This window comes from Acipenser ruthenus, chromosome 18, assembly GCF_902713425.1.
Source record: "Acipenser ruthenus chromosome 18, fAciRut3.2 maternal haplotype, whole genome shotgun sequence".
Classification (NCBI taxonomy): Eukaryota; Metazoa; Chordata; class Actinopteri; order Acipenseriformes; family Acipenseridae; genus Acipenser; species Acipenser ruthenus.
In genome coordinates this window covers 26,269-97,034 of record NC_081206.1, presented here as the reverse complement: position 1 = coordinate 97,034, position 70,766 = coordinate 26,269, and the positions used below count along the sequence as shown (strand labels likewise).

At 45.9% G+C, this 70,766-nt stretch overlaps 3 protein-coding genes and 1 long non-coding RNA gene across 6 annotated transcripts; all 4 read left to right on the top strand.

Annotated features, from left to right (window-relative positions):
• The first annotated feature begins 16,469 nt into the window (after positions 1 to 16,469).
• LOC117399601 (protein TMEPAI-like) lies at positions 16,470 to 42,986 on the top strand. 3 transcript variants are annotated; one of them, XM_033999082.2, is made up of 5 exons: positions 16,810 to 16,929; positions 29,821 to 30,043; positions 38,183 to 38,337; positions 38,740 to 38,793; positions 39,679 to 42,986. In XM_033999082.2, the coding sequence occupies exons 2-5, from the start codon at positions 30,022 to 30,024 to the stop codon at positions 40,222 to 40,224; spliced, it is 777 nt and encodes a 258-aa protein (XP_033854973.1). In that variant the 5' UTR covers positions 16,810 to 16,929; positions 29,821 to 30,021; the 3' UTR covers positions 40,225 to 42,986. The 3 variants fall into 3 exon arrangements, with proteins under 3 accessions (XP_033854893.1, XP_033854819.1, XP_033854973.1); XM_033999002.3 differs by lacking the exon at positions 29,821 to 30,043 and having other exon boundaries at positions 16,470 to 16,929; positions 39,682 to 42,986; XM_033998928.3 differs by lacking the exon at positions 29,821 to 30,043 and having other exon boundaries at positions 16,471 to 16,929.
• A 2,401-nt stretch (positions 42,987 to 45,387) lies between these two features.
• LOC117433221 (small ribosomal subunit protein uS12m-like) lies at positions 45,388 to 47,658 on the top strand. Its single transcript, XM_034055300.3, has 3 exons — positions 45,388 to 45,645; positions 46,429 to 46,496; positions 46,689 to 47,658. Exons 2-3 carry the CDS (start codon positions 46,448 to 46,450, stop codon positions 47,114 to 47,116), a joined length of 477 nt encoding a protein of 158 aa, XP_033911191.1. The 5' UTR covers positions 45,388 to 45,645; positions 46,429 to 46,447; the 3' UTR covers positions 47,117 to 47,658.
• A 2,141-nt stretch (positions 47,659 to 49,799) lies between these two features.
• Positions 49,800 to 52,058, top strand: LOC117429869 (mitochondrial import inner membrane translocase subunit Tim29-like). Its single transcript, XM_034049777.3, has 2 exons — positions 49,800 to 50,008; positions 50,873 to 52,058. The coding sequence occupies exons 1-2, from the start codon at positions 49,852 to 49,854 to the stop codon at positions 51,547 to 51,549; spliced, it is 834 nt and encodes a 277-aa protein (XP_033905668.2). The 5' UTR covers positions 49,800 to 49,851; the 3' UTR covers positions 51,550 to 52,058.
• A 6,002-nt stretch (positions 52,059 to 58,060) lies between these two features.
• LOC117963885 (uncharacterized) lies at positions 58,061 to 61,458 on the top strand. The gene is made up of 3 exons (XR_009307628.1): positions 58,061 to 58,204; positions 60,332 to 60,710; positions 60,967 to 61,458. It is a non-coding gene; the product is annotated as an uncharacterized LOC117963885 (long non-coding RNA).
• The last annotated feature ends 9,308 nt before the right edge of the window (positions 61,459 to 70,766 follow it).

Below are 70,766 nucleotides of genomic sequence, written 5' to 3'. Positions count from 1 at the left end.
TTGCCTAATTACGCTGATATAATTGAATAGAACACATGCTTCTTTTCCCAGTCTTGTGAACATTAGGTTCTGCTGCACGCTTATCTCTCTCGGACGTGACCTTGTTCTTGTTGCAGTGAGTGGACTGAATCCCCAGCCTGCCATTGTGCAACGCTACAGGTCTTTGAATAGGCTCCTTCACTGTTCACGGTGCCTTTGACCTGGAGCTCAAGTACAGGACCTCATGCATAGGAATAGAGCTATAGTCTGTCTGTAGCTCACAGACAGGCAGTGTGTTAAGCAAAGATGCAAGGTGTGTACTGTTTGTAAGTATCAGGTATATTTCACTTGATTATTTAGCTAGAGAGGAAACAATAAGAATAAGAATAACATTCAAAATAAAAATAAAAATAAGAATAATAAAAAAACAACAGCAGCATTTCTGTTTGAGTATATGTGATGGCCTTGGCAGAAGTCATAAACCATTGGCTTCGTGGGATCTCCAGCAAGCCTGTAGGGGAGGCAGTGTTGAGACAGTGACCAGGGTCTGATTGACTTTGCAGGCTGTATTTACTGTGCTGCAGCAGCAGGCTTGTCTGCTCTGATGGTTTAGACTGGATAATCTGCCTCTGTAAACACTGTTCAATGTGCAGGACCAGCACAAGATTTCTTTCTCACTGGATTCTGGGACGTGACTAATGAGGCCCGAGAGACAGCACTGGACCACAGCTACCAAGGCTGAGGGTTCAAGAGCAATGGACCAGAGCAACCACACACAGCTACCGAAGCTGAGGGTTTAAGAGCAATGGACCAGAGCAACCACACACAGCTACCGAAGCTGAGGGTTTAAGAGCAATGGACCAGAGCAACCACACACAGCTACCGAGGCTGAGGGTTCAATAGAAATGCACCAGAGCAACCACACACAGCTACCGAAGCTGAGGGTTCAAGAGCAATGGACCAGAGCAACCACACACAGCTACCGAAGCTGAGGGTTCAATAGCAATGGACCAGAGCAACCACACACAGCTACCGAAGCTGAGGGTTTAAGAGCAATGGAACAGAGCAACCACACACAGCTACCGAGGCTGAGGGTTCAATAGAAATGCACCAGAGCAACCACACACAGCTACCGAAGCTGAGGGTTCAAGAGCAATGGACCAGAGCAACCACACACAGCTACCGAAGCTGAGGGTTCAATAGCAATGGACCAGAGCAACCACACACAGCTACCGAAGCTGAGGGTTTAAGAGCAATGGACCAGAGCAACCACACACAGCTACCGAAGCTGAGGGTTCAATAGCAATGGACCAGAGCAACCACACACAGCTACCGAAGCTGAGGGTTCAATAGCAATGGACCAGAGCAACCACACACAGCTACCGAAGCTGAGGGTTCAAGAGCAATGGACCAGAGCAACCACACACAGCTACCGAGGCTGAGGGTTCAATAGAAATGCACCAGAGCAACCACACACAGCTACCGAAGCTGAGGGTTCAAGAGCAATGGACCAGAGCAACCACACACAGCTACCAAGGCTGAGGGTTTAAGAGCAATGGACCAGAGCAACCACACACAGCTACCAAGACTGAGGGTTCAAGAGCAATGGACCAGAGCAACCACACACAGCTACCGAAGCTGAGGGTTCAAGAGCAATGGACCAGAGCAACCACACACAGCTACCGAAGCTGAGGGTTCAAGAGCAATGGACCAGAGCAACCACACACAGCTACCGAAGCTGAGGGTTCAAGAGCAATGGACCAGAGCAACCACACACAGCTACCGAAGCTGAGGGTTCAAGAGCAATGGACCAGAGCAACCACACACAGCTACCGAGGCTGAGGGTTCAATAGAAATGCACCAGAGCAACCACACACAGCTACCGAAGCTGAGGGTTCAAGAGCAATGGACCAGAGCAACCACACACAGCTACCGAGGCTGAGGGTTCAATAGCAATGGACTACAAAACTACAATCATTTTTATTATTTAGTGATGTTTAATTATTAGGACTGTGTAACTGAGAGAAAGGCAGCTCCTTCTCTCATTATTAGCCTGGAATTACTGGTTAATATAAAGCTATAAAGCATGTATGTGTATTTCAGCATTGAGCTTGGTGAAGTACATGACACCCCAGGGTGTATCTGCACCGCGCCCCTCTCAGGACGGAGCGGGGGGGTCGGGGCGCTCAGGGGGTTCACAGGTCTGCGTTCTTGGCTGCGCCCCGCTTCCAGAGTTGGATTCAGAGTGAAAGAGGAAATGTCTGGAATCAATTAAGCGGAGGGAAGGAGAACTGCAGTTTTAAATAAAAGCCCTTGTATGAAGCTTTACTGGAACATAAATAAAGACTGTGCCAAACTAACCAGCAAAATATTCAGTAACAAAACACAGCTGTAGGAAACTGCCAGCACTCAGGAAAAGAAAGCTGTTTCCTTTTTCTTTTTCTTTTTCTTTCTAACTTGCAGACAAAGGGAAGCTGCCAAAGGAAACCATTTATTCAGTAAACATGTTTATTAAAATGTCGCCTGATGAAAACAATGAATGTTGACAATGAACTCTTCAACAAAAAATTGAACACAAAAGTGTGAGAACATTTAGAAATGTGTGGAATCCCAGGATACTGCGGGGGTGAAGATTCCAGAGCTGCATCGTCTTATTTGATGCTTTAGAGGAGCGCTGCTTCCGTGAATCATACGAATACTTGTAGCTTTAAGTGAACTACTCCAAGCTGTTTGAGTTTTCAAGTAACTCTAATGAGTAAATGTACTCAAAGCCTTGTCTCAGTGTGTTTCAGTGATGAAGTCAGAGAAGAGGACTCTGCGATTTCCTTTCCCATATTGATTTAACTGCAAGCCTCCCCAGACATTAGGAAGTGCCTTGTGTTTAATAAACTAGACGACCGCTATTGATCTGCAGTGTTGTGTCTGTAACCTTCCCCTCTCCAGCCTGCTTGCTCCACAGCTGAGGCACAGCAATGGGATTCTGCAGGGAGGTCCTGCCACCCAGTTAAACAGCACAATGACAACAGGAGCAGTCTGCAAGTCACGGGCTCCATCGCTCTTCTGAGAAATACAAAGCATCAGGGAGGTGCACAGGGACTCCTGATATGAGAAATACAGAGCATCAGGGAGGTGCACAGGGACTCCTGATATGAGAAATACAGAGCATCAGTGAGGTGCACAGGGAATCCTGATATGAGAAATACAGAGCATCAGTGAGGTGCACAGGGACTCCTGAGATGAGAAATACAGAGCATCAGTGAGGTGCACAGGGACTCCTGATATGAGAAATACAGAGCATCAGTGAGGTGCACAGGGACTCCTGATATGAGAAATACAGAGCATCAGTGAGGTGCACAGGGACTCCTGATATGAGAAATACAGAACATCAGTGAGGTGCACAGGGACTCCTTCTGAAATGAGAAATACAGACTGTCTTCCTTTCCAGACTCCTCTCCCGTCGGGTCCTGAAATTAAGAGCAGTCTGCCGAGTTATTAAATTACTTCCAGATGCTCAGCATGCCGTGCGAAATCCATTTTTCAATACTGGAAAGGAAAATAACTGCAGCTCTGCAAGCATCTGATCTGTTAAAAGCATTCTGTTCAGTCTTTGATTGATTTAAAGCAGAAGAGAGGGTTCATTGTTCCTCTTTCTCTTGTAGTTTGTATCAAGCTATTTCTGACCCATTCAGCATGAAAATAAAAGATCTGCTTTCAGAAATAAATACACAGCTCTCCTTTGTATAAAGGTATTCTGTCTTGTGTGAATAGTGAGTGTATACCCCACAATCCACAAATATATATATATATATATATATATATATATATATATATATATATATATATATATATAGAGAGAGAGAGAGAGAGAGAGAGAGAGAGAGAGAGGTTTTTTGTGTGATGCACATTTGACCTGGTCAACATGCCTGCAGTGATGGAATAGTGGGTTTAGGATGCTCTAGGGTTAAGGGCTCTGTTGCTCCTGTTTGCGCTTTGCAAGCAGGAAGCAGGCTGGTCTGGAAACACCTCCTCTGCCCGCGCTCTGCTCTCCGTGATGAACACCTCATCAACAGCGTCAGCGAGCTGCAGACGTGTCGGGACAGGCCACGAACCAGCCTCAGCCTTCCTGATAGATGTTTTATTCAGTGTGTGACGCTGGAGCAGGGAGTGGGATTGTGACTTCAAAGGGGATCCTTGTGCAACGGATGGGAGGTGATGCTCGCCTGCTGTCAGAGTGTTTGAGAGGCAGTGACGGGGAGGAGAGGGGACAATGAGGAGCAATGGGAGGTGATGCCTGGCTGTGGTGAGTGTTTGAGAGGCAGTGACGGGGAGGAGAGGGGACAATGAGGAGCAATGGGAGGTGATGCCTGGCTGTAGTCAGTGTTTGTGAGGCAGTGACGGGGAGGAGAGGGGACAGTGAGGAGCAATGGGAGGTGATGCCTGGCTGTGGGCAGTGTTTGAGAGGCAGTGACGGGGAGGAGAGGGGACAATGAGGACCAATGGGAGGTGATGCCTGGCTGTGGTCAGTGTTTGAGAGACAGTGACGGGGCAGCATGGCTTGCAGACCTGGCACTGCACTGATCTGCAGGAGCACAGCATGGCTTGCAGACCTAGCAAGCCTGTGGAGGAATGTGCTGCAGCTCATCCACTGATGCACCCAGACAGCTGTACCTTGTTCTTTCATCAAGAGAGCTGCTGGGCTCTGCTACAGATTCCTATTGTCCTCTGTGCATCCAGGGCTCTCCCAGCAATATACAGCCATTGATTCAAACATGTTGCACGCCCCCACATACATGCACAAGCATCAGCTTACAGTGCAGGCAAATTGCTTCAAAGACACGATTCCAGGACTTTGACAAACCTTGATTACTAAAGGTAAATGTGCTTTCGCATTGTAGTTATTGTGCTGCAATTAATATGCTTTTAACCCCCCTTAAATAGCGGGTTTGTAAATATTTCAAGATGCATTAGAGAAACAGAAAACGGAGTTCACTTCCAAACTCCAATCCTTCCAGCTCTATTTCAATAGAGGTTTTTCTTCCTGCCTGCCTCTGCCAGCGACACAACAAGCTGCATCCTTTATTATTTATCACCAACAACTTCTGCGCATATTTTTGAAATCCATGCAAATGCTCATCAGCCGAATGCTTGCTTTTGATCTTCGAAGAATAAGCCTGGGAGCCATGGCTGGGGATGAAGCGGACCGACTGACTGTCCTCAAGGATTCCAAAGTCTTCACTTGCATTCGATTACAATTCAGATTTACTGTGAAGACTGTTACAAGATAACTTGGCTGTCTTTCGGTTGAAACAGACTCCCAGCATCGTTGCCAGATCTCAGTGTTTTTCTGGCAGTTTTAAGGGTGTCTCTGCTACCTGATTCTGTGCAGGATTATCTGTTTCTGTGACACTGCTTGTTTCAAGTGCCAGTCAGTAGCACGGACACGTCAGCTGTAACAGATTTCCTTTGTAATTAGGCAAGTAGGATATTATTGATGCAGCTACTTGAAAAATGTCACGCACTTACAATCATACTTATTCAGCACCTGGAGGGAAATAAAAGGTTTGTGTGATTTGATGTTCTAGTGGCACAAGATAAAGGAACTATGAATGGGTGTTGGCTAAAGAAAGAGGACTCTGAACCAGGGGCACTTCCAGTCCGGGGTCTAGTTCTCTGATTGAAATGCTGTCAGATCTTAATCATCACACTGGGGGTGCTGGGTATCTCACATTCCTCCTGAGTGCTGCGTGGGCTGGGAGTCCCACTCCAGACAGGACCCTCGCTAGCATGGCTTCCCTTTATAAAGGCACGATGAGAAAGGAGTTGATGTGCCCTTTGATCATCTCAGTACCAGGAGATGCCTGGATCAATACCTCTCAGAGAGGGAGGGAGGCAGCTGGGGCAGCAGTGTGGAGTAGTGGTTAGGGCTCTGGACTCTTGACCGGAGGGTTGTGGGTTCAATCCCCAGTGGGGGACACTGCTGTTGTACCCTTGAGCAAGGTACTTTACCTAGATTGCTCCAGTAAAAACCCAACTGTATAAATGGGTAATTGTATGTAAAAATAATGTGATATCTGTATAATGTGAAATAATGTATAATGTGACCTCTTGTAACAATTGTAAGTCACCCTGGATAAGGGCGTCTGCTAAGAAATAAATCATAATAATAATAATAATAACACACTCTGCCTCTCCAGACCCTCTCCTGGCTCTTGCTCTGTGCAATCATGGGGAGGACAAAGAGCTGCTTCTGCTGTGCGATGGTGCTCGCTGATTCATCAGGTTTTCTGGCTGTCTAGACATTGTTTGGGTCACAGACCCCCCTGCCTCCCCAGTCACCACTGACCCCCCCATGGGGATCTGCCTCCTCAGCTCTCTCTGCAGAAACCTCGCGGCTCAGATAATGTTTACCAGCAACAAAAACAATAAAAAACAGAAGCTTTTTCTGCCTCAGTGGTTTTTGTATGCAGAGCCGAATTGAGGGTGAGATGCTTCCAGTTTGATAAACAAACAGTGTTAGTGTGTTAGTGGAGGTGGGGGCACGGAGCACAGAGAAGCACACTGACTGACAGGGGTGCAAAACAAGAGAATCCCATGAATCCTGACAGCTACTGAAAGCACACCCACGTGGGACTGGACTCACAGGCTTGTTCTGGTCCAGTGTAATCAGTGAGCTCACACAGGACTGACAGAGTCTCAGGCTGGGCTCACATGAATGGACTCACAGGCTTGTTCTGGTCCAGTGTAATCAGTGAGCTCACACAGGACTGACAGAGTCTCAGGCTGGGCTCACATGACTGGACTCACAGGCTTGTTCTGGTCCAGTGTAATCAGTGAGCTCACACAGGACTGACAGAGTGTCGGACTCCGGCAGGCTGGAGAGGCTGTTTGTTTAGAAGTCTGGTTATAAAACGACAGGTACAAAGTGTCCAGGTTTGGTTCTGAACAAAGCAATGAGTGGGATAAGCGGCTTCTCTTCACTGTGTTTTAATAATTACAGTTAATGCATTTGCAGTACATGGGGGTCAGGTGTCGAAACTGACACAGTCATCAACGGTTTCAGAAATTTATAAACAGGGTGGATCACAAGATACTCGCTTTATAAAATAAGATTGGACACCATATTGAACAGAGAGAGGCGGCTCCTCCAGTCCTATTGAACAGAGAGAGGCGGCTCCTCCAGTCCTATTGAACAGAGAGAGGCTCCTCCAGTCCTATTGAACAGAGAGAGGAGGCTCCTCCAGTCCTATTGAACAGAGAGAGGCAGCTCCTCCAGTCCTATTGAACAGAGAGAGGCTCCTCCAGTCATATTGAACAGTGAGAGGCTCCTCCAGTCTTATTGAACAGAGAGAGGCTCCTCCAGTCATATTGAACAGAGAGAGGCTCCTCCAATTTCAAATGGCTGGTGTCAAAGATTAAACTAAAAAATATCAGACTGTGTCAACATAAAGCAATACAAGCGAGCTCCCTGCACTACACTGAACTCAGTCATGGAGGCTCTGGCTAGCATGACTCATGCAGAGTCTAATTTAGTGAGAATGAGTAATTATCCCTAAAGCAAAGTTCAAAGCTTCCACTCTTCTGGGTCTGACTACAAAGATAAGAGTCAGAATCTTTTTCAGTCATTCAATTGGACAGCGTTTCTGTACCAGATAAGCTAAAGTAGGAGCTACGGCATCTTTTCAAGGGGACTGGGAGCTGCCTCTAACTCTTTGCAAATAGCCTCGGAACTCTCTTTGCCAGTGAAGGAAATTGAGTCTGTTTTCACCCAGGGAGAGATTGGAATAACTGAGTGTATGCAGCCTGTTCTGTGCACTAGCTATGGAGGCCGGCAGTGCATGTAAATGTCACCTCAGTTATCTAGTCTTGGAAATAAGGAGAAATGATGGCTGGAGTTGTTTTATTCTAAAAATCTCTGTTTAAGATGTTATGATTGAATTAAGCTTCTAAAACATCAGGCATGTCTTACACATTCATTACTAATTAATGAGAGTTTATCAGCTGGGTAATGTCTACAGGACAATCCACCGGTAGGCACAAATCAAACACAAATGATTAACTAATTAGAGTCTGTGAGAACTCCAAGGATGTATGGGGCCAATCCTTCACCCGCAACTAATTACCAAAAGTTTAGAGGGCATAAACAGTAACATTTTGCTAATTAGTTAGCAAATAGGGCCAGATACATCAATAATGTTTATTGCATGTTTATCGTTAGCCATGGCACATGTGAAAATGTCAAAGAGGGCTTTTTAACGTAATCTCATAAATCTCCTTGAACACCCTTTAGCTTGCATGCATTCCAGATCTCTTAAACACCCTTTAGCTTGCATGCATTCCAGATCTCTTAAACACCCTTTAGCTTGCATGCATTCCAGATCTCTTAAACACCCTTTAGCTTGCATGCAGCCAGATCTCTTAAACACCCTTTAGCTTGCATGCATTCCAGATCTCTTAAACTCCCTTTAGCTTGCATGCATTCCAGATCTCTTAAACACCCTTTAGCTTGCATGCATTCCAGATCTCTCAAACACCCTTTAGCTTGCATGCATTCCAGATCTCTTAAACACCCTTTAGCTTGCATGCAGCCAGATCTCTTAAACACCCTTTAGCTTGCATGCAGCCCAGATCTCTTAAACACCCTTTAGCTTGCATGCATTCCAGATCTCTTAAACACCCTTTAGCTTGCATGCAGCCAGATCTCTTAAACACCCTTTAGCTTGCATGCATTCCAGATCTCTTAAACACCCTTTAGCTTGCATGCATTCCAGATCTATTAAACACCCTTTAGCTTGCATGCATTCCAGATCTCTTAAACACCCTTTAGCTTGCATGCAGCCCAGCTCTAAGGATGCTTGTAAAGATGCAAGAATATGGGACAAAAAAATAACTGCAGGTTTGAAGCCACATACACAAGCCTAAGAGACAGAGCCTAGAGCCTAACTTCGCTGGTGTCATTGTTATTGATTCATGTTATTGTTATTGTTATTGATTCAATCAATGTTATTGATTCATGCCTAATTTATGTTTAATACATTCTCTATAGAAAAGGAAAATGAGACGAGTGAATAATGCAGCCTTGTGTGTGTGTGTGTGTGTGTGTGTGTGTGTGTGTGTGTGTGCAGGGGTGTGATTGTGTTTGTGTGTGTTTGTGTGTGTGTGTGTGTGTGTGTGTGTGTGTGTGTGTAGGGGTGTGATTGTGTTTGTGTGTGCATGTGTGTTTGTGTGTGTGCGCGCGCGTGTGTGTGTATGTGTGTGTGTGTGTAGGGGTGTGATTGTGTTTGTGTGTGCGTGTGTGTGTGTGTGCGCGTGTGTGTGTGTGTGTTTATCAGCAAACGTTCTTCCTCTGTCCTGGGTGCTGTTTGTATTGCAGGGTGTGCTCTGCAGCGTGCTGGAAAACCCAGACGTTACCTCATGATTGCAGCCAGACAGGCCATCGCTATGCCAGACAGGCTCTGCAGGAGCGCTCTGCACTCAGGGGGCATGGCTTGCACTTCAGCAAACGCACCACAGATCCAGGGATTATTCTTTATATTTGTCAAGGTGGTTTGAGGAGAGAGAGAGAGAGAGAGAGAGAGAGAGAGAGAGAGAGAGAGAGAGAGAGAGAGAGAGATGGTATGCGGGGGGATTCTATCAAGCACGCGATTCAAATTCTGTGTTCATATTATCAAGGAGAGGCGCAGACAAAAAATGAAATCCCATTAAAGGAAGTGAAAAAAGGCTGGTATGAGAAAAATAGGTCAGAGAGATTTTTTTTTTTTTACACTGGAAAAGGACAGGGTGATGCAGCTGGTAATTTCTGTTTGTTTTAAAAACATGAGGTGCCCTGACATGACTGGACTGAAAGAGCAATGTCACCTTCAGAAATGCACAAGAAGGTCTTGTCAAGAGATCAATTAAATTCCTACAACGCCAATCAACACAATTCATTCTCCATGCGCCCCTCAGCCCAGCTCTCGAGTCGGTGATGTTTGATTATCTGTGAGAGAGAACTACCCCCACACCTCCACTATATTCAGAGAGAGAACTACCCCCCACACCTCCACTATATTCAGAGAGAGAACTACCCCCCCACACTGGGTCCAGTCATTGCCTTTACAGGCAGCTTATCAGTGTTCACAGTTTTCTGTAGAATTGTGTCATGGTTTTGTTTGGAGACTGTCAAACTGATTTCACCAATGACTTAGTCTGTAATAAATATGCTTGTATGAAATCTGCATGGTACGGTGCCACGTGCGTATGTGTAATTGCAGTCAAGCTAACAACCTCAGCAGCTGCCCAACAGAACAACAATAAACGCCAACCACTCAGCCAACCAAACTGGTAATTCAAGCCTTTCCTGCAGCAGACGATAGCAGGTGGCCAGTTGCCAAGCCGAGCCATTTTGCCAGCGGCGGTAAAGATCTGAGACTCGCCACAAGAAGCTGCTTCAGCGTGCTGCTCATGACGAGAGCGGATTCACTGGGCAGGCACATGCATGCTGGGCTGCTGGGTAAACATTTAACAACAGAGGAGCAGCTTGGCAATAAACCCCCCTTTGATGAATGGTTCATTTCAGTTTCTATCTGAATGTTTCGTTTCAGTTTCTATCTGAATGTTTCGTTTCAGTTTCTATCGGAATGTTTCATCTCAGTTTCTATCTGAATGTTTCATCTCAGTTTCTATCTGAATGTTTCATTTCAGTTTCTATCTGAATGTTTCATCGCAGTTTCTATCTGAATGTTTCATCTCAGTTTCTATCTGAATGTTTCATCTCAGTTTCTATCTGAATGTTTCATCTCAGTTTCTATCTGAATGTTTCATTTCAGTTTCTATCTGAATGTTTCGTTTCAGTTTCTATCGGAATGTTTCATCTCAGTTTCTATCTGAATGTTTCGTTTCAGTTTCTATCTGAATGTTTCATCTCAGTTTCTATCTGAATGTTTCGTTTCAGTTTCTATCTGAATGTTTCATCTCAGTTTCTATCTGAATGTTTCGTTTCAGTTTCTATCTGAATGTTTCATCTCAGTTTCTATCTGAATGTTTCATCTCAGTTTCTATCTGAATGTTTCGTCTCAGTTTCTATCTGAATGTTTCGTTTCAGTTTCTATCTGAATGTTTCATCGCAGTTTCTATCTGAATGTTTCATTTCAGTTTCTATCTGAATGTTTCGTCTCAGTTTCTATCTGAATGTTTCATTTCAGTTTCTATCTGAATGTTTCGTTTCAGTTTCTATCTGAATGTTTCGTTTCAGTTTCTATCTGAATGTTTCATCTCAGTTTCTATCTGAATGTTTCATCTCAGTTTCTATCTGAATGTTTCGTTTCAGTTTCTATCTGAATGTTTCATCTCAGTTTCTATCTGAATGTTTCGTTTCAGTATCTATCTGAATGTTTCATCTCAGTTTCTATCTGAATGTTTCATCTCAGTTTCTATCTGAATGTTTCATCTCAGTTTCTATCTGAATGTTTCATCTCAGTTTCTATCTGAATGTTTCATCTCAGTTTCTATCTGAATGTTTCATCGCAGTTTCTATCTGAATGTTTCATCTCAGTTTCTATCTGAATGTTTCATCTCAGTTTCTATCTGAATGTTTCATCTCAGTTTCTATCTGAATGTTTCATCTCAGTTTCTATCTGAATGTTTCATTTCAGTTTCTATCTGAATGTTTCATCTCAGTTTCTATCTGAATGTTTCATTTCAGTTTCTATCTGAATGTTTCATCTCAGTTTCTATCTGAATGTTTCATCTCAGTTTCTATCTGAATGTTTCATCTCAGTTTCTATCTGAATGTTTCATCTCAGTTTCTATCTGAATGTTTCATCTCAGTTTCTATCTGAATGTTTCATCTCAGTTTCTATCTGAATGTTTCATCTCAGTTTCTATCTGAATGTTTCGTTTCAGTTTCTATCTGAATGTTTCATCTCAGTTTCTATCTGAATGTTTCATTTCAGTTTCTATCTGAATGTTTCATCTCAGTTTCTATCTGAATGTTTCATCTCAGTTTCTATCTGAATGTTTCATCTCAGTTTCTATCTGAATGTTTCGTCTCAGTTTCTATCTGAATGTTTCATCTCAGTTTCTATCTGAATGTTTCATTTCAGTTTCTATCTGAATGTTTCATTTCAGTTTCTGTCTGAATGTTTCATCTCAGTTTCTATCTGAATGTTTCATCTCAGTTGTAAATAACCAGTTGCTCAGTAATTGCTTTTACTGTTTTGCACTCCACTCCAGTACTATAATATACAGCGCATATGGATTTAATATACAAGACTTATGTGACCCATTTTGTATTACTTAAAAGTGCTAACTGTGAAGCTTTAAAAGGATGCTATTTTATATGATTTCTTTTTAAATTGGTGAAGTAACCTTTGTGTGAAAGCTGGTGTAACTGGAACAAGCACAAAGAATCATGAGCTTGCAATGGCTTTTCTTTCCCAGTGTAATTTATTCGATTAGTTGTATAACACGCAGCTCCAGACTCAAGTCTGCCGACTCCCCCTCATGAAATAAAAATAGCCTTAGTGGCTTCTCAATGGCAGGTCTATTAGAATATGTGCCTGTAGTCTTTATAATCTTTACCCACTCCCTCCCTCTCTGATTGCAACATTATATACAGCAGTGCATTGCACTGTGCTGTGTACTTCCATTATGAGATAGTGTGCATTGCTCCCTCCTCTGTGTATAACAGAACCCATGCTCCCTCCTCTGTGTATAACAGAACCCATGCTCCCTCCTCTGTGTATAACAGAACCCATGCTCCCTCCTCTGTGTATAACAGAACCCATGCTCCCTCCTCTGTGTATAACAGAACCCATGCTCCCTCCTCTGTGTATAACAGAACCCATGCTCCCTCCTCTGTGTATAACAGAACCCATGCTCCCTCCTCTGTGTATAACAGAACCCATGCTCCCTCCTCTGTGTATAACAGAACCCATGCTCCCTCCTCTGTGTTTAACAGAACCCATGCTCCCTCCTCTGTGTTTAACAGAACCCATGCTCCCTCCTCTGTGTATAACAGAACCCATGCTCCCTCCTCTGTGTTTAACAGAACCCATGCTCCCTCCTCTGTGTATAACAGAACCCATTCTCCCTGTTTTCACCTTACTTTACTGATGGCTGTTGTCTTCTCCCTCTTGCAGTTCCCCAGAATCTCCACTAGGAGGATGCCTACCGTATTTCCTGCTGGTAGATGCCAGTGTCTGAATGCTTCTTAACAAGCCGTGTAGGTGCATCTCCATCAGCCAATCACGGGATAGCTGCAAGCACCAGGCTGCAGAGAGGAAAGCCAGCTGGCTGCACGGTCCATTCGGTGCATACATTTCCATCTGCATTACCATATTCCAAAGCACTTTAGTAATGTATACCGTATATCTGCCACAACACAAGTGCTACAGTTACTGAGTTTGCCAAAAAATAAATTTTAATTTTCCAAAACTTACAGGAACAACTCCAATTAAAACTAAATCATGAGCTGTCTATTTGCGAACTACTCATTTTATCCACATAAAAGTGGAACAGGCATATTTTGAATTGTGTACATTTTGTATTTCCAATGGTAAAGTGTTACAGGGACATGCTGGGAGGAGACCTCATTTCTCATGCAGTTTTGAAATGCTGTTTCCTGTTTGAGCTGTGCTGCTGGGGTGTGTACCTGTTCTATCGGCGGCCTTGTCTCTCACGCTGGGTCTGTGTGCTTTTCATTAAAGCTGGATGAGGAGAGAGGTAACTGGGGAATCACACAGAGCCCAATTTAAACCCAGACGAAGTCTCTTGGTTTTAATTGCATTGATCGGAGCTGCTCTACAAGAACAGCAGCAGAACACCTGCAGAGTCAAAAAGCTTCACAGTCCAATCTGCTTCAGAAGCACGGATCAAAGCCATGTATATGAAGTGTGTGGATGTATGTGTCAGTCTACGGGATGTTCAATGAAATCCATGTGCAGTCCTGGGACCTGCACATGTCAATGGAGCTGCGTTGTTGTTTAGAAAGGAACAGTCCTGGGTTCTTGTTTGTTCTCAGTCTCTGCAAGCAGAGAGGACTGTGTGGAGAACTCTCACGGCTGTGTGTGTGGAGTGGGGGAGCAGCAGGTCAGCACTGTGTGTAGACCAGGATACCCACTCTGTAAAGATAGGGGTTCGTTTAGGGGATTCTAGCATCCCTGCCAAACTCAAAAAACTTGATTTACACAACCCAACACCATTTACACATGGAGGGCTTCTGCCCTGTCCCCACTACATAAACACCTCGCTCAATCCCACTTGAAAGCTGTCGTCCATCTAAAAGCTACGGAAATGAAGACAGTGAAGTGTAGCCGTCATCTCACTGAAGGAGAAGGGGACTGATAAACAATGAAGGGCAGAGGCATGTTTAAACTGGGCTTCCCTCATGGCTACAGACACAGCTTTCATTTCCTGGGGGCGCATTATGGCTTTGATTTATACACCAGACAGCCCCTTATAGTTTGAAACAGAACAGAAGTGCTTTTCTAAAGTGATCCTGGGTATGGACGTTGAAATGGTGGATTAGTGTGTGCTTTAAATCCTTGCTTCTATCATTGTTTCACACTGCTGCTACCTTCATGCCTGGGTCCTGCTCTCAGACAATAGCACTCTCCAAAAACAAGCAGAGCCTGCAGCTTGGGTGATGAGCCACCTGCTGTCCTGAGCAGCCAGCCGCACCCTGCAGAGTCTGGTAACCACCCTGCAGGACACTGCTCCTGTTAATAATCCTGAAGGAGCTTCCCTTCCTCCAAAACCAGCCATGAATACCTACCTCTAAATCTACAGCCATGAATACCTAACTCTAAATCTACAGCCATGAATACCGACCTCTAAATCTACAGCCACTAAATACCTAAATACATACCTGTGTGTGTGTGTGTCCGGGTGAGGGTGTGTGTGTGAGTGTGTGAATGTGTGTGTGTCCAGGTGTGTGAGTGTGTGTGTGTCCGGGTGAGGGTGAGTATGGGTGAGCGTGTGTGTCCAGGTGTGTGTGAGTGTGTGTGTGTGTGTGTGTGTCTGGGTGAGGGTGTGTGTGTGTGCGTGTCCGTGTGTGTGTGTGTGTGTGTCCGGGTGAGGGTGTGTGTGCGTGCGTGTCCGTGTGTGTGTGTGTCCGGGTGAGGATGAGTGTGTGTGTGTGTGTGTGTATGTGTGTGTCCGGGTGAGGGTGAGTGTGTGTGTGTGTGTGTGTGTGTGTGTGTGTGTGTGCGTGTGCGGGTGTGTGTGTGTGTGTGTGTCCGGGTGAGGGTGAGTGTGTGTGTGTGTGTGTGTGTGTGTGTGTGTGTGCGTGTGCGGGTGTGTGTGTGTGTGTCCGGGTGAGGGTGAGTGAGTGTGTGTGTGTGTGTGTGTGTGTATGTGTGTGTCCGGGTGAGGGTGAGTGTGTGTGTGTGTGTGTGTGTGTGCGTGTGCGGGTGTGTGTGTGTGTGTGTGTGTGTCCGGGTGAGGGTGTGTGTGCGTGTGTGTGTGTGTGTGTGTGTGTATGTGTGTGTCCGGGTGTGTGTGTGTGTGTGTGTGTGTGTGCGTGTGCGGGTGTGTGTGTGTGTGTGTATGTGTGTGTGTGTGTGTGTGTCCGGGTGAGGGTGAGTGTGTGTGTGTGTGTGTGTGTGTGTGTGTGTGTGTGTGTGTGTGTGTGTGTGTCCGGGTGAGGGTGAGTGTTTGTGTCTAAGCTGACAGTTAAGGCAACCCCTCCAAAGGTCACAAACCCTGACGTACAACACCAGGGCGGACCGTTTCTTGTCATTGGCTCGAAGTGAATGTTTTCTCCAATCAAAAGAACCCACTAAGGACCAGAAACTTTCCATTGGACCCACTGGCGCGTCACTCATCGCTGACTTGGATGTAATTTGTAAAGTAATGCTGTGCCATGCAAACGTTTCAAGGTGCAGTTTCAGTGATCGTTCTTGAATAAATGCGGACGTGTCTCGTATTCTCTAATGAATGTGTGTTAACAGTTGCGTAATGTAGAATTATTGCATTTTAGCAATTATAAGAAACTGCCCCCCCCCCCCCCTTCGCATACACAGTAGCATTGTTATGCATTTTCTCACGGGCTTGTAAGCCGGGGGGCAGGGTTTAAAGCGAATAACTGAATAATTAGGGGCAATATTTGGAAAACAAACAATTGTCATCTGTTCGAGTATTTTCAATACCACCCCGTCAACACGCACATTATTAAGCGCCCTCAGATACAACACCGATACAGAACAAACCCTGTAAGTGACGTCATGCCACCAAGAAGGACGGTGAAAAAGAAACAGTCTAATAAAATTAATATATATTTGACAAAGCTGTTTTTTCTGGAGACTGAAAACGACTTAATAATCTATTTAAATTGAAAAATAAGATGTTTTTTTTTTGTTTGTTTTTTAATCAGCTTCTGTTCTAACTGTAATAATACAGCATTGGACTTTTTCAAAACTTTCTCAGGAAAAAAACAAACAAATCTCAGACCGTTTAAGAAAAACCTACGCAGCCCTTGTCCTAGAATAATGCGGTTGGTTCCTTCAGCTGCCACTCAGGCTGCCCAAGTCTGGCGGTGACGTAACCCTGTCTGCCTCAGACTGCCCGCCCCACCCCCCAGCGGATCTGTGTCGCTTTGGACTTGAATGAGGTGCAGAGGCAGCTTCGAGCCAGACAGAGAGACAGACAGATCATAAGTAGCGGCACCTCCTGTCTGCGCGAACCACCACCGTCTCCCAACTCCGGAGGGCAGGGGGGACAGAAGGCAGCTGCAACAGAAAAGACCCCCGTTAGCCACAACCTCTCTGCACCAGACACGCACCCCCGACCTCAGAACCAACGCTGGAAAGACGGAGGTGTCTAACTGGCTTTTTCCCGTCGTCGTTTTTTGTATTTAAATGTACAACTTCATGGGTCTGAATAGCACAGCAGCAGCAGCAGGATCTATCCAGCCCAATGTCTCCTGCACATGCAATTGCAAACGATCGTCGCTGTTCCAAAGTATGGAGATCAGTAAGTACTGCGAGACTGCTCTAGAACTCTTACACAAAGCATTGCCCTTGTGATTTCTGTGTGTGTGTGTGTGTGTGTGTGTGTGTGTGTGTGTGTGTGTGTTTGTATTCTCTTCTTAAGTTAAATACAGCATATGTGTGTGTGCTTACCCGCACCGCACAGTGCAGTCCAGTCATTATTGTTAAGTGTCTATGGTAAGTTAGCTGCCTGTTTCTGTTTCGCTGAGGCTGCCGTCATAAGCTGTCTCTGGCTAAGTTTGAGCTGCGTGCTGGTGCTAGTGTCGTGTTAAAGTTTCTGTAGGAGTTGTTTGTCTGTCTCTTTGTAGTTGCTCAGTGCTTTCACTCGATCTTCATTTGATCATTGTCAATGGAGAAACTACGTAGTTGGTAGGCTGATGATGATGATGATGATGATTATTATTATTATTATTATTATTATTATTATTTTAGTTTAGTTGGGTTTTAGCCAAAAAAAAAAGTTTTTGTATACCGAGACAATTTGCTGTGTACATTGTCAGTTTTTTTTTAAATAAGTGTGTGTGTGTGTGTGTGTGTGTGTGTGAGAGAGTGTGTGGTATACATGTGAGTGTGTGTGTGTGGTATACATGTGAGTGTGTGGTATACATGTGAGTGTGTGTGTGGTATACATGTGAGTGTGTGTGTGTGGTATACATGTGAGTGTGTGTGTGTGGTATACATGTGTGGTATACATGTGTGTGTGGTATACATGTAAGTGTGATTGTAGTAAACGTGTGTGTGTGAGTGTGTAGTATACGTGTGTGTGTGAGTGTGTAGTATACGTGTGTGTGTGAGTGTGTAGTATACGTGTGTGTGTGTGTGAGTGTGTAGTATACGTGTGTGTGTGAGTGTGAGTGTGTAGTATACGTGTGTGTGTGTGTGTGAGTGTGTAGTATACGTGTGTGTGTGAGTGTGTAGTATACGTGTGTGTGAGTGTGTAGTATACATGCGTGTGTGTGTCTCTGTGTGTGTGTGTGTGTGTAGTATACGTGTGTGTCTCTGTGTGTGTGTCTCTGTGTGTGTGTGAGTGTGTAGTATACGTGTGTGTGTCTGTGTGTGTGTGTGTGTGTGTGAGTGTGTAGTATACATGTGTGTCTCTCTGTGTGTGTGTCTCTGTGTGTGTGTGAGTGTGTAGTATACGTGTGTGTCTCTCTGTGTGTGTGTGTGTGCGTGCGTGTGTGTGTGTGTGCGTGTGTGTTGGCGGGCGGTTGTATTATTAGCACATCGAGCTGGATTGTTCCTCATTTCGTTTTGGGCTCTCCAGACAGTTTCACTTTGACTGGCACAGAGCCAGCAGTCACAACGGCTGTGTTCCCTGAGCCGGGACTCGGTGTGCATCGTTAGAAATGTCACATTCCTCGCTGTGTATGTATGTGTTTACAGTATGAAGGCAGATGTTACAACCAGTTCAGATTTACTGACACTAGGTAGCTGATTTCACTGCTGCCAGTCAATGGTGTGAAACACATTCCTTTAATTACCCGTCCCCTTTCCTAAACTCCAATACAATCCCAGCATTGCTGATGTTAACCCACTGGCCGCGGTGTGTGTGGGGGGGCTCTGACACTGCCAGTGGAACTTGTAATAAGAACCCCCCCCCCCCCCCCCCCCCTGAAAAGGCTGCTGCCAGTAGACTCACCACCAGCTATAGTCACCCAGATGTATATAATGTATGTATTGCCACTATAACACAGCTAACACCTCGGAGTGTTTTACTCCCCGTGTTGCCATGTTTGACTTTGTTACACATGCAGTATTGTTTATAAATGAAGTGCTGTATATCCTTGAGCAAATAGAGTGTTTTTGAGACCAAGGGTCTGATGAGATCCGGATGATGGCATCAGTGTGACAGTTACAGTGCTGTAGATAGGGCCACAAGCACTTCTTTACTGTTCTTCAAACACTCAAGCACGCTTATAAAAAGAACGGCTATGGTTGATAGAATCTCTCCTTGTTGTGTCTCTTGCTGTAGAGGGGTAATGAAGGCCAGCAATGGGCTTTGCTTCAGCTTTTTTGTTATGAGTCTAACTTTTCTTTGGCAGACAAGAGTGGAAAAAAATGGAATCTGATCTGTGGTGACTAACGTATTATTCTGGCAGCACCCTTTGTTTTAGAAAACTCAGTTTTGGATCGAGTCATTTTGAAGCCTGCACACATCTAGCTAATAATAAATGAGAAACACAGATCTGTCCTGCTGTAATCATCAGACGAGGGCTGGGGGCTTGGGGGGGGGGGGGCTTTTAGCTTTCTTATGATTCTGAAACTATTTCAGTATTCTGATCACCAGACAACCACAGGTATAACAGCTACTGTACGGGGAGGACTGTACCTCAAGATAACTTCACTCACTTGGAATATTCTGTGCTACACAAATAAATAAACAGGTATACCTCCGATGAGCTGTAAATAATCAGGTATACCTCCGATGAGCTGTTAATAAACAGGTATACCTCCGATGAGCTGTTAATAAACAGGTATACCTCCGATGAGCTGTAAATAAACAGGTGTACCTCCGATGAGCTGTAAATAAACAGGTATACCTCCGATGAGCTGTAAATAAACAGGGATACCTCCGATGAGCTGTAAATAAACAGGGATACCTCCGATGAGCTGTAAATAAACAGGGATACCTCCGATGAGCTGTTAATAAACAGGTATACCTCCGATGAGCTGTAAATAAACAGGTGTACCTCCGATGAGCTGTAAATAAACAGGGATACCTCCGATGAGCTGTAAATAAACAGGGATACCTCCGATGAGCGGAGTCTCAGAGTGTGTGTTTGAGAACCAGGCTCCATGTTCTGTACCATGCCTGGGGTCATGTTCTCTGTGCTCTGCTGTACTAACCTCAGTTATTCGTGCTGCCGCAGCTCGTAGTAAGGAGATCTCAGCATGCAGCCCCTAGTGATTACAGGAAGAGCTCAGTCAAGCAGTGATGCTTCTGCCCAGGCAGAGGACTGGTTAGTGCTGCTTTGCATAATCTCAAGACTCAGTCTAGTTATGTGTTATAGTTTGGCTCGGATGGGTAAATTGGCTACTTTCTAAGAAAGCCGGTATTCTTCAGTTTCAGTTCTTATCCCCGAGCCTTCCCTTCATTTTGCACGCAGCGTGCCAGCACTGAAAACCGCTGCAGTGGGGAATGCTGGCCTGTTCGATGGGATTGTGCAGGTAAACCAGTTCACAACATGTTTGATTTCTCCCGGTGTTTATTTGTGGTGGATTTCATTCAGTATGGGTTTGCAGTGAACGTGGGAGTGAGATCTAGACTAACAGTCCTCAATGTCTTCTTGGAGCATTCCCTGGAGAATGTCTAGACTTTAAGAAGATTGACGGCTGCAAGGTAAGAGGTGGTGTAAGCTGGAAGATGTAGCATCTCACTACTGGTACAAATCAATACCTATTATTGTTGACTATCTAATTAAGGCTGTCTCAGCAAACAGCATTGCACAGATGGGCTCCTTCATGTGAATGCAGTTTTCATGGTGTGCCGTGAATGCTGGGATTCAGCTCTGTTTCCATCCTCTAGCCTCCCCTTTCCGCAGTGTGCCAGCGGAGCTTCATTTACTTTATGAATTCAGTGCTCCCTCATAGCTTTGTGAACTTCATGACTGTGAACATAAAGAACACATCTTTCTTTCAGACAGCTAGTTAGGGACAGTTGCTTCAAAAACACAGAAAAACAAGCGACTTATGTTCTTTTATTTATAATATTTAAAAAATATATAATTCAATAAACTGAAAGATTTCCATCAGTCAGATAATTTATATATTACTTCGTCCTGCCACAATTACAGCATTCTGCCGTTGGTGGCACAGTGTGCCATGAATATAAGTGGCACAGTGTTATGCCCGCTCGGACGAGAGCAGGTTTGCTCTCGAGAGGTTGGCACGCTGCGTTGGTCAAGCACTCATCTCTCAATACTTTGTATAGGTGCTGGTCTGCTGCTTCAAACGGTGTGTGCTTCTGAAACCTACATTCACTGTGTGTGGTTTGCCAAGTATGTGTCTCACGTGATGCAGTAGCCCTGTGCAGCACAGTGGTGCTTCTGTATGATTGTGTTGTATAACATGCCTGCCTCACCAGCACCATCTTTAATGTTTCAGTTTGGTTGTGTCTGTGTTGCTCACATTGCAGGCATGCAGACAGCTATTATCGCAGTGTGTGTCAGGGCTATTTTCACTGTACAACACACCTTGGTCTATCGCCCTAAGCTTATACGCATCTGACAGCTTTCTAGATGAGTCTCTGTGTAAGAGAGCCGCACAGATCCAGCAGCTGACAGTATCTGAGAGTCTAAAAATCCAGCCAGAAAGCATGGAAATGAAATCTCTCTCTCTCTCTCTCTCTCTCTCTCTCTCTCTCTCATGCCTTTAGCAATTTGCGAAAGGCAGAGCCAGGCTGTAAAAATATTGACATTGAAATATTGGCACGAGAGGTATTCTTTCTTTCTTGATTTGATTAGATTTCTGCTGTATGCAGATTTGAACTTGATCTAACCTGTCAAGTCTGTTTTTATACACCATTCCTGCTGTAAAATAGCCGCAGTCATGCAGATTCAGTGCAGCGACTGGGCATATGAACATGCTGTGTGTGTTACACAGCCTACTCAAAGCTGTTTCAATTCACTGTCACATGCTATGTGTGTTACACAGCCTTCTCAAAGCTGTTTCAATTCACTGTCACATGCTATGTGTGTTACACAGCCTTCTCAAAGCTGTTTCAATTCACTGTAACATGCTATGTGTGTTACACAGCCTACTCAAAGCTGTTTCAATTCACTGTCACATGCTATGTGTGTTACACAGCCTTCTCAAAGCTGTTTCAATTCACTGTCACATGCTATGTATGTTACACAGCCCTCTCAAAGCTGTTTCAATTCACTGTAACATGCTGTGTGTGTTACACAGCCTCCTCAAAGCTGTTTCAATTCACTATAACATGCTATGTGTGTTACACAGCCTTCTCAAAGCTATTTCAATTCACTGTCACATGCTATGTGTGTTACACAGCCTTCTCAAAGCTATTTCAATTCACTGTCACATGCTATGTGTGTTACACAGCCTCCTCAAAGCTGTTTCAATTCACTATAACATGCTATGTGTGTTACACAGCCTTCTCAAAGCTATTTCAATTCACTGTCACATGCTATGTGTGTTACACAGCCTTCTCAAAGCTGTTTCAATTCACTATAACATGCTATGTGTGTTACACAGCCTTCTCAAAGCTGTTTCAATTCACTGTCACATGCTATGTGTGTTACACAGCCTCCTCAAAGCTGTTTCAATTCACTATAACATGCTATGTGTGTTACACAGCCTTCTCAAAGCTATTTCAATTCACTGTCACATGCTATGTGTGTTACACAGCCTTCTCAAAGCTGTTTCAATTCACTATAACATGCTATGTGTGTTACACAGCCTTCTCAAAGCTGTTTCAATTCACTGTCACATGCTATGTGTGTTACACAGCCTTCTCAAAGCTATTTCAATTCACTGTCACATGCTATGTGTGTTACACAGCCTTCTCAAAGCTGTTTCAATTCACTGTGCAGTTTATTGAGGAATCACATAGGCTCCCACTGAAACTGCAATTGAACCAGCAGGTTTATTTTTCCTTCTCTTGGTATTAGGCTGCACTAATATTCTTTTCCATGTTTACATGCTTTGTTTGCAGATCTTTCTTTTTCATGAAACATTGTCAGCAAGTAGCCTTTGCATTTCAACATTCCTGCAGCCCTCATTATTTAAAGAGTGTTTCATTCCCACTTCCTGTCATGTATTATATAGATATATAGAGAGATAGATCGAGATATAGGTGGATGTACAGAAGTACCAATAGTCATGCATCGTGCCCAGCTTTGAGTGACAGACCACTAAGTGGCCTGAACCACAAAATATAAAGATGTTGTGAATTAAACAGTAAATCTGCAAATATTGAACTTGACACGGCTTCTAGTGCCGGGTAAGCATGTCCTGCCTGCCCTTTTAAAAGAGGAAGCATCTCAACAAGCGCCATGGAACTGTAGAGTAAATCCCACACTCGCCCGTAGTATTGAGTCGTGTATCCCAACACTGCAGCACAGTATACAGCTGTATCCCAACACTGCAGCACAGTATACAGCTGTATCCCAACACTGCAGCACAGTATACAGCTGTAGCCCAACACTGCAGCACAGTATACAGCTGTATCCCAACACTGCAGCACAGTATACAGCTGTATCCCAACACTGCAGCACAGTATACAGCTGTATCCCAACACTGCAGCACAGTATACAGCTGTAGCCCAACACTGCAGCACAGTATACAGCTGTAGCCCAACACTGCAGCACAGTATACAGCTGTATCCCAACACTGCAGCACAGTATACAGCTGTATCCCAACACTGCAGCACAGTATACAGCTGTAGCCCAACACTGCAGCACAGTATACAGCTGTAGCCCAACACTGCAGCACAGTATACAGCTGTATCCCAACACTGCAGCACAGTATACAGCTGTAGCCCAACACTGCAGCACAGTATACAGCTGTAGCCCAACACTGCAGCACAGTATACAGCTGTAGCCCAACACTGCAGCACAGTATACAGCTGTATCCCAACACTGCAGCACAGTATACAGCTGTATCCCAACACTGCAGCACAGTATACAGCTGTATCCCAACACTGCAGCACAGTATACAGCTGTATCCCAACACTGCAGCACAGTATACAGCTGTATCCCAACACTGCAGCACAGTATACAGCTGTATCCCAACACTGCAGCACAGTACACAAGATCCAAGGAGTTTTACTGAATGGACAGGAAGTCAGTGTGTTTATTCTCAAATTGAATAGCTACGCTACAGGAGACCAATCCCGTTTTGCCCAAATAGTGAAGTGATACTGTAAGTGTGGATGTGTGTTTTGTATTGTCTGACTAAAGGGGTGAGGCAGCAGATCCCTGTCTGTGTCGGGTGGGTTGAATCCCACTGGTGAGTCATGCAGTGCACTGTGTGCTGTACAGTGTGGTGAAGCCCCCCCTGTCTCAGAGCTCTGACTCAGTCCTGTAGAGCACAGCGAGGCTCGTGATGGTGCAGAGTGGCTCCCCCTTACTGGTGCTGCTCTCACACGTACACCCATAGCACTGGTTTGGTAGAAGCTCTAGCGCTGAGCGCAGACGCTGCTGGATTCAGTGTCTGTCCAGCTTGAACACTGGAGCTCTGCCCTGGCTTGCCTGTGATTCAGGGGTTTTCAAGCTGCTTAGTCACAGTGTGGCTGCCACTTCACCGGCTGGCTGGGTGTCCGTGCCTCGTCCCCTCTGCCCCAGGCACACATGTGTGCAGCTCATTGTTGTCTGCGTTGCCAGTGGGCCAGACTGTCGATTTGTATTCATGAACCCAACTGGATAGAGAAGGGGGTGGGATTGGTGCTCTGCATCACACGCTTCTTTTACCAGCACTTTACTATTGACTCCAATCTCTGACAGGTAACCAGTAGCAACTGAACAGCAGTAATCCTCGCTCTCACAGCCTTCTGTAGAAGTTTCAAACATTTCAACAGCAAACAAAATAAAACCCCTGAATGCAAACGGGATCTTTGGCTGCACAGAATCGCTTGTTTAATTGTGTACAAGCTGCTGCATTGCTTCTTTATTGAGGTAGTGAGCTTTCCCTTTATTACACTTTGAGGTAGGCACTGTGCTTTACTGCAAGCAGTGACCTGTCTGTGCCTAACTGCTGCTGACCTGCAGGGGGCAGGTGTCACACACATCACACTGCACCTGTACAGCCCCCAGGTGGACTGGCCTGAAAGCAACGCAACGAGTCACCAGGGGCAGGGAGACAGAATACACCCCTCTGCATTCCTGTCTGACTCAGAGCCTGGCTCTATCTCCTGACTGTGTGTCTAGGAATGTTTATTACAGCCCTGTTGGTCTGGCACTGTCCAGGTTACTGCTGTTTGTATAAGTAAGCCAGCATTTAAAAAAAAAAAAAAGAGGCACACATAAAATCATAAGAAAATGTGCAGTATTCCACGCAGCGCTGTGCCGTGTGTCTCAACTGGACTGAGACTCGGGTCCTCTGAGGACAGTGTTCCACACAGCACTGTGCCGTGTGTCTCAACTGGACTGAGACTCGGGTCCTCTGAGGACAGTGTTCCACGCAGCGCTGTGCCATGTGTCTGAACTGGACTGAGACTCGGGTCCTCTGAGGACAGGGTTCCATGCAGCGCTGTGCCATGTGTCTGAACTGGACTGAGACTCGGGTCCTCTGAGGACAGTGTTCCACGCAGCGCTGTGCTGTGTGTCTCAACTGGACTGAGACTCGGGTCCTCTGAGGACAGTGTTCCATGCAGCGCTGTGCCATGTGTCTGAACTGGACTGAGACTCGGGTCCTCTGAGGACAGGGTTCCATGCAGCGCTGTGCCATGTGTCTGAACTGGACTGAGACTCGGGTCCTCTGAGGACAGGGTTCCATGCAGCGCTGTGCCGTGTGTCTGAACTGGACTGAGACTCGGGTCCTCTGAGGAGCCTGTAATGCTGTAGTCAGCAGGGGAGTTTAAGCTAGACTTCGCTTCCAACACAATACAGTGTGGTTTATTTTACATTTTGATTTTATGGCCGTCACATCAGTGAGTATCGCTTTGATGTAGCCACAGAATCCCATCTCTCTTTGAAATGCACAGATGTTTAACACAGCCTCCCCATCTCTGTCTCTCGCTCTGTCTGTCTGTGTGTCTCTCTCTCTCTCTCTCTCTCTAAAGTTACCCTGCACAAGTCACTCGGGATATCATATGGGCTGGTTCTATTTTTATATCGTTGTTTTACAGTTGTCTCCGTTTCTGATTTAATTATTAACTTTGGCACTGTCTCTTGCCAGTATTTGTTAGTCTGGTTTCTATGAGACACTCCTCCGGATCTGTTTTGCATGGGCTTGGAGAGACAGAGCCCTCCTATTGAGTTGCATTATTGAGACTCTGTTTCGGTTGCGTTCGTTCCTAATAAGGAGGCTGGGATTGCTACAATGCAGCAGTTGCATGGTTTTGGTTTGGCTCCATGAATGTTGGTGGATTCTAGTGTCTTAATGTTTTCTATTTCTTTGCAGCTGTAGCCTTGCATGGCAGTACATGGTACTGCACAATCCGTCATCCTAAAGCAAGCTGCAATGTTGTTGCTGATTCCTGCCGCTGGATTCAGAGAGGCAGCTGCAGTACAGAGCTGCTGATTTTCCAGACCCCTGTACTTCAGCTCATTTGTGGATTCATCATTTTTTTTATAACCTTTTTGTTATCAACTTCCTAGACTTTAGGGGAAAAGCCTAGAACAGTCTGTACTTTTAAACAAAAATACTGCAATAAATAAACAGAGACACTCTCAGGAGAAATGGTCAGGTTGTCACAATTTCGAAGCTCTAAGGAAGCTCTTTTGCTCGTCACGAAGTGAACATCAGCTCTGTCTGGCTGAGCGGATCCCTGCAGCTCCAGCTCAACTATCAGCTCTGTCTGGCTGAGCGGATCCCTGCAGCTCCAGCTCAACTATCAGCTCTGTCTGGCTGAGCGGATCCCAGCAGCTTTGTTAACATGAGACCCGACGACGCGGCCGCTTCATCGGGGACACGAGACCCGACGACGCGGCCGCTTCATTAACATCAGCTGCAAGCTCTCCATCTTTGGGTGTTGCGGCTCTCCTCGCAGCTCAGCCTTTTAAAGACTGAAGTTCGGCACAAGCGAGAGCCAGTGTGCAGACCCTTTGTCTGTGACCCAGCTGTACTGTACCCTCTGCCTTGAGGTCATTCGCAGTGTGAATACAGCCGGTGTCTGCAGTCCCAATGTCGGGGTCTATAAGAGAAGTAAGAGAGCGCTGGCAATGCAACAACACTTCAGAACAATCCTCTTTCTCTGAATAGTGCAGCTTGTGCAGTCATGGAGATTGTTGTTCGTTTGCAGTGATGAGACCTCTGTCTGGTCACTTCAGTCAGGCTCTTGTTGGTTTGTTCTCCAGACAGCCACTGTGTCCCATAGCTACTGCCTGAGAGAGGAGGGTGCTGGCAAGCGCTGTTCAACATTACACGAACCGGGACCTGGGAGATGGACTTCACAGCTCTTTCATGCTTAAAGCCAGGGTCTTGCAGACCTGGGAGATGGACTTCACAGCTCTTTCATGCTTAAAGCCAGGGTCTGGCAGACCTGGGAGATGCACTTCACAGCTCTTTCATGCTTAAAGCCAGGGTCTTGCAGACCTGAGAGATGCACTTCACAGCTCTTTCATGCTTAAAGCCAGGCTCTGGCAGACCTGAGAGATGCACTTCACAGCTCTTTCATGCTTAAAGCCAGGCTCTGGCAGACCTGGGAGATGCACTTCACAGCTCTTTCATGCTTAAAGCCAGGCTCTGGCAGACCTGGGAGATGCACTTCACAGCTCTTTCATGCTTAAAGCCAGGTTCTGGCAGACCTGGGAGATGCACTTCACAGCTCTTTCATGCTTAAAGCCAGGGTCTGGCAGACCTGGGAGATGCACTTCCTGGCTCTTTCATGCTTAAAGCCAGGCTCTGGCAGAGAGGGCTCTGATCACTTCCCTGCCAGTGATGCAGGATAGCTGCAGTGTGTTCTGTTCTTTTCTCTTGACACAGTTTTATTATTAGGCTGGTCTGGGGCTCTCTTTCATTTCAGAGCACTTCTTCCCCATGAAGGTCCCTAGTGTAGATGTTGTGGCCGATCGCTTTGCTCATTAATCACTTAGTTTCACACTGTCTGCTGTCCGGCTCGGTTTCAGATGACAGTGTCGATGGTACAGCTGCTTGCCTGCATCACAGTTCTTTGCAGGAGCTCATGTGTGTTGAGGGTGAATTGGGCAGCGCTGCTAGGGACACAGTAAGGATATTGAGAGCAGCTTTCCCACTGCTACTGGAGAGACAGGGGGAGAGGGGCAGGTAGAGGGAGAGGGGCAGGGAGAGGAGAGGGGCAGGGAGAGGAGAGGGGCAGGCTTGCTCCAGTGAGATATTCCATTTCAGGTTTTTGTTCCAGCATGACTGAGAAATTTGTACTTGATCATTTTACAGTACATTGTTAGTGGTATTATTATTATTATTATTATTATTATTATTATTATTATTATTATTATTATTTATTTCTTAGCAGACGCCCTTATCCAGGGCGACTTACAATCGTAAGCAAATACATTTCAAGTGTTACAATACAAGTAATACAATAAGAGCAAGAAATACAATAACTTTTGTTCAAGTAGTGGTAGTCAATAATAACAATAATAAAAAAAGCAAAAGACGCATCGCTTCAGGGAGTTCTAGTGCTGGATTATTTCCCATTCATGTGTACTATTTATTCTTAACACTTCAGGAAGATTAAATGTATTCTGTTCTGTTTCTATACACTTCGCGTAGGCTTCTTGTTCAGTCCTGAGTCTCTGTGGGCACAGTGCAAGCAGCTCCTGTGTGGAGCCCCCATTGTCTGGAAGTGGGGGCGTCTTGTGCTGTCTGGGCTATTGTTTGCCGCGGCTGCTGCTGCTGCTGCTGTCTGTGAATGAGCAGGATGTGTGAGAGCTGCTGGCTGTGAATGAGCAGGATGTGTGAGAGCTGCTGGCTGTGAATGAGCAGGATGTGTGAGAGCTGCTGGCTGTCTGTGAATGAGCAGGATGTGTGAGAGCTGCTGGCTGTCTGTGAATGAGCAGGATGTGTGAGAGCTGCTGGCTGTGAATGAGCAGGATGTTTGAGAGCTTCTGTCTGTCTGTGAATGAGCAGGATGTGTGAGAGCTGCTGGCTGTGAATGAGCAGGATGTGTGAGAGCTTCTGTCTGTCTGTGAATGAGTAGGATGTGTGAGAGCTGCTGGCTGCGAATGAGCAGGATGTGTGAGAGCTGCTGGCTGTGAATGAGCAGGATGTGTGAGAGCTGCTGGCTGTCTGTGAATGAGTAGGATGTGTGAGAGCTGCTGACTGTGAATGAGCAGGATGTGTGAGAGCTGCTGGGCTGGTCTCTGTCTCTGTCCCTGTCCCTGTCCCTGTCCCTGTCTCTACAGTTCCTCAGTAGTGGCCTAGCCAGCCCTGAGCTGTGAGGAAGGTCTGGTGGGGCGATACTTTTACTGCTTGTGTGGTAAATGTGCTACAATATTGCTGCACAAAACACTTTTTACTTAAACTTTAAACATAAAGGCAGCGATTTCCATTTTTTGGTGAAAACAAACTGTAATTGTTAACCATGCCTAATATTTGCACCTGACATGATGTCTTGAAAGGTGTGCATGTTTATTTTGTATTCTACTTGTATTCCAGTGTGACTGATCCACAGATCAGGGTGGTCAGGCTGGTGCTTGGTGGCTCTGAGTCCTGCCCTGGGCAGTGTGGCTCTCCTCCCTGTAGCTGAAACAGTGGAGCAGTGCATAGCATGCTACAAAGCTCCCCTCCCCTCCCCTCCCCACTCCCAGCACTTCAAATGGTCTTTGTTCTGGCTGTCTAGACATGATGCAAAAAAGGGAATACTCAATGCTGGCTGGCTGAGTGAGTGAGGGGCTTAACCCTTTGCATCCTGCAGCCCTCCCTGGATCCCAGAGACTGAAGGTACAGCAGCATGCAGTGCGTGTGGGGAATTGCTGTGGATATTCAGGGGCAACGCCACTCCATTGCATTTCACGAAGTCACTCAATGCAAACATGGGTTTTTATTTGAGTCCAATGTAGCCCTGTACACCACATACTGTAGTTGATGGCGTTAAGCATTTAGTTGTAGATTAAACATTGAGCAGGAAGGAGCTTTAGAAAAAGGGCCTTTGTATCCCAAGTTTCTCAAAAGCACATCTGGACTTGGGTACCTCTTGTATTCATTTGCATGTTGAGTTTCTCGCAGTCACTGTCTCACTTCTGTAAGATCCTCTTTTGTTTCCACACTGTAGTGCTCTTTGCTGAGTCTGCTTCAGCAGCACAGTGAAGTGATCACTGTTTACAAAGAGGCTTTGTCTGCCTTCAAGAGTTCAGAGGTGAAAGTTCAGAGTGTGGAGGAGGGGTTAACGACCCTGCTGTTCCGTCCAGTGATAACCAATGAGAGGCTGTTCTGGAGGAATCGTTGCTTTAAAACTCTGCTGTAAACAAGACGCATGAAGACGAATCTGCACACAGGTGTAGTTGTTTTATGTTTGTTTTTCAAATAAAGTTATTATTATTAATATTATTAATTTCTTAGCAGGCACCCTTATCCAGGGCGACTTACAATTGTTAAGATATCACATTATTTTTTACATACAATTACCCATTTATACAGTTGGGTTTTTACTGGAGCAATCTAGGTAAAGTACCTTGCTCAAGGGTACAACAGCAGTGTCCCCTACCGGGGATTGAACCCACAACCCTCCGGTCAAGAGTCCAGAGCCCTAACCACTACTCCACATTGCTGCCAACTGCACAACTCCCCCATAAAGCCTGTATTCACAGAGGAGCTGAGCGCGGCCCGCTGCCCCACCGCTTTCCATTGCGCAGAGCTCTGTTCATAAAGGTCAGCATTGTCCATTCTTCATCATGTCCTGGCATGAACAGCAGCATCCTATATCCCCCAGTTCCTATCCCTTTTTCAGGGCCTGCAGTTGTCAGGGATGAAGCTGTTTTAAACACAGATCGGGTATGCTAGAATAATAAGGGATGAAGCTGTTTTAAACACAGATAGGGTGTGCTAGAATAATAAGGGATGAAGCTGTTTTAAACACAGATAGGGTATGCTAGAATAATAAGGGATGAAGCTGTTTTAAACACAGATAGGGTGTGCTAGAATAATAAGGGATGAAGCTGTTTTAAACACAGATAGGGTATGCTAGAATAATAAGGGATGAAGCTGTTTTAAACACAGATAGGGTATGCTAGAATAATAAGGGATGAAGCTGTTTTAAACACAGATAGGGTGTGCTAGAATAATAAGGGATGAAGCTGTTTTAAACACAGATAGGGTATGCTAGAATAATAAGGGATGAAGCTGTTTTAAACACAGATAGGGTATGCTAGAATAATAAGGGATGAAGCTGTTTTAAACACAGATAGGGTATGCTAGAATAATAAGGGATGAAGCTGTTTTAAACACAGATCGGGTATGCTAGAATAATAAGGGATGAAGCTGTTTTAAAACATCTCTCGCATGAAAGGGGGGTTTGGGCTGAACTCATTGGCAGAATGTCTTTTGTTTTCTTCCTGGCATTAGATCCTGACTGGAAAAGTCTGAGCAGTCCTCTCTCAATCAGCATTGATGTACTTGCATCATTCTCCGTCTGTTGCAGCCTCTTTGTGTGTAATTGAGACCAGCGAGTGAGGTGCTTCCTTCTCTGCTGAAATGGCCTTTGTTACCCTGTCTAGACGTGATGCTGCCTGAATGCTTTGTGTGCCACAGAGAAGACAATGAAAGGCTCCGTTGCTGAATTTCAGTTGGGATTGTGAAAGTGCAACCCCTGCCTTCATATCATAACATGACTGTATTGCCTGATAGGGGGAGAAAGCCCAGTTTATCGCTGATGGGAGAGCGGGCTCCTCATATCGCTGATGGGAGAGCGGGCTCCTCATATCGCTGATGGGAGAGCGGGCTCCTCATATCGCTGATGGGAGAGCGGGCTCCTCATATCGCTGATGGGAGAGCGGGCTCTGCATATCGCTGATGGGAGAGCGGGCTCCTCATATCGCTGATGGGAGAGCGGGCTCCTCATATCGCTGATGGGAGAGCGGGCTCTGCGTATCGCTGATGGGAGAGCGGGCTTGGCTGTGCTGATCCAGGAGATTCCAGTAGATACTGTTGCTGCACAGGGTTACAATGGGAGTGTCTGAGTGTAAATGCCCCTGCAGATTCTCCAGAGAGCGAGTACAGTAGAACATGCTGGTTATCGGGGGAGGGGGGCGGGGGGGGCAGTTCTCTCTGAAGTGACCCAGAGTTGTCCTGGGCTGCAGGCTGTTCAGACGCTCCCTCTCCTCTACTCCACGTCTAGCACCACTATCACAGACTCGTGCCTCTGAGTTAAATGTTAGAACTGTCCCTGGCAGACAGAGTTAATGTCAGAGCTGTCAGCCCACAGGCACTGGGAGTGACACTGAAGTGTGCCTGAAAAATAAAGGCAATTTGCAGCAGTCAAGCTGAAAACCTCCAAGATGCCTCCCGCTGTACAGTTGGAGTGATGTTCCTGGAGTTGAGGGTACAGTGCTTTGCAATCTTGTGACTCCTCAATGGCTTCTCAGAGACTGGGGATAGGGACGATGTGCAGCCCATGTGTAATAAATAGATGGTACAAGCAGCATAATGACACCCTATATATTTCCAGGCGATTTCGGGAAAGGGGGAGAGAAAGGGGGCTAGTCTGCCCTCGTCTCTGTGGTCTACATTGTCCTACGACAGGACGTGGTTCATTAGTGGGGCGACTGTGTTGATTGGAAATGAAGATTGAAATCGACCTGCCAGTTTTGTGACTGCTGTCCCTGAAGTATGTGTTTTTGTTTGTTTTGTTTTTTCACATTCATTTCTTATTCAAATGAGGGGTAGCTTGGCTTGTGCCCTTCCTCAGACAAGATAAATGAGGCTGGGAGAGAATGGGATGGGTCCCGAGGGCTAGAATAACAATGAGCTCCTCTCCTGCCTTGTGAGACACAGCCGCTGCAAACAAGGTTACATTGTCATCCATTTGAGACAGTCAGAGCTCAAGGCCTGGGCAGAGGTGGCACTGTGAAGGATGACTGCAGGGGCTCGTTCATTCATTTACCCTGCAGCTGGTAGACGCCCAGGTTCTTGGTTTTGCGTTGCCTTGTAGTTGTGTTACTCTTTGTCCATTTCTCTTCATTTTTCAATACAAGATACTGAAACCTATTAAATTAGTCATTGTATAATAGGGTTTCTGTAATGCTACTTCATTGCTTAAAGATTTCATATAAGTTAAAGGGAATCAAATGTTGTTTTATTTAAACCTGTATAATTTAAAGCAGTAATGTTTCAGGAGAAGGATACAGTTGGTGCTCAGACTCCCCCCTGTCTTGGGTTAGGGTTCGTGTGGGGGTGACGGCCCCCCTGTCTGGGGTTAGGGTTCGTGTGGGGGTGACGGCCCCCCTGTCTGGGGTTAGGGTTCGTGTGGGGGTGACGGCCCCCCTGTCTGGGGTTAGGGTTCGTGTGGGGATGACACCCCCCCTGTCTGGGGTTAGGGTTCGTGTGGGGATGACACCCCCCCTGTCTGGGGTTAGGGTTCGTGTGGGGATGACACCCCCCCTGTCTGGGGTTAGGGTTCGTGTGGGGGTGACGGCCCCCCTGTCTGGGGTTAGGGTTCGTGTGGGGGTGACGGCCCCCCTGTCTGGGGTTAGGGTTCGTGTGGGGGTGACGGCCCCCCTGTCTGGGGTTAGGGTTCGTGTGGGGATGACACCCCCCCTGTCTGGGGTTAGGGTTCGTGTGGGGATGACACCCCCCCTGTCTGGGGTTAGGGTTCGTGTGGGGATGACACCCCCCCTGTCTGGGGTTAGGGTTCGTGTGGGGGTGACGGCCCCCCTGTCTGGGGTTAGGGTTCGTGTGGGGGTGACGGCCCCCCTGTCTGGGGTTAGGGTTCGTGTGGGGGTGACGGCCCCCCTGTCTGGGGTTAGGGTTCGTGTGGGGGTGACGGCCCCCCTGTCTGGGGTTAGGGTTCGTGTGGGGGTGACGGCCCCCCTGTCTGGGGTTAGGGTTAGTGTGGGGGTGACACTCCCCCTGTCTGGGGTTAGGGTTAGCGTGGGGGTGACACTCCCCCCCCGTCTTGGGTTAGGGTTAGGGTTAGGGTTAGTGTGGGGGTGACACCCCTCCTGTCTGGGGTTAGGGTTAGTGTGGGGTGACGGCCCCCCTGTCTGGGGTTAGGGTTAGTGTGGGGTGACACTCCCCCTGTCTGGGGTTAGGGTTCGTGTGGGGGTGACGGCCCCCCTGTCTGGGGTTAGGGTTCGTGTGGGGGTGACGGCCCCCCTGTCTGGGGTTAGTGTTAGTGTGGGGGTGACACCCCCCCTGTCTGGGGTTAGGGTTAGTGTGGGGGTGACACCCCTCCTGTCTGGGGTTAGGGTTCGTGTGGGGGTGACACTCCCCCTGTCTGGGGTTAAGGTTAGCGTGGGGGTGACACTCCCCCTGTCTCAGGAGACTTTGCATTGCACAGCTCAGGAAAACATTGGACTATCTTTTGAAGATGTCAGTCTGTTCAAATGCACTCAGGATGTGTGTTCTTTATTTCTGAATCGTCCTCAGTGTGCTTGTATAGCAGTCTGCAGTGAGGACAGAGGAAACTAAAGGGATTGAAATAGGATTTCTGTTCAGCACTGTTCTGTCAAGTGCCACATCCTGTAGCGCCCATATGAATGAGTAAAAGAAAAAGGTTTCTGCAGTCAGTGAGTGGAATGATGTCACGAGCAGCACAGTGCAGTCACTCGCTGCCACACTAAACAGGAACATCTGCGAGATACTGCTCACAAGCAAGGCCAGCACTGAAGCTGGCATCCCATGGAAAATAACTGGAGACACATTTGAATTCTTCTTTTCTTTTTTTCTGTGTAATTTGCTGGCTGTCCACTGAAATGGATAGTGCCGTTTCTACACAGACACACAGGGCCCCCTGTCTGTACCTTGTCTTCTTAAACACTGCATATTTATACACAATGCCAATTGATTTTTAGCCCTCTCATAAAAACACTCTGTCCCAAGTGCATGAGAGGAATAGTAAGTGTTGTCAGCCCCCCCCCCTCGGTCCCTGTCAGTCTGCCGGGGTACTGTGTTGTCAGCCCCCCCCTCCCCTCGGTCCCTGTCTGTCTGCTGGGGTACTTGCAGCTGTCTGGCTTCGCTCTGACCAGGGATGCCCTGACCAGGGGGAGGGGGTTCCCTTTAACCTTTAACCTTTCTTGTCAGCTTCCATTGTGTGTCCTGGTTTGGTTGTGTTGCAGCCTGTGCACGTAGCTGTGCTCTCAGCAGCTGCTTCTCCTGGTTCTCGGACGGATTCTCTGAAAGGGGGCTGCTCTTTCCAAATCTTCAGTCTCCTCTTTGCCTATGACATACACTTCGTGTGTCACCGCAGGAGCGAGATGCAAGTGAAAGTGCTGTTTTCCATTCGGATGTGCAGTTGCTCTTTTTAAATGACGGTATGGTGTTAGTTTATATATGGAGTGGATATGATTAGTTCTCTGAGACACTGCAGGGACTCTCTACTATATTAGAGGAGTGGCAGTGAACCTCTTGGGCTTGTCTCGACTGCAGTCTCCCATTAAATCAACTCTCTGAGTCTCGAGAGACACACAGCAACTGAGCATTGGAGGAGGGAGACCTCCTCGAACGAGCCTCCGACTGTGTGATAGAAAGAGACCCTGGACACTGCCCTGACTCGGAGAGAACAGTGCCCGTTTCTACTGCGTTTAGGATGGGGTCTTTGCACAGGGTGTTGAACCTTTCAGTTGGAGTTGCTCCTGTTTCAGTCCGGCAGCAGCTCAGGCAGTTTGTGAAGAAGAGGAAGCTCATTGCACTGCTCCTGCTGTCCCTATGCCTCCCACCAGGGGGCGCTTCATTGATGTCTTGCTCCTGGGCAGCGCTGCAGACTGCTAGCTGTCAGCCTGTCGGAGCTGTTCACGGGAGGCTGTCTCAGTGTATGTGAGTGTAGGAGCTGTTCATGGGAGGCTGTCTCAGTGTAGGAGCTGTTCATGGGAGGCTGTCTCAGTGTAGGAGCTGTTCATGGGAGGCTGTCTCAGTGTAGGAGCTGTTCATGGGAGGCTGTCTCAGTGTAGGAGCTGTTCATGGGAGGCTGTCTCAGTGTAGGAGCTGTTCATGGGAGGCTGTCTCAGTGTAGGAGCTGTTCATGCGAGGCTGTCTCAGTGTAGGAGCTGTTCACGGGAGGCTGTCTCAGTGTATGTGAGTGTAGGAGCTGTTCATGGGAGGCTGTCTCAGTGTAGGAGCTGTTCATGGGAGGCTGTCTCAGTGTAGGAGCTGTTCATGGGAGGCTGTCTCAGTGTAGGAGCTGTTCATGGGAGGCTGTCTCAGTGTAGGAGCTGTTCATGGGAGGCTGTCTCAGTGTATGTGAGTGTAGGAGCTGTTCATGGGAGGCTGTCTCAGTGTAGGAGCTGTTCACGGGAGGCTGTCTCAGTTTAGGAGCTGTTCAAGGGAGGCTGTCTCAGTATATGTGAGTGTAGGAGCTGTTCATGGGAGGCTGTCTCAGTGTAGGAGCTGTTCATGGGAGGCTGTCTCAGTGTAGGAGCTGTTCATGGGAGGCTGTCTCAGTGTAGGAGCTGTTCATGGGAGGCTGTCTCAGTGTAGGAGCTGTTCATGGGAGGCGGTCTCAGTGTAGGAGCTGTTCATGGGAGGCTGTCTCAGTGTAGGAGCTGTTCATGGGAGGCTGTCTCAGTGTAGGAGCTGTTCATGGGAGGCTGTCTCAGTGTAGGAGCTGTTCATGGGAGGCTGTCTCAGTGTAGGAGCTGTTCATGGGAGGCTGTCTCAGTGTATGTGAGTGTAGGAGCTGTTCATGGGAGGCTGTCTCAGTGTAGGAGCTGTTCACGGGAGGCTGTCTCAGTTTAGGAGCTGTTCAAGGGAGGCTGTCTCAGTATATGTGAGTGTAGGAGCTGTTCATGGGAGGCTGTCTCAGTGTAGGAGCTGTTCATGGGAGGCTGTCTCAGTGTAGGAGCTGTTCATGGGAGGCTGTCTCAGTGTAGGAGCTGTTCATGGGAGGCTGTCTCAGTGTAGGAGCTGTTCATGGGAGGCGGTCTCAGTGTAGGAGCTGTTCATGGGAGGCTGTCTCAGTGTAGGAGCTGTTCATGGGAGGCTGTCTCAGTGTAGGAGCTGTTCATGGGAGGCTGTCTCAGTGTAGGAGCTGTTCATGGGAGGCTGTCTCAGTATATGTTCTTATTGTATTACTTGTATTGTAACGCTTGAAATGTTTTTGCTTACGATTGTAAGTCGCCCTGGATAAGGGCGTCTGCTAAGAAATAAATAATAATAATAATAATAATAATATGTGAGTGTAGGAGCTATTCATGGGAGGCTGTCTCAGTGTAGGAGCTGTTCATGGGAGGCTGTCTCAGTGTAGGAGCTGTTCATGGGAGGCTGTCCCCAGTACTGGTCTGCAGATCAGCAGGCCAGTCTGCTCTGATGCCATTCCTCCCCCTTCCCTTTGTTCTGCTGCCACAGAGCTGAGCTCCTGTTTAGAATAATCAGCTGTTATCATGTGACGCAGGCTGTAAACTCTGAAGTCTGGACGAATTATCTTTCTATAAGGAACACTGTGAACCAGAGGATTGCACAGTTCTTCACACAACCCGGCTACATTTTGAATTTTTGTAGATAGCTGTAATTGATTTTTTTTTTGTGACAAATGTGTATACAAATGCATCTGTTCACATAGCTTGTGTGTGTGTGTGCGTACGTATATACAGACCTGGTCTGTTTGAGAGCACTCACTGCTCAATTCTGTGGGTGAAAAAGAACAAACAAAGAAACTAGGCTACAGCACAAATGAGCAGAGGTCTGTTTTCTTGTGTTTGGTTAAAGCCACCCAGAGGTCCGAGGCTGTGCACACACTATAAATTGACCAGGGGCTTGTTTTGCTTTCTAAACATATACTCATGCATTTTTAGCATTTAACCTTTCCTAATTTCCATGCACTGGCCCCTTGACATGCTGTTGCCTGCAGCACCCCCTGCTGAAAGGAGCAGCTGCAGGCTCCCTTGCTGCTGTCTGCTGCTCTTCGGAGCCCTGCACTCTGCTGCACTGAACAGAGCAGCAGTGTCCCTTGTGATTGAGTCACTGCTGTGGAGCTTCCAGACAGCGGTGTCATCGGGAGCTCTTCTGCAACTCATTCCAACTGGAGTCTTCAATTAATACAGAAACCCTACAGCACAGTACTGCCTGAAACCTGAGCCACTTCATTCCAGTCACGGCAGGACGTGACACACACTGAGAGACGGGCACTACAGTCTATCCTATTGAATCATTCCGTAGCTGTGTGATCTGTAGCACGTGCTGTATCAATCACACTGTGACTGAAGAATCTGGATGGGACAGAGTAGACCTAAATGAAGACACAAGTGTGCATGTGGTTTTTGTAATGCAGCACCATGACTAGTTCAGCTGTGTTCTAGATTACTGCAGTGATGTTCTGTACGGAGTAGTGAGAGATCTGTTGTTTTTGCACTGCCCCACACGGTGGGGGTGCGTGGGGGTGCGTGCGTGTGTGTGTGTGTGTGCGCGCGTGCGTGCGTGCGTGCGTGTGTGCGTGTGTGGTGTGCTGTGCTGTCCTAACCCCAGTGCTTTGTGTTTCCTCTCTGTAGCCCAGTTGGAGTTTGTGCAGATCATTATAATCGTGGTGGTGATGATGGTGATGGTGGTGGTGATCACATGCCTGCTCAATCACTACAAGCTCTCGGCACGCTCCTTCATCACCCGGCACAGCCAGGTCCGCCGGCGAGACGAGACCCTGTCCTCGGTGAGTTAACCCCTTCAGTACCTCTGCATGGTTCTTTAGCTTTGTACTTTACATGGATTGCCGGCCATTCTCCTTGCTGCTCTCAAAGCCCCCAAAACAATCCAACACAAACACACACTCAGAAAAGTACCACTGTGCTTCAACAGTGTCACGTTAACATTCCAGTTATTAAAATTCCTTCCCGCTGTAATGAGGAGGACACAGAAACCCAGCTCCAGACGTCTCCTCCTTTCACACCTCGGGGTGTTCACATCACTGCTTCCTTGAAGGCACAGCTTCCCCTTGTGAGCTGCCAGGATACTGGAGTCTGTGTCTGCCTTCCTCCCTTCCATCCCAGCTGCACATTTCACAAGTCCTCTCACTTTCACTCCAGTACATTGTAATGTGCTTTTTGTATTTCAGGAAGGAAGTCTGTGGCCTTCGGACAGCTCTGTGCCAGCGAACGTAATGACAGAGGTAGGACATATTCCGTTTCAACAATTAGCTCTTGTAGTAGCAGCGATGAAGGGTCATCTAATCCTGTGTGTTCAATGCAATCCTCTGCCTACCTGCAGGATCTCTTGTAATATGGCAGTGAAAGGAGCAGCTGCGCTTTGGTATGGTTTACCTTTCAGCCAGTAAAGCACTTTGCAGCGTGTTCAGTACACACTGCATGCATCTCTTCTGCTGTGCAGTAGTAAATGATTTCTATTCCAGCTCAGACAGCGACCCTGGGATTGTGCATATCTGTTAAACTGCAAACACAATGCACAGACAGGAGCCTGCAGACGCAATGTGACTTCCACACCCAGCACTCTTCAAGAACACCCTGCTTTGTGATTCTAAAGAGCAGGACGGGGTGAAGGGAAGAGGGTTGGAGCGGACCGGGGCTGTGCTGTAGTGCCCAGACCGAGGGTTAGAATGACCTGTGTTCTGTACGGTTTGAGCCGTCTTGTATCATGGTCTATCCAAGCCGTTATTCCGTACAGAAATGTTCACAACAGCACTTGATAAGTGAGTGATCTGCTCTAGCAGCACTGTTTTTAAATGGCGTCATGGATTTTCAGTTAGTATTGTGTCGCCTCTCACCCAGTGTGCTCGAGGTCGAAACAGCATTTTAAAAAGGAGCTCAACTCATTTTACAGAAACTTCAATCAGAGTCTTGAGCTTTTTCAAGTGCTTGAACCTGTGCTGTAAGAGTAACGGCTCTTCATTAAAGATGTAACACTGAGAGAGACTGAAGTCAAGTGTAAAAACTCAAACATTTCATCTGCTGGCTCCATTGGTTGCTTGTGTTGATTTCCAGTTGCTAAGCGCTCCCCCTGTGCTGCGCCCCTCCTAATTGTTTCCCTGTTTCCTCAGCAGCAGATGTACACTCCGCGTCCCGCCGACAGGCTGGCGGTGCCATCGTACCTGCAGAGGGACAGATTCAACCGCTTCCAGCCCACCTACCCCTACCTGCAGCACGAGATCGACCTGCCCCCCACCATCTCCCTGTCGGATGGGGAGGAGCCGCCTCCCTACCAGGGGCCCTGCACCCTGCAGCTGCGGGACCCCGAGCAACAGCTGGAGCTGAACCGAGAGTCTGTCCGCGCCCCACCCAACCGCACCATCTTCGACAGTGACTTGATCGACACCTCCCTGTACGGGGGTCCCTGCCCCCCCAGCAACAACTCGGGCATCAGTGCCACTTGCTACAGCAGCCAGGGCCGGATGGAGGGGCCGCCACCCACGTACAACGAGGTCATCGGGCACTACCAACCCGGCTCCACGCTTTACCATCACCATAGCAACCACCCCGGGACGCCGCCCCTCCTGCACAGCAACAGACTCAACCAATCACAGCTCAGTGGCCTTGAGAGCACGAACGCACGCAACCAAGAGAAGCAGAAAGGGCACCCTGTCTGAAACCGCGGCAACAGACTCCTTAAACACTGTCTGTGCACTTCATTTAAATAAAGGGGTGGAGTCCCGGGCCCAGGCTCCTCCCCTGTTGTATAAAGTAAATATTTCCTTGTTCTGTGTCGTCCAAGTGCTCACAGCTTTGCAAGGTGTTTATCTTGTTTTTTTTACGTATTGAGGAATTCTAAAGATTTCTAATAATTATTATTATTATTATTATTATTTGAGCAGTGTGTGTGAATGCTTTACGTCTTTTAATTCACTTTTGAAGAAACGTTTGCACAAAACAATCCGAAGTTTATTTGAAGATCTGCAATATGTATCATAAGAGAAACGTATGTGTGAGGGCAGGGGGTATTTTTGTAAAAGAAATGATTATAAAGAGAAAACTAGTTGTAGTTTTTTGTTTTGTTTGATAACTAGTTCAATGGCAGTTTTTTGAGTGCCAACTCAAAGATGTGTTTAACATTGCGTTAAAAAAGCACGAATCCAGAGTTATTTATATAAATGTTGAAATCTTGCACTATTTTTTAATGTAAATTGCAAGCAGACGCTTGCTCCAGTGAAAGACCTCTGTTGTGTTCAGACGTGTGCGTGTGCGTGTGCGTGTGCGTGTGCGTGTGCGTGTGTGTGTGTGTGCGTGTGTGTGTGTGCGTGCGCAGGGTGGAAGAGCGCTTTGCCAATGAAATTCCAGCAGAATCCACTGTTAATGGAAGAGGAAGCTGAGAGGCATGTGAAAGATTTAGAGGAGAAAAAGGGCAAACAGCACTTCACAGCACAAACTTTACAGCTGAAATTTCCAGCTAGACTCAAAGTAACAGCAATCCTTATTGGGCTGTAAGTGTGGTCCGATCACACTGACTGTGATTCCCAACTGCTGAACTGCAGTGACCATTTAGGAGGACAGGGGGCAGTGTGGCTCCAGTACAGTCAAGCAACAGAGCGGAACAAACGGAACACTCTGTATCTATTGTTTATGAAAAACAGGATGAATAAAAATGTCAGTATAGCACTCATCTACATTATAAATGATATTAAGAAGAAAAAATGTGACTGGAGTCCAACTGTATGTACGCCCTGGATTATAAGAAAACCCTGGAACCCTTGGCGCATCAATGCAAGTCCTTTCATTAACACTCCAGTAATGCTGTTTCCTGCTTTGAGCTGCTTTGGAAATCTTGCTGTAAAATGCGGGTTCTCTTTGAGGAATTGGGCATCTCTCAGCACTTTAAAAAGTGGCAGGGAAACAAAGTGTTTAGTCAGTATTGTGATGTCTTGATATGCAACGGTTCCCTTGTGAGTCCAAATCCAAAAAAGAAGCCTTTGCTCTCGCGTGTTTGTTTAGCAGTGAAAGAATGGCCGTGGAATCCCTTTATCTTTGTGTTCATCTCAATGCTTTATTCAGTGGGTCGAGGAATAACCTCGGTGCTGAGCGCTTGCCATCCTGTAAATATTGAATCATTTCTTTCATGTGCATTATTCTCTAATTGAACTCCTCCTTGCTATCACTGTGGTTTGTTTTAACTTTGACCACAAAGGGAATGAAGTGTAATACTGGATAAACCACATTTCTGCCATGAACACTAATCCTGACTAAAGCACGGGGAGTCCAGTGGGTTCTGTGTTTCCAGGGCCCAGCACAACTTCACTTGTTTTGGTCAGATGGAACATTCATTGCCAGCAAGCTACATTTCAGCTCGTCTCCGCGTTCTACAGATCTGTCGCAATTGGCTACAATCTGTGTGTCTTGAAGGCAGTGTATGCACACAGGTAAACCCCAATAAGATTGTACCATGTTGAAGCAGGTAGGGGGAGACCTGTAATCACATCCATGTTGACCAATCCAGGTATTGCACCGTCACGGCTGAACTGTCCCTCGTTGACCCCTGTCAGCATGAAGTGTCCGACTGCACTGAAAGGCTGACGTTCCAGAACACAATCCAGCTCTGGCATTTCAGAGGCTGCGTTACAGCAGCAGACAGTATAATCAGGGCCGTGCCTCTCTGTTCCATTAACACGAGTGACGTGTCGTTTCTGCTGTAACCTTCATTGTGCAGACCAGTGTGCTGCGGGTCTGTGGAAAAGATACATGTGTTGACAATAGAGGTAATTGGGAGAACGTTGCAATATACCTACTATTTGCCTTTTTGATAATGGAGTTGTTGTTTAACTTAGAAGTGTAAGGAGGGTTTGTGTTTGTTTTTTTGTTTTTTTTTTACAGTTCACTATTTGTGTAAATTCTTCTACATTTCTTCCTATAATTTTACCGTAAGTTTAAAATCTTATGAACCAGGCATGTACATGTACATGTAGATGTATTTACTTTCTTGTTCCCTGTGTTGCGTTTGTTTTACTTTTTTTCTGATTTAAAGGACCACATGTAAGGCACTTAAGCATTGGATCAAACCAGAAAAACAATGATTTGAACGAGAGCAGAGAGTGGAGATGGATGAACTGAATGAGGAGAGAGGGATGGATGAACTGAATGAGGAGAGAGGGATGGGTGGACTGAATGAGGAGAGGGATGGGTGGACTGAATGAGGAGAGAGGGATGGATGAACTGAATGAGGAGAGTGGGATGGATGAACTGAATGAGGAGAGGGATGGGTGGACTGAATGAGGAGAGAGGGATGGATGAACTGAATGAGGAGAGTGGGATGGATGGACTGAATGAGGAGAGAGGGATGGATGGACTGAATGAGGAGAGAGGGATGGATGAAATGAATGAGGAGAGAGGGATGGATGAACTGAATGAGGAGAGAGGGATGGGTGAACTGAATGAGGAGAGAGGGATGGGTGGACTGAATGAGAGAGGGATGGATGAACTGAATGAGGAGAGAGGGATGGATGAACTGAATGAGGAGAGAGGGATGGATGGACTGAATGAGGAGAGAGGGATGGATGAACTGAATGAGGAGAGTGGAGATGGATGAACTGAATGAGGAGAGAGGGATGGGTGGACTGAATGAGGAGAGGGATGGGTGAACTGAATGAGGAGAGAGGGATAGATGAAATGAATGAGGAGAGGGATGGGTGGACTGAATGAGGAGAGAGGGATGGGTGGATGGACTGAGGAGAGAGGGATGGGTGGACTGTGAGGAGTTAGTCCCTGTGCTAATGGAGTGACACACAGATGCACACACATCCACAATGGCAATATTGTGACACAGCTAGCGCTGGTCATGCTGAAAGCTTAATGGACTGCAGTAAGAACACTGATCCATTCTCTCTGTGTATTTAGCAGGACTGTGTCCACATGATGCTCCATTCCAGCACATAGACACTCATTCACACGGCTCTCCTGCTTTGGTCAGTGGACTGAATTAAAAGCATAAAAAAGGAGAACATGTTACATGTTTGTTTCTATTTCTTTCTTTTTTTTCTTCATGAGCATTTGCGGTACTCAATGGATCAGCCATGCTTGTTTGTAAACAGTGTAACACTTTCAGGCTGCAGTATAAATCTATTAAGCTTTTTTTATAATCTGCAAAAACATCATGTTTTATAACCAGGTGCTTATTTTGTTATAACAAAGCGGATGTCTTATAAAAGATGTTATTAATACACTGTATGTAGTAACATATGCATATTATATAATATAGCATGTACTATCAAAATATGTAACGTGGTCCGATAGTGATGTTAACAATAACAGATTTTTTTGTAATGATTTTTATTTTTTATATTGGAACCTCAAAGTGTTACTGGCTTTGTAATTTTATATAGTTGAGTATATCTAATACAGAACAAACTGTTTCATACATTTCATTCAACCTCCATCTTTAAACAAAAATAAATACATTGCAAAAAGCTTTTAAAAAGAACCTTTTTTCCTGAGGAGAGGCAGCGAGACCGATTGGCTGCACTCAGACCTGCTCATCTCTGTGACGATGCTGTACAAGGAGCATCGCGGGAGCTTTGAGCAGTTCTGCTCCGAATAAATATTGAATCTCAATAAAATCAAGCCCCCCACCCCAGTGCTGGCACTGCCAGGGGAACGGCACAAGACCCCCGTGTGCCCTGTCGACTATCTTTCTGGTTTGACCCACTTTAACTGCTCTTCGCTGTTCTGGGCCTTTCCTGCTTGAGTTGGGCTTTAGCCAGTGTTGTCTTACAGGTTCATTCTTGTCTATTGACTGTTAGCATTGGAATTGTTAATGCGTTGGTCTGGTCGTTTCAGGGTTTTTCTATTTCCTTTATAAATGCTTCATGTTTGTGTTACCTGTGTGCTTGTAATCGTACTCTCTTTGTCCTGCTCTCTGCAGTAATCGGCTCTTCTGCTTCACTCCCTCTTGCTGTTCGATCTGTAGTGACATCATTCTGTTTAACTGTCCTTATCTTCTAGTTCAGCATCTCCCTGCTCTACCCCGATGCAAAGGGAGCTCCTTCTCAAATCTGCATCCCCCTTCTGTCTCACATAAAACATGGACAATTATTTATATTGAAAAGAAAGAAGCGGATGAGAGAATAAAGCTACATTTCTGAAGTGTCACAGACTAAAGGAGTTTATATTTCCATGCTGTTTTTAAGAGGGGGGTGTGATTGGGAGGGGGGTGAGTTTGGGAGGGTGCGTGTGATTGTGGAGGGTGGGTGTGATTGTGGAGGGTGGGTGTGATTGTGAAGGGTGGGTGTGTGATGGGAGGGTGGGTGTGTGATTATGGAGGGTGGGTGTGTGATGGGAGGGGGGGGTGGTTGGAGGGGGTGTGTGATGGGAGGGTGGGTGTGTGATTATGGAGGGTGGGTAGTTGGAGGGGGTGTGTGATTGGGAGGGTGTGTGTGATTGGAGAGGGTGTGTGTGATTGGGAGGGTGTGATAGGAGGGGGTGGGTGTGATTGGGAGGGGGGTGAGTTTGGGAGACGTGCCGACGGAGATGAAAGGAGTGCAGCCTGGGCTGGAGCTGCACTGACAGAGGCAGGCTGGGAGGCTGTGTGTGTCCCTCAAACCAGAATAACCCTGTTAAGGGCTTGCTTGGAACAGCAGGACAGTACCTTCAGTGGAGATGAAAAAAGGACAAAAAACAGCACTTTATCCAGGCTTCAGTACCCTTCAGTGGGTTAAGACAAGGTTCCTTCCTATTTAAAAAACAAAATTTTCCTATTTAAAAAACAAAACGAGCTTGTCAGGTTTAGCCTTTATTTTTGTACTTGAAAGTATTCTTACATGGTAGATTTTAGAGATTGTAAACTGACACTGTATAATGAAATACGCCTTTCTTGAATGTAAATCCTCATCGACACATGGAGTGTTGAACCTTGTGGGGCACCGTAGGACAAACGCCACACGTGATCCATGGACTTCCGCCTACAGGAAGGCAAGAGTTTAGCTGACGTTTATTACCTTGAAATAAACACATGGCTGTTTAAGTCTGAAATACCTGCTCGAGAAAAGAGGAAGCCGTGAAAGACACAGAAAGGCGAGTTACCCCAGGTAATGAAACACGGTGCTGTTTCGAGTCTTTATTATGTTTTATAGCGAAGAAGGTAAACTCGCAGGAGGAAGGTCAGACCTGCATGGGTCTGATCGGTGCTTTTAAAAGCACATCATCGGCGCAGGAAACGGTGCTGTGCCCCACATTACACACTATAACGTAATGCTGTACACTTTTAAATCTTTCTTATGTATATTCTCAAAACATTGGCTTAAGACGAGCAGGCGATACACCTGGAAACAACAGTAATAATGTGGCGATAGACCCCATCGTTTCTCCGGATATACCCGATGGAGGTTGCATTATGTAAGGTGAAACAACTTCTAGACTAAATATTGCATTTCTGTCAGTCACTTGTAAGCAGCATTCTCATAGCATCGACCCTGGTACTTTACGGAGCAAATTACAGTGTTTCTCTTTTATTTTACACACACACACACACACACACTAGCTACACACGGCTCAATAGAAGCTTGTTATTTATGACTGTTCTCATCTGTAGTTTCTTTTAAGCACAGCAGGGATGAAAGTAAGACATAGCAGTTTGATCCGTTCCTGGTTTTATGATGTCCGTTCCCTGTTTTTCAATAACACACCTGAGCGTGTTTCCTGTACACACTGTGGCTAATCAAGCTGCTAGTAAAACCTGGACTGGGTGTCACTGCTGTGCAGTAGGAGTCTGATTACCATGCCTGCACAGTGATAGACTGTGTTATGTTCAGGGGTGTGTGATCTGAATTAGACCCAAGGTTTACATTGAAATGTTTCCATTGTTTCTGCAGGTTTCCTAAGGGAGGGCTCATGGCTTGCTTGGGCGGGTTGAGGTCTGTGATGTCACTGTCCCACTGGGGTATGTGTATAAAACCTTCTCGCTGTATTGATCTCTCTCGCTCGCTCACTCCCACACTCTCTCTCGCTCGCTCACTCCCACACTCTCTCTCGCTCGCTCACTCCCACACTCTCTCGCTGTCTCTGTCTCTTGCTCGCTTTCGCTCTCACTCCCTCTCTCACTCTCTCTCTCTCTCTCTCTCTCTCTCTCTAGGAGGCTGCGTGCGGCCGCTGGTGTCTCCACTGCTCAGAGCTGCTGTGGGGTCACTGGCAGGTCAGGGTTCAGCTCGGTGGGGTCAGCTCTGTGGCATGGCCACCCTGAATCAGATGCACCGACAGGGCAAGCCACGGCCGGTGCCCCCCGGAGCGAGCCCCACGTCTGGGCGGCCGCAGCTCAAGGGTGTGGTCCTGAAGACCATGATCCGCAAGCCCAAGAAACCCAACTCCGCCAACCGCAAGTGCGCCCGCGTGCGGCTCAGCAACGGCAGGGAGGCGGTGTGCTTCATCCCCGGGGAGGGGCACAACCTGCAGGAGCACAACATGGTGCTGGTGGAGGGGGGCCGCACTCAGGACCTGCCCGGGGTCAAGCTCAAGATCGTCCGCGGGAAGTACGACTGCGCGCACGTGCAGAGCAAGAAGTAGCAGCTGCACTGCTGCCAGGCTGACAAGCAAACAAGCCCAGTGTTGCTGCCTCTGTATTTCCCTGTGTGACGGTGAGTTAGTGAGGGGTCCTGACACAGGGACATGTTTACTGTACACATGGTCAGACTGGGAATTCACTGAGTTTGTGGAATAAAGAGGGGAGCTGTGTGTATAGAAAAGTACATATGTGACACGAGCCCCTTTTATTTTCATAGGTATTTGACCCGTTACTGTCCAGGATGCATAAAGGGTGTGATCAGCCTTCACTGAGTATTTCTAAACAGGGACAGATCGATCCACCGGTCAGTCGAGTCCAGTAACTGATTGTCCTGTTTAACAGAATATTTCCATTTGCAGCTCTGCATCTGTGCTGCTTGTTTTCTTTATCAGTGCGCAGATTACTTTTCACACAGTTTCACTTTCTTCTTGATTGATACGCTGCTATGGATTTCTTCTTTTAATTTAAATTCAAGCAGAGTTATGGATTCTTGTTGTTAGTTTAACATACTGAGGCATGTAATAAAATAAATCATTGAATTTCAGACCGTGTGAAAGTGTGCTTCCATGTGTAGCTAACAAGCACTGTGTTGAAGTATTGATCTGTGCATCTCCTGATCTGGAGGGATTATTCCTTGCTTTAATCGGTTACAGTGTATTTTAGAACTAGAGTAAAATAAAAAGGAAGTTAGTACCAGTATTCACACTGACAAACACTCACACTGACACTAACACACACTCACACTGACGCACACACGCTAACACACACTCACACTGACACATTGACCAACACGCAGACTCACACAGACACTGCACTTAGCTGTGAACACTAGAACTATTGTTTTAGTATTGATAATATTTTTAAAAAGTCAGTTTCAAAATAAGCAAAGAAAACAGAAGAAGGAACTCGAGCGGAACCTGCCTGGCCGCAGTGCTTGGAGTCGTTTGCACTGTGGGTCTCTGACGATGCTGCCGCTGTGTGGTGAGGATGTGGTCACATCTATTTCAGAGCACCACTGTTTTGTCTGGGATCCCTTTGGAAAATACTACACTGTACTAAGGAGCTGGAGGCTGTGCAGCAATGAGCTTGCAGGGTTGCATTGAATGACTGGAATTGGGATTCTACTCATGATAACCTTCTAAGTCACTCCTCTGTTTAACCACTAAGTGGCACAAGGTCCTATTTTATACTTGCTCACTTATATAAGGTTTGCATGTAACCTTTTATAGCGATTTAAACACTATCCAAAATACCAAACGGTAGCACATAACTAATAATGTCATTTGTTTTTCTAGAACACAGTAATGTCTTTTTTTTAAAACTCTAAATTTATTAATTGCTAACTGAATGGCATTTCTGTGGGGGTCGTGGCAACCAGAGTTTATTTACTGTACCTCGACAAAGATGTGAGATGCCCGTTCACAAGTGAGGGCAAATTCACTGCATGACAGTGTGCAAATTCACTGCATGCTGTGCTGTTTTCCTTGGAAGATTTAGTTCAAATCTAAAAAAATGATTTTATTTGAAAAAAAAAAAAAAAAAAATTAACTTGTATATTTTCCTTGGCATGCATTACCTCGTTACGCCACTGGAGGGAGTATTTGTCATTCTTCACATGAAAAGTAATTGCATGCAATATAATTACATGCAAGTTATTAACGAGAATTACAGAACTTGTGTAAAGTCGCTTTTTATGACCCTCCATAAGTAACTGGGAGGTTACATTACTTCATGTTATTCACAAGAAGAGCTTTTAAGTACATTAGCTATTTGTAGACCAGTATAGTTAGATACGTTTTGTTGAAAGTTTGATGTTATTGGTTATCTTTGATGTATAGCAGCTGTTTATGAATATATGTTTTGTTCTTTAATATTTCTGTATTCAATAAACTGCTGCTATTAAATGAACTTTCCTTATGTCACAGTCCTCAATCTCTTCAAACTTAACTAATATTTCAGACTGGAAACTATTCAATTGTTCCGACAAGGTCAATTTACAGCACAGCGCGGTGCCTCCCTCTGCAGGAGGCTTCAGTTACTCAGAATGGTTACCATTCAGAAAGCACAGACACTATCGAGTGCACGCAGGGCGCTGCCAGCAAGCTGCTTTCCAAAGGAGTGCATCACGACATGGTGCCAGCGCTGCCTTCCAAAAAACAGAAACTTTAAATAAACTTCAAGTGAATAGAAACGAATGTTGAACTGGGGAACACATTAGGAGAAACACTCCATCGAATAAAGCACAACATTGCCATTTCTAAACATTAACACAATCTGGGCATGCTTATGAAAATACACACTTATTTTATAAGCATGCATACCATTGCCGTCTAGTCAGTTCTAAACAATAACATCAATTTCAGAATAAAAAAGAATCATTACAATTAAATCGCATTGCAGGGTCAGCCTCACAAAGCCACGAACACGCAGGCCACGTGCACAGGCGGTACGGGTTTCCTTTTCCCTGAACACGCGCATTCCTCTCCGTTCTCAACACGGCTGTGGAGAGGCAGCGCGTGTTAAAAGCGGAACGTTAACGAGGGTGCTGTTTTTCGTTTCGGGCACCATTAACATTGCAACCCGGGGCCGTGAAACTGTTTCCGTTTATCCGCCATGTTGGCTCCTAATGCCTTTCGGTTTATGTATAAGAGGTTCTGTAGCGGAGCCGCAATGGCGTCAGTTTCGTATCCTCCTGCTCCTCCTCTGCGGTGCCCCCGGGAGCGTCCTCTCGGTGAAGATGGCTGCAGCGCGTGTGTGCAGGAGGTGGTGCTCGACCGCGGCGCGAGCTGCCGGTGATACTGGACTAACGGCAGCCGCTCGAGCCGGCGCGGAGAGCCAGCGGGTGACTGCGGGAAAAGGGTCGCGGTGGGAGAGGCTGCGGGACGGCAGAATGGGTAAGACTGAGCCCCGGTACCTCACAAACACAGCGGAGATAATAAATCATATCGTTACCGTGTTACACTGTACTCCGTCCCCGTTCATTCAGTGACCGCTGACTGACATTATTAGCAGTAAGAGTGAAGAAGTACTAGACTTCATAGCTGTCTAAATGTAGGGATGGGAATAAGACTAAACGCACCAGAGCTTGTTACCTGACACTGGCTAATCAAGCTCCTAGTCAAACCAAAAATGCTATGCAATAGGAGTCCTACTCCCATCCCTGAAATTAAAGCGTGTGCAAATGGACAAGACTTGCCATGCATTTTCTAGACACCATGTCACATCTTCTCATATTTTTACTCAGTCGTTTTATAATCATTTTAAACAGTTACACATGCAGGTATGGCACCCTCGTTTTCTTAATCTGTGTCCTCACTGCAATACATATAGGAGGCCAGGTCTGTGCCAGTGGTGTGTTGCTAAACTCGGACACGTGCACATTACATATTTACAGGACTGCCCTCAAACGTTGTCTGTATATGATTCAGCCTCTTTGTAGAGATCACATCTTTACATGGTTGGTTTATTCTCACTTGGCTGTTTTTGGTCTTGTTTTTTTTCTTCTCATTAATCCTATCATGCTGTATTCATTTAAATATATGGATTGCTGAGTAAAGTGAAGGAGTGGCCGGATCCCGCAGTTTACTGTCAACACTGCTAACCCGTAAACAAACCAACAACAAATCGCTGTGAACGTGATCGTTGTTGCCTCCTAATGCATTCCGAGCCATGGCTATTCTATTCATTGCTCCTGGGCATTTAAAAATATACCTAAACCATGTTCTGAAACCCAGTCCTGTCCTCTCTCCCCTGTGCAGGCCTGTGGTGGAAGGGCCTGCTCCGCGATTACAAAGAGGCCTGCCGCGACGTGTTCGCCGGAGCCAGGGAGCGTCCTGGAAAGGCTGCCCTGTACCTGTCTCTGCTGGGCGGGGCCGGAGCCTGCTGCCACTGGAACCCGAGCGAAGCCTCCTTCGAGAGCAGCTTGCTGGAGGCCTCCAATACGCTGCTGCTGCTGTCACCGTGGATACGCAGTGGGGACTCTGACGGGCATGTGCAGGGGCTGACCAAGCTGAGGAACCAGGGGCGCCTGCGCTACCAGAGCCTGGGCTTGCTGTCGCTGGTGTACGAGGCTCCCTTCCACCCTGACAGCAGCCTGTACGAGGCTCGCTGCCAGTCCCTGCGCCCACGCTGGCTGCACTTCCCCAGCAGGGTGCTGGACCTGGGCTTCTGCTGCCACTGGTGGATCCTGGAGAGGAAGATGAGGGACTTCGACATCAATGAGCAGGAGTTCAGGAACCTGCCCCCCCACCTGAGGACCATCTCCCCCAAGCAGCTGCGCTCCCAGGAGAACGAGAGGCTGTACGAGGAGAAGTACAGGCCTGTGTCGCTGAGTGAGGAGGAGATTGCCAGGGCTGAGAGCGAGGAGAGTGCTATCTCTCCTCCCTCCACCAGGGGCAGTAACCCTGAGATGCAAGCTGCATCTCCCTTAGTGTGAGGGGACTGAGGGAAGCAGAGATCTCCTCTCTCCAGAAGGGCCAGGTAGTTCTGCTCTCAGACAATGGGGTTGGCAGATGGGACAAGTTGAAACTTGGAAGGTAAAACTCTTAAGAAACTTTAAAACCAAGTTGACAAATGTTGAAGCATTGAAGGCACTCGTTGAAAACTGTCTGCTTGGCTTACTTTCTTAAATGTATACCTGCACTCTGTGATTTTTTTTTTTTTTTTTTTTGAAGTTTCAGTACAAATCGAAACTTGAAAAATGCAGGCCTGGAAATAACTCTTATTGCATAGCAGTTCAATCCATTCCTGGTTTTACTATGAGTTTAGTAAGACTCACCTGAGCTTGTTATCTGTACACTGTGGCTAATCAAGCTTGTAGTAAAACCTGGAATGGATGAAACAGTTATGCAATAGGAGTTTAATTTCCATCCCTGAAATGCATTCTGTTCAGTCTGGTATTTGTAACAGATTTTTAATAATTAAATTATAGAGCTTTAAAACCAATCATAATATTTGTTCTGGTTTCTGAATCAAGCCTGCAGAAAAGGCCGTGCTCCCTGCACTGGACAGGGAACAGCTTCATGTTTGGCTTATTGCATTATTCATTCTAAGCAATACAACATATACAAAATGTGTGTGTTTTGTTTTTGCTTGTTTAAAAGTATGTGCTTACTCAAATGTATGCAAGATGAACTGCAGTATTTCTCAAGTCACTTGATCTAATAGGCAGAGTTTTTGAAGTCCTGAAATACTAAACGAAACCTAAGAAGTTCCAGCGACAGAAGTTTCAATTGGAAGCTTTTTTCAATGTCTTTGGTGTATGAAACTATTTCAAGTGAAGAACAGCACAGTTTCAAACACGCTGTGGTTTTGCACTGTGTGTCCTTCACTCATGAAGGCTGGAGTTCCTGTTCGGGACTCCAGGGGAAAGGTGGATATCTGGGCAGACACTTGGCAAATGACATTTAATAGAGAAAAGTGTAAGGTACTGCATGCAGGCAGTAAAAATGTGCATTATAAAATAATCTTATGGCAGATACTGAAATTGAAGAAATGTCTTCATCTAGACAAAAAAGCCAACAAGATGCTCGGATATATTGTGAAAAGTGTTGAATTTAAATCAAGGGAAGTAATGTTAAAACTTTACAATGCATTAGTAAGACCTCATCTAGAATGTTGTGTTCAGTTCTGGTCACCTCACTACGAAAAGGATATTGCTGCTCTAGAAAGAGTGCAAAGAAGAGCAACCAGAATTATTCCGGGTTTAAAAGGCATGTCATATGCAGACCGGCTTAAAGAATTGAATCTATTCAGTCTTGAGCAAAGAAGGCTACTTGGCCATCTGATTCAAGCATTCAAAATTCTAAAAGGTATTGACCCAAGGGAGAGTAGATAAAGGGGCATTCTTTACAGAAAATATGAGGCACTTTTTTACACACAGAATTGTGAGGGTCTGGAACCAACTCCCCAATAATGATTTTGAAGCTGCCACCCTGGGATCCTTCAAGAAGCTGCTTGATGAGATTCTGGGATCAATACGCTACTAACAACCAAACAAGCAAGATGGGCCGATGGGCCTGTCGTTTCTAAACTTTCTTGTGTTCTTATGTTCTTATGTTGACCCATGAACAGCAGCGCTAGCTTTGCCTATTGAGGAAGGCTTGGCGCTCCCGTTGTTTCTTCAGTAATAATGAATTAGTGGAGACAGTACAGTACGGGGAGCAGGGGCAGAGCCCCCAGGAAGCCCCCCTTCGCCCCCGGCTCCTCACAGCCAGGCTGCCCCCCCTCCGCTCCGTCTCCAACCTCAGCTTCAGCCGCAGCTTCACCTTTTCATTCTATGAGCTGCCGGAGCACCAGACCCTGCAGCACAGACTGGAGAGACAGAGAGAGGTACACCTGCTACTGAGGGAGCTGCAGCTCTGAGGAGAGGAGAGGAGAGAGAGGAACCTGCTACTGAGGGAGCTGCAGCTCTGAGGAGAGAGGAACCTGCTACTGAGGGAGCTGCAGCTCTGAGGAGAGGAGAGAGAGGAACCTGCAGCTCTGAGGAGAGGAGATCAAATCTTTCTTCAGGTGTTGTTATTTTGATATAGTTTTGAGGTTGAATATTTGAGTCCAGGTTTGAAGCACTCACTCTTCATTACTGATATTTAAATCCAGAAGAAACACAAAATAAATAAAAATCTGTGTTGAAGTCTTTGTATTGGGGTTGTTCATTGTAAATGCCATGTGTTTACAGTTACCAGTTCTACATTAAACAGCAGAAATAATGTTACTGGCTTGCCAGACCCAAGAGCCTTTTCATTTCTCAGACTAGCAGACCCTGGCCTTGAAAAAAAGAAATGCTGCTGCTGTTCTCCTCGGTTCTGCTTTTATAAGCTGGCACCTCTGCACTGTTAACGAGCTTTGTGAAGCACAGACATCTTGTGTTAATACAATTCCATTATTATTGATTGAATCTGCTTTTCAAATGCTTGGTGTGTCAAACCGGCTTTAAAATAACCTTTATTATTGAAGTGTGTTCAACAATCATTTAAAACATGAGGCTCTTTCACAAATCACTGTGAGGGCAATGAGAAAGTGAATACGAAACTACCATGAAACTCCTCCACTAAATAAACACATTACAAAATAGAAACATATAGACCTGCACATTGAAAACAGAAGGACGCATTGTAGGCATTTCAAAATGAAATATACTGAGCCTCTCCGGGACCCGTCAGGACACAGTGGCGAGCGCTTAACCGCAACATTACTGGACAAGCCCGGCGGCTGACCGCCCCCAGCAGCGTCCCGAGGAGCTCGCAGGATTTCCAGCGCTTCACTTGGTCTCTAGTTTCCAGCGTGCTCGCTGCTCCACACAAACCTAACGACTCGCTTTCTTCATCTGACGCGAAAGCGCACAACGGGTCTCTTTATAGACCTGGCAGCGGTGACGTCATAAGAACACCACCCACCTCCCCTCATGTGATAGGCTGCTTCTGTTCTGCTTTTCAGCCAATCGGCCATGCAGGGCGTCTTTCCCCCGAGTTAACATCGTGACTGTGAAATTGTGTGTGCCTTTGAGTGTTCATGTTACTCTGTGTTCATGTTAGTCCCTCGTCTCTGTAAGCGCTCAGTCCCGTCCCCATTGTCTAAAACAAGCAACGGTACATCGCATCTCCTCTTCAGTCACTGCGTGTAAACTGGAGCACGTGAAGCGTCCTGTCTCCAACGCCATAGAGTTCACACAAACTGTCTGCAAATTAAAAAAAAAACTGTTATATTAAAACAACCCTCTGTGAAGCACTGACACGAACGATTCTTTGTGTTAAACTTAATGCAATTCCATCAGCTACACTCGTTCATCTGCAATTCAAAAGTTTACTGACTTCAAAACAATACACGCGTCCAAATTCAGATTTCAAAATACATTTTAAAAAAGGTTTTTGAGTGGGTGCGGAGCCAAAGCGCAGGCAAGCAGGCAGTGAGGCACACTGCCCCCTCCCGTGGACACACACCGGTACTACAGCCAGAGGGGAATGTGACGCTAGGAGTCCTAGCAACACTGCAGCCGAATTAATGACGTGTATTATTATTATTATTATTATTATTATTATGATGATGATGATGTTTGTAGGAATCACGATTTCTGTGATTTATGACTCATGCTGTGTAGGGCGTCTCGTATTTTTATCAGAGCGATGTCATTTTTCACAGTTTTGGTCGCTCAGCTTTCACGGGCAGTTTCCCTTCCCAAGCTCCAGAGGTTCACAGTGAAAACTGCGAACGCTATCTTCACAAACAGCGACAGACGGGCCAATCGGGGCGGGGACGTCACAAACGCGCTCGAGTCATGCGGAGCCGGCGCCACGGAGGCGCTCGGCTCCCTCCAGTGGACACGCAGCGGTACTGCAGTCGGGAGGCGCTGGAAGATTATTTGATGAATTCCTTACCGATGCGGCTATCTCGTGGAGAGAAAGTGGAACGGTTACGTCATGTCCTAAACAATCTGATTGGATAAAAGACAAGTCACAAATTAAGTGACTTCTGATTGGCGAACGCAGTTAGCGAATCAAAAGTTAGAAATGCGTTACCTAATTTGTATAGACCCTATGGCTGTCCAAGGTGCGCACCTGTTTAAAAATATACATTTATTATTAATAAAACATTTTTTTAGTACACGTGTCCACGTCAGTATTTTAATAATATTATATTTTCATGCTTTTAGTGAAGAATTGTTTTACTATCAGTCATATTTTAAAACGGGCAGTTTCGAAATAACCAAAGTAAACAACGATTCTAAACCGGAACGTGCCTGAAGGAATCAACTGTAGTTCTCTTTTATAGCGGTTTAAAATGTATCTGAAAGTATATACGGGTGTTTGCAATAATTTAATCACAGACGTAGATGCGTGTGTATTTCAGTATGCTAACATGACGTTTTTCAGCAGGTTTCATTTGGTTTTATGAAGCAGAATTAGTTAACACTGACATCAACCCCTCGACAGCAGTTCTACTAAATGTCCACACGAGGGCAGCATTGGATAGGAAATGAAAGCTAAAGCCTCGTCTGTCTCCCTGAAGTTCGCTACCAATTGTAAAGAGCAGAGGACAGCTCAGCCGGAGGCGTGTGTCTGTGTGAAACGACTTTATTTCATGTGATAAGTTTGTGGAAGAAGGACGCCATGTGAGGAGGCGTTTGCTCTTGTTTTACACAGACTACGAGGGACAGCGCTCGTTAAACCAGGTGAGTGCATCTCGTTTACTTTGTTTATTATTCAGTGCAGCGGTTGTTTTTGAATCCCGCATTTTTAATAACAAATGGCCGTCCGGACCCGCTTGTGACTGTTTGCTGAGTGGCTTTTAATAATGTGTTTGTCTTTGTGAGCTCTGATCAGCAGGGTGCGGTTTGACGGGGGTGTGATTCCCCGGCTATATTGACTGGGGGTCATCTTTATTGTTTATAATCGTACGTTGTTATTGCCTTTTAGCTCATGATCATAATAATCTCAATCCCGTTTGAAATTACACTAAGTGCATTTGCATGGTGGCAGATGAGGGATGTCGCTTCACTCGAGGCTTGTGTACTGATGAAGATGTAGTTTCAGTGTTTAATGGTTATCCCCTCACTGTGTGTGTGTGTGTGTGTGTGTGTGTGTGTGTGTGTGTGTGTCTCTGTGTGTGTGTGTGTGTGTGTTTGTGTGTTCTTGTCTCTCGCCTGTCCTGTGAGGATGAAGATGTAGTTTCAGTGTTTAATGCTCATCCCCTCAGTGTGTGTCTGTATGTTCTTGTCTCTTGACAGGTCTGTGAGGATGAGAAGGTCTCCACAGTCTGGAGTCTGGTCTCTGACAGGCTCAACATACCTGTCAATCAACAGGGACTCCTCTACAAAGGCAAGGCGCTGGCAGGTAGGCTGAACAGCACAGCACAGCACAGCTCACCCCTCCTCTCACCCCTCGCCTCACCCCTCCTCTCACTCCTCGCCTCACCCCGGGTCAGTGTGGCACAGCCTGCCTGCTCTTCTGAACAAACACTTCAGCCCTGCCGACGCAATGAGAGTCTGGAGCAGCAACACGAGGTAACCTGAACACAAACACACACACTGCTATACACACACACACACACAGACACACACAAACACACACACAGTGAGAGGCTGGAGCAGCTACACAAGGTAAATTGAACACAATAAACACGGCTACACACACAATCCTAGCTGCAGCAGATGTACAATGTTATACAGACACACACAGACACAGCTGTACAGTGACACAGAGACGCACACACAATCACAGCTGCAGCATACACACTCTGAAATGCAGGTGTAGAGCAGCGTGTAGTTGTGACTCTGTGTCTCTCTCCTCCCCCTCTCCTCTCCTCTCCTTACTTTGTTTAAAAGAATAGAAGCACACCCAGTGAGCAAGGCATTGAGCAGCCCCACATCCCGCTTCACAATACCGCTACATATTGACTGACTGTTCCCATTGTGTGTGTTTGGTAAGACAAACCACATTTTCTACTTCTACTTTCTACGATTGGGCAAGTCAGCGGTTGTTTGATAACAGAACATAAAACATCACAGAGTGGGTTAAACTGCATTGCTGCAAATCAAGGCCCTTTAAAATGTGTACCTTCCCAGCTCAGGTATTGCTGAGGTAAAGAGACACTTCCTACAGGAGGACAGGACGTTGTCAAGGAGGGGATGTCGTCACGTGTCCTGAGGGCTTTCTTAAAAACATTGTTTTATTATTTCTAAGCGTACGTTGTTGTTGCCTTTTAGCTCTTGAGCATAATAATCTCAATCCCGTTTGAAATTACACTAAGTGCATTTGCATGGTGGCAGATGAGGGATGTCACTTCACTCGAGGCGTGCGTACTGATGAAGATGTAGTTTCAGTGTTTAATGCTCATCCCCTCACTGTGTGTCTGTGTGTGTCTGTGTGTGTGTGTGTGTGTGTGTTTGTGTGTTCTTGTCTCTCGCCTGTCCTGTGAGGATGAAGATGTAGTTTCAGTGTTTAATGCTCATCCCCTCACTGTGTGTCTGTGTGTTCTTGTCTCTTGACAGGTCTGTGAGGATGAGAAGGTCTCCACAGTCTGGAGTCTGGTCTCTGACAGGCTCAACATACCTGTCAATCAACAGGGACTCCTCTACAAAGGCAAGGCGCTGGCAGGTAGGCTGAACAGCACAGCACAGCACAGCACAGCTCAGCACTCAGTTAAAAAGGATGCATGTTATTCTACATATATCTATTAACAGTAACACCTGCAAACAAAGTGTTTTCAATCTTTTATCATCTTTGAGTTGCATGAAGTGTTTTAACCCTATGCTGCCTACGGGGAATAAACATATCCGGTCATAAACATGAACACTTTCTGTTTAAACACTTGTAGTTTTGGAACCTTAAATCAGAAATGAAAACCCAATACTCCTACAGAAAGGCATTAAGTAGATCTTTCCATTGGTGTAATTTATTTTGTTGTGGGGTGATTTTATTTTTATTTTCATATGAGCTACACCTCCCCAAAAATTATCGAAATATGAAAAATAATAAATAATATTTTTAAAAATTGGTCAATTTCAACCTCTTTCCAAGAGTTATATATATATATAAAAAAACTAGAGTATATTGTAGCTGCACAATTTTCCAAGGAATTCAAATCTGAAATCAGAATTGAAATATCTTGCACAGTTGCAGAGCTAGATAAGGTTTTGCAATGCCTAGTATTTTACAAAAATCAACCTCCGAAATGGCAAAGGCAGACCAGGATTAAAACTTGGCAAAAAGTGAGACTGGAAACACTGTTGCCCTGTTTGAGATACAATTATATTTCAGTATAAAAATAAAGAAACAACACACAAGTTATCAAGTAAAATGTTTAATTTTTTTATTTGGAAAAAAAAGTATATTACAAATAAAACTTTGAAATTAAGAATTTTATTTGGGAGGGAGGGAGACAAAAAAAATAAAACGTTCCATATTGTGCTGTATATATTTATTATCAAAACTACCCTGCAGTTGAAGTGCTGGACTGGGGCTACTCCAGATCACTCTCCTCCTCCTCCTCCTCATCCTCCTGCAGCAGCTCTTCATCAGGGAGGTCCTCCTCCATGGCGTACATGCCCTCGATCTCTTCCTCAGTCAGGGCACTCCTCCTCTTCAGTGACTGAACCACATGCTGGAGCTGATTGTCTCCATCCATTTTCTGGCTTACACACACCCACATAAAACATTAAAATAAATACCAATTAATAATAATAATATTAATACTAATATTAATATTCTGCTCCATCCTTTTTCACACACATAAAACAGTAAACAAGTAATAAAATACATGGCTAAATAATAATAGTGACAACAGCTAAATAATGTTTTCTGTTTACACACAGTAAACGAGTAATAAAATACATGGCTAAATAATAACTACAGCTAAATGTCTTTGTTTTTTACATAGGCTACATACACAACGTAAAAATAAAAACTAAACAAGGTGTTTTCCTCATTCTTTTACACATCGAATAAAAAGTTAAAAAATAATAGATGCAAAATTAAATAATAACGACTACAGAGAAATAATGAATCGACTAGAAAAAGTAAAACACAGACGTACACAAACGCCTAACTTTGCATCACATGCGATAGACCTGTTAGTTTTGCCTTCTCTCCTGAGGAAAAACAAGTCTAAAATAAAACCGTATGTGAAACTAACTATAAGAAAGATGTTTAACAAAACAAACAAACAAAACAAAACGTGGTGTTGGTACAGTAGCTCCTCTCGTCTACAGCAGTCATGAAGTTAGCCCTGCCCAGCAAGCAAGCACACACACAAGAGACACAGCGAAAACAAAACAAAAATAAACACTGCAGATGTACTCAGCACAAAAAAACAATATCAAGTTGAAAAAAACAACAACAACAGTATGGTTAATTAGCCCAAGTACCTCCCGTTTAGATGATATGTAGATTAGCACTCTTGGGATTGTAAAACTGGAGATACAGAGCTTCGACTCTGCTGTGCACTCAGTCACAATGGCGCCAGCAGAGACTCGCCCTTGTAATCAAAATATTATATGTCCCGCCCACCCTAGCCCTAAACCAATGGTATCATGACAAGCCCCGTAGTCATGGCTATGACTCATACTTTAAAAAAACAAAATTGCTGATTGGACGGCAGAGATATGACGTGTTTTGTCATCGTAACAAAAGTTATGAAATTACACAGAGTCAGCAGCTGAGAGTTAATCTACCTGGTCTTGAATCTCTCCTGTTTCTCCCCCTCCCTCTCTCTCTCTCTCTCAGATGAGCACAGACTGTCACACGACTCCATCGCTCCCGATTCCAAGCTGAACTCGTTGTGACGCCCCCAACAGAGAAAGTGTCACCCTCGCAAGAACAGCACTCCCTGTGTCACCCCTCCTCTCAGACCTCACCCCTCACCCTCGCCTCACCCCTCCTGTCACACCTCACCCCTCGCCACACCCCTCCTCTCACACCTCACCCCTCCTCTCACCCATCGCCTCAACCCTCCTGTCACCCCTCGCCCCTCCTCTCACCCCTCGCCTGACCCCTCCTCTCATGCCTCGCCTCACCCCGGGTCAGTGTGGCACAGCCTGCCTGCTCTTCTGAACAAACACTTCAGCCCTGCCGACGCAGTGAGAGTCTGGAGCAGCAACACAAGGTAACCTGAACACAATAAACACACACACACAGTGAGAGTCTGGAGCAGCTACACAAGGTAACCTGAACACAATAAACACTGCTACACACACAATCCTAGCTGCAGCACATGCACAGTGTTATACAGACACACACAGACACAGCTGTACAGTGACACAGACGCACACACAATCACAGCTGCAGCACACACACTCTGAAATGCAGGTGTAGAGCAGCGTGTAGTTGTGACTGTGTCTCTCCCTCTGCCTCTCTCTCAGGATTACGAGCGGAGGCTGCGCTTGTTGAGCCTGGGTGATATGGAGCGGCTGGCGACTCGCATGCTTCACCCTGAGGCTGTGGAGTGCATGGAGCTGTCCTTCCTAGACTGAGGAATACTGCTGCTGCCCTCTCCACCTCTCCCCTCTCTTCTCCCCTCTTTACTCTCTCCTCCCCCTCTCCTCTCCTCTCCTTACTTTGTTTAAAAGAATAGAAGCACACCCAGTGAGCAAGGCATTGAGCAGCCCCACATCCCGCTTCACAATACCGCTACATATTGACTGACTGTTTGCATTGTGTGTGTTTGGTAAGACAAACCACATTTTCTACTTTCTGCTATTTTAAAAGGAGCCCAGTTTGGTGCAGGAGGCTTGTGGGTAACAGAGTGTGTTTTTGCTGGGGACTGCAGCCCTTCCATTACCATTGCTCGTAGAGGGGAGATTGTTTTACTTTCAAGCCTTTTTCTTTAATAAATCCGGACGTTTGGAAATACATACTGTGTGGGCGTTTCCCTTCTTCATGGCTCCATGCAGCATCCTGTCACACAACAAGCCCTGAAAGAGGATCTATACATATTTATTCTCAATCACCAGGCAGTAATCCCAGCTACAATACAGACACACAACGTGTCACTTTTATTGGCTGAAACTTTAAACTACGACTAGAAGCCTCTGAAGCCTTTTCATGGCCCTCCACCTGTCCTTGATCAGAACGCTGTCCTTCCTCTAAGGGGTCGCTTTCCATGCTAATCTTCCGTTTCCTCTGCAGAAAGGACAGGACAGTGTTCACAGAGCTCCCTTCACTCCCGCAAAGCCAAGACATCCAGGCTCTTGTGCTGCTTTGCTCCCCAGCGCCCGAGTGCTTGCTGGCAGTGCTGAGGCACGCTCACCCTGAACAGCAGCGCTAGCTTTGTCTATTGAGGAAGGCTTGGCGCTCCCGTTGGTTCATCAGTAATAATGATTTAGTGGAGACAGTACAGTGCTCGGGGGGGGGATGAAAGTTTACATCAGAATAGAAACTTTGCACAAAGTCAACCTGCTGGAAGTGGAATCATTTCTGCTGCGCAGCTTCAGATTCCACAGCTTGACGAGGAACACAATATAAAAAACACATGTTCCTCTGGAAGCCACACAGTTATTATATATATGATTAGTGTTAACACTCATAGCATTGACCTGGTATCCCTGGTATTTACCTCCGAGCCCTGCTGTGTAACAGGGGTGTTTCATAATCCCTCCTCTCTTCAGTGGCATGAAAGACTGCAACTGTGCAGTCAGCGCCAGGATTCTCAACTCCTGCAGTGCGACCTCTGACAAGGGAAGTGAACCTCATATACAAGGTTAGACAACAAGGCAGTCACAAGCAGACAGGTGGTGCAGTGGGCTAGTTCACTAGCATGCTGTGCTGCTTACCTTGGGGGACTGAGTTCAAATCCAGGTGAGTTCCTCCTTTGTTTTCAAAGACTTGGTTAATTTCTTATATAAGACAATGAAAAAGCAGACTACTCCGTGGAAGTAAGATGGACTGGGTTCAAATCCAGGCGAGTTCTTTGCTTGTTTCAAAGAATGTGTTAATTGAGCTCATATATAGTGTGAACCAAAGCTTTCCTGTGGGAGCTGGTGGCGCAGTGGCTATGCTGATGGCCTTCTCTCCCTGAAGACGGTGGTTCGAATCCTGGTCCCGGAGGCGAGTTCCTGAGGTAAGTAATGCTGTTGGTTGTGAGTCATGGTGGTGGTTGTAAATCTGGGTGTTGACTGTAAGTAATGATGCAGGTTGTAACTAACGATGTTGGTTGTGTCTCCACAGACGGAGGAGGGCCGTGTGCCCTGAAGAGGAGCCGGAAGAGGATGAAGAGGGGGCTTGGGCCCCCGGCCGCGGGGGGAGTGGAAGACGGGGGTGTTGGTACCATGGGGGAAGGAAAAGCATGAGGTGTAAACATGGGGGAGCAGGCAGGGATGTTACCTTGCCTTTTGCCCTGCAATGGGCCCGATCAGCTGAGCTCTAGAGATGATCTCTTTAACGCTCCCTGTCAGATGGCAGGGCAAAAGGAATATCCCTGCCTGCCTGCTCCCCCATGTTTACACCACCTCCTTCTTTTCCTCCTCTCTGGTACCAACACCCCCATCTTCCACTCCCCCCACGGCCGGGGGCCCCAGCCCCCTCTTCATCCTCCTCTTCAGGGCACACGGCCCTCCTCCGTCTGTGGAGACACAACCAACATCGTTAGTTACAACCTGCATCATTACTTACAGTCAACACCCAGATTTACAACCACCACCATGACTCACAACCAACAGCATTACTTACCTCAGGAACTCGCCTCCGGGACCAGGATTCGAACCACCATCTTCAGGGAGAGAAGGCCATCAGCATAGCCACTGCGCCACCAGCTCCCACAGGAAAGCTTTGGTTCACACTATATATGAGCTCAATTAACACATTCTTTGAAACAAGCAAAGAACTCGCCTGGATTTGAACCCAGTCCATCTTACTTCCACGGAGTAGTCTGCTTTTTCATTGTCTTATATAAGAAATTAACCAAGTCATTGAAAACAAACAAGGAACTCACCGGGATTTGATCCCAGTCCCACAATGTGAACAGCACAGCATGCTAGTGAACTAGCCCACTGCACCACCTGTCTGCTCGTGACAACCCAGCTTTGCACAGAAGCCCTTATATCATCCTCTTTATATTATTTGTATGCTTAGACCACTGACCCCTTGTCCTGTTACGTAAACACAAGTCTATCAAAATAGGTAAAGTGTTTGAAAATGAAAAGGAAACTCCTGCTCTGGGTTTGAACCCGCTACCCAGGGAATCACGGGTCTCTGCTCTACCAACAGAGCTATCCAGCCGACTGGTGCTGATGTTGTTTGAAACACATTATTACATTGTGTGGTGAGGACCTGGGGGCTAAGAGGTGATAGCTTTGTTTAATTTGTGATGAACTGGATTCAAAACCAAACCTTATAAACAGGTAAGTTTAACAATATTTTTGAAATCAAAAGATTAACACTTGTGCTTTACATGTGACTTGAACCAACAACCTTGGAAGTCAGAATCCAGTGCTCTACCACCTGTGCTAGCCAGAGAGCTACTCTCTCCTGCTGCCAAATGACCTCCAGTACATTAACTAATGATTTGTACAAAATGTATATCACTCCATTGGAAATATCCAATAAAAGAGTCACTTCTATCATGTCTTTGACAGATGCAAACTACAAGGTGCTGTGAAAACAGAAGATTTCTATCTGTATCCTGGATATGATCCCAGTCTCTCAAGGGAAAGAGCATTTAAGCACAGGGACTGACCCCACTGCACCACCTAGCAGCTGTCCCTGATGTTAGATTTACATTGCCTACAAGGTAAAATAACCAACTTGAAAAAAAAAAAAACAAGAAAAACATGCACGTTGCACGGGGTTTGAACCACCAACCCTGGGAATCAGGGCCCTGTGCTCTCCCAACTGAGCCATCCTACCAGCTGTACTGCTGCAGTCATTTGTGACTTGAACTGGACTAATGATCTGTACAACATGGAGGTGATTACTGCCTTGAAAATATCCAATAAAAGAGTCACTTCTGTTGTATTTGACAAATTCAAACAAACAGACGCCGTGGAGAAACAAAACAAGCACACAACACAAGACTTCAAACACAACGCTGGGGTTTATTTATCAATTCTTTTTTAAGTCTCTTAATCAGAGAACACCAGTCATGCTGTGCCATTGCATTGTGGGTCTGGTTTTAAACTCAGTTCACTTGTCCTGTGAACTGGCTTTGAACCCAGACCTCCAAGGTGAAAGGCAGGCAAAGCTAGTGAACTAGCCCACTCCACCACCTGGCTGCTTGTGACAAACCAGCACTCTAACCTGGTATATGAGATTCACTTCCCTTGTCAGAGACTGCACACGCATGCTGAGTTGCATGCCACTGAAGAGAGGAGGGATTATCAAACCCAACCCTATTATACGGCAGCTCTATAAGGTAAATGAAACAATATTTCTGAAAATGAGGGGAAAAAAACATAACGTGTGTTTCATGTGGGACTTGAAACAGCTGTTAAGAGAATCTGAAGCCGATACGCTACCAACTACACCAATCAGAAAGCTCTCAAAGCACCTTAGATGCTCCCCAGTATTTGAATTCTTCATGAGTGCAGCTGAGGGGTTGCAAGGATGCTGAAATAGACCAGCAGCACAGACCCCCTGCTGAGTTTACCTTTAACATTACATCAAAGATTCTGGAACAATAAATGTAAAAAATAAGGCATTTAACATCACATTGCATTTTTCTGCCAAGGTTTGAACCCTGTCCACCAATAATCACATTGATGCAAACCTAGCAAACCAGACTCCTGTGCTATCTGTCGGCTTAAGGTGGGATCGTGTGTGACATTGTCTATAAGGTTCATTCTTTAAAAATGAAAGTACAGCACACTGAAGTCAGTGCACCAAGTGTAACCCACACAAGAGAAGCATGCAATTCCTCGTTATTCCACTGGTCGGCGCGTTTTTTAACTTTTTTTTTAAATGTAAATGTTTTTCATGAAAATATCACTTTGTTTTTTGACAAAAAAAAAATACAACATTGAAACGCACTAGGATGTAAACAGTGGACTAATAAACCAATAACTCGAACATTTAATAATACAAAATAATAAAATCAGTGTGAAATGAATGAAAAACGACTTAGGCATACTTGCAGCAGTAGGAGGTTATGGATTCTGAAATCTCATGACCTCCTACTGATGAATGTATGCTCAAGACTCCACCCAGCGACGGAAAGAGGTAATGCACGTCCAAAACCATACTGAGCCAGCCAGAGTGCTGAGAATCACACAAAAACCAGACGCGCTCAAAGGCCCAGGCGGGGTGCCTGAATCCAAACCATACCGAGCGAGCCAGCCAGAGAGCTGCCGAACACCACACTGAGCTGCACAGCACGGCTTCAATTCATATACCGAGCGAGCCAGCCAGAGAGCTGCCGAACACCACGCTGAGCTGCACAGCACGGCTTCAATCCAGTCTGTGTACAATAAATACATTGGGGCTCATTTCCTGCATTTGAGGACACCAGATCAGACAACTGGACCACCTTGCCCGCTTTCGTGGCACTTGCTTTATCAATAAGGAGAACATTTTTGAAGAGAAAAAGAGGAATATACACATGCAATCAACACCTGGTGGGTTTGAATCCAGAATTCTAGGAAACAGAATCCCACACTCTACAGGTGAGCTATCCAGCCTGCTTATGAAGGGGCCTGGTCAAAGCATTATTACATGTTGTGATGTAGACCTGGGGAGCCATAAACAGCTTGAGAGAGACTTGTGACAAAATGGATTTAAAACCAAGCTCACAAAAGGTCAAAATGAATTTATATGAAGAAGAATATACATGCGGGACTTGAACCCGCTACCGTGGGAATCACAGTCCCCTGCTTTACTGACAGAGCTATCCAGCTGACTGGTTCTCCTACTGCGTGAAACACATTATTATATTGTGTGGTGTGGACCTGGAGCTAATTTGATTCACAGCTTTGTTTCATTTGTGACTTGAAATGGATTCCAACCCATCTCACTTCCACGGAGTAGTCTGCTTTTTCATTGCCTTATATAAGAAATTAACCAAGTCTTTGAAAACAAAGGAGAAATGCACCTGGATTTGAACCCAGTCCCCCACAGCAACCAACACAGCATACCAGTGAACTAGCCCACTGCACCACCTGTCTGCTTGTGACAAGCCGGCATTGCAGAGAAGCCCTTATATCACCCTCATTATATTATTATTTGTATGAAACGATGTCCTGTTATGTAAACCCAAGTCTATCAAAATGGGCAAAGTGTTTGAAATGAAAATGAAACACATACCCTTAGCAAGGGTTTTATCCCGCTACCATGGGAATCACAGTCCCCTGCTCTACCAACAGAGCTATCCAGCTGACTGGCTCTCCTGCTGCTCTACCAACAGAGCTATCCAGCTGACTGGCTCTCCTGCTGCGTGAAACACATTATTACATTGTGTGGTGTGGACCTGGGGGCTAAGGGGATTCTCAGCTTCGTTTCATTTGTGACTTAAACTGGATTCAAATCCAAACCTTATAAACCTGATAAAAAGGTAAATTTAACAATATTTTTTAAATCGACAGATTAACCAACAACCCTGGAAATCAGAGTCCAGTGCTCTACCAATTGAGGCAGCCAGACAACTGCTCTCTCCTGCTGTCAAATGACCTCCAGTACATTAACTAATGATTTGTACAAAATGCAGATCATTGGAAATATCCAATAAAAGAGTCACTTCTATCGTGTCTTTAACAGATTCAAACTCCAAGGTGCTGTGAAAACAGACGATTTCAATCTGCAGCCTGGATTTGATCCAAGTCTCTCAAGGTAAACAGCATTTAAGCACAGGGACCAACCCCACTGCGACACCTAGCAGCTGTCCTTGATGTTAGTTTTACATTGCCTACAAGGCAAATTAACCAACTTGAAAAAAAAAACAAAACAGAAAAACAGGCATTGTGAATGGGGTTTGGACCACCAACCCTGGGAATCAGGGCCCTGTGCTCTCCCAACTGAGCCATCCTACCAGCTGTACTGCTGCAGTCATTTGTGACTTGAACTGGACTAATGATCTGTACAACATGGAGGTGATTACTGCCTTGAAAATATCCAATAAAAGAGTCACTTCTGTTGTATCTGACAGATTCAAACAAACAGACGCCGTGGAGAAACAAAACAAGCACACAACACAAGACTTCAAACACAACGCTGGGGTTTATTTATCAATTCTTTTTTAAGTCTCTTAATCAGAGAACACCAGTCATGCTGTGCCATTGCATTGTGGGTCTGGTTTTAAACTCAGTTCACTTGTCCTGTGAACTGGCTTTGAACCCAGACCTCCAAGGTGAAAGGCAGGCAAAGCTAGTGAACTAGCCCACTCCACCACCTGGCTGCTTGTGACAAACCAGCACTCTAACCTGGTATATGAGATTCACTTCCCTTGTCAGAGACTGCACACGCATGCTGAGTTGCATGCCACTGAAGAGAGGAGGGATTATCAAACCCAACCCTATTATACGGCAGCTCTATAAGGTAAATGAAACAATATTTCTGAAAATGAGGGGAAAAAAACATAACGTGTGTTTCATGTGGGACTTGAAACAGCTGTTAAGAGAATCTGAAGCCGATACGCTACCAACTACACCAATCAGAAAGCTCTCAAAGCACCTCAGATGCTCCCCAGTATTTGAATTCTTCATGAGTGCAGCTGAGGGGTTGCAAGGATGCTGAAATAGACCAGCAGCACAGACCCCCTGCTGAGTTTACCTTTAACATTACATCAAAGATTCTGGAACAATAAATGTAAAAAATAAGGCATTTAACATCACATTGCATTTTTCTGCCAAGGTTTGAACCCTGTCCACCAATAATCACATTGATGTAAACCTAGCCAACCAGACTCCTGTGCTATCTGTCGGCTTAAGGTGGGATCGTGTGTGACATTGTCTATAAGGTTCATTCTTTAAAAATGAAAGTACAGCACTGAACAGTGCACCAAGTGTAACCCACACAAGAGAAGCATGCAATTCCTCGTTACTCCACTGGTCGGCGTGTTTAACTTTTTTTTTAAATGTAAATGTTTTTCATGAAAATATCACTTTGTTTTTTGACAAAAAAAAAATACAACATTGAAACGCACTAGGATGTAAACAGTGGACTAATAAACCAATAACTCGAACATTTAATAATACAAAATAATAAAATCAGTGTGAAATGAATGAAAAACGACTTAGGCATACTTGCAGCAGTAGGAGGTTATGGATTCTGAAATCTCATGACCTCCTATTGATGAATGTATGCTCAAGACTCCACCCAGCGACGGAAAGAGTTAATGCACGTCCAAAACCATACTGAGCCAGCCAGAGTGCTGAGAATCACACAAAAACCAGACGCGCTCAAAGGCCCAGGCGGGGTGCCTGAATCCAAACCATACCGAGTGAGCCAGCCAGAGAGCTGCCGAACACCACACTGAGCTGCACAGCACGGCTTCAATTCATATACCGAGCGAGCCAGCCAGAGAGCTGCCGAACACCACGCTGAGCTGCACAGCACGCTTCAATTCATATACCCAGAGAGCCAGCCAGAGAGCTGCCGAACACCACGCTGAGCTGCACAGCACGGCTTCAATTCATATACCGAGCGAGCCAGCCAGAGAGCTGCCGAACACCACGCTGAGCTGCACAGCACGGCTTCAATCCATTCTGTGTACAATAAATACATTGGGGCTCATTTCCTGCATTTGAGGACACCAGATCAGACAACTGGACCACCTTGCCCGCTTTCGTGGCACTTGCTTTATCAATAAGGAGAACATTTTTGAAGAGAAAAAGAGGAATATACACATGCAATCAACACCTGGTGGGTTTGAACCCAGAATTGTAGGAAACAGAATCCCACACTCTACAGGTGAGCTATCCAGCCTGCTTATGAAGGGGCCTGGTCAAAGCATTATTACATGTTGTGATGTAGACCTGGGGAGCCATAAACAGCTTGAGAGAGACACGTGACAAAATGGATTTAAAACCAAGCTCACAAAAGGTCAAAATGAATTTATATGAAGAAGAATATACATGCGGGACTTGAACCCGCTACCGTGGGAATCACAGTCCCCTGCTTTACTGACAGAGCTATCCAGCTGACTGGTTCTCCTACTGCGTGAAACACATTATTATATTGTGTGGTGTGGACCTGGAGCTAATTTGATTCACAGCTTTGTTTCATTTGTGACTTGAAATGGATTCCAACCCATCTCACTTCCACGGAGTAGTCTGCTTTTTCATTGCCTTATATAAGAAATTAACCAAGTCTTTGAAAACAAAGGAGAAATGCACCTGGATTTGAACCCAGTCCCCCACAGCAACCAACACAGCATACCAGTGAACTAGCCCACTGCACCACCTGTCTGCTTGTGACAAGCCGGCATTGCAGAGAAGCCCTTATATCACCCTCATTATATTATTATTTGTATGAAACGATGTCCTGTTATGTAAACCCAAGTCTATCAAAATGGGCAAAGTGTTTGAAATGAAAATGAAACACATACCCTTAGCAAGGGTTTCATCCCGCTACCATGGGAATCACAGTCCCCTGCTCTACCAACAGAGCTATCCAGCTGACTGGCTCTCCTGCTGCTCTACCAACAGAGCTATCCAGCTGACTGGCTCTCCTGCTGCTCTACCAACAGAGCTATCCAGCTGACTGGCTCTCCTGCTGCGTGAAACACATTATTACATTGTGTGGTGTGGACCTGGGGGCTAAGGGGATTCTCAGCTTCGTTTCATTTGTGACTTAAACTGGATTCAAATCCAAACCTTATAAACCTGATAAAAAGGTAAATTTAACAATATTTTTTAAATCGACAGATTAACCAACAACCCTGGAAATCAGAGTCCAGTGCTCTACCAATTGAGGCAGCCAGACAACTGCTCTCTCCTGCTGTCAAATGACCTCCAGTACATTAACTAATGATTTGTACAAAATGCAGATCATTGGAAATATCCAATAAAAGAGTCACTTCTATCGTGTCTTTAACAGATTCAAACTCCAAGGTGCTGTGAAAACAGACGATTTCAATCTGCAGCCTGGATTTGATCCCAGTCTCTCAAGGTAAACAGCATTTAAGCACAGGGACCAACCCCACTGCGACACCTAGCAGCTGTCCTTGATGTTAGTTTTACATTGCCTACAAGGCAAATTAACCAACTTGAAAAAAAAAAAAAACCAGAAAAACAGGCAT

Bases quoted from the DNA above. Each gene is read 5' to 3' on its own strand.
- LOC117399601 (XM_033998928.3), top strand. From the start codon at position 16,815: ATGTACAACTTCATGGGTCTGAATAGCACAGCAGCAGCAGCAGGATCT. The intron at 38,338-38,739 runs GTGAGTTAACCC...TTTGTATTTCAG, and splicing joins GAGACGAGACCCTGTCCTCG to GAAGGAAGTCTGTGGCCTTC. The intron at 38,794-39,678 runs GTAGGACATATT...CTGTTTCCTCAG, and splicing joins CAGCGAACGTAATGACAGAG to CAGCAGATGTACACTCCGCG.
- LOC117433221 (XM_034055300.3), top strand. From the start codon at position 46,448: ATGGCTTGCTTGGGCGGGTTGAGGTCTGTGATGTCACTGTCCCACTGG. The intron at 46,497-46,688 runs GTATGTGTATAA...CTCTCTCTCTAG, and splicing joins GATGTCACTGTCCCACTGGG to GAGGCTGCGTGCGGCCGCTG.
- LOC117429869 (XM_034049777.3), top strand. From the start codon at position 49,852: ATGGCTGCAGCGCGTGTGTGCAGGAGGTGGTGCTCGACCGCGGCGCGA. The intron at 50,009-50,872 runs GTAAGACTGAGC...TCCCCTGTGCAG, and splicing joins GCTGCGGGACGGCAGAATGG to GCCTGTGGTGGAAGGGCCTG.